Source organism: Clarias gariepinus, chromosome 10 (assembly GCF_024256425.1).
Source record: "Clarias gariepinus isolate MV-2021 ecotype Netherlands chromosome 10, CGAR_prim_01v2, whole genome shotgun sequence".
In the NCBI taxonomy this organism is placed as follows: domain Eukaryota; kingdom Metazoa; phylum Chordata; class Actinopteri; order Siluriformes; family Clariidae; genus Clarias; species Clarias gariepinus.
Genome location: NC_071109.1, coordinates 13,975,856 through 14,047,944, shown reverse-complemented (window position 1 = coordinate 14,047,944; position 72,089 = coordinate 13,975,856). Strand labels below are relative to the sequence as shown.

At 36.7% G+C, this 72,089-nt stretch overlaps 1 protein-coding gene across 10 annotated transcripts; it reads left to right on the top strand.

Annotated features, from left to right (window-relative positions):
- The first annotated feature begins 16,475 nt into the window (after positions 1 to 16,475).
- arhgef9b (Cdc42 guanine nucleotide exchange factor (GEF) 9b) lies at positions 16,476 to 66,352 on the top strand. Of its 10 annotated transcripts, none has more exons than XM_053506217.1 (14): positions 16,476 to 16,684; positions 18,338 to 19,891; positions 23,084 to 23,219; positions 25,024 to 25,130; positions 39,066 to 39,245; positions 43,720 to 43,920; positions 47,529 to 47,708; positions 48,058 to 48,290; positions 53,802 to 53,931; positions 56,041 to 56,172; positions 61,145 to 61,388; positions 61,670 to 61,738; positions 62,241 to 62,308; positions 62,875 to 63,008. In XM_053506217.1, exons 2-14 carry the CDS (start codon positions 18,410 to 18,412, stop codon positions 62,878 to 62,880), a joined length of 3,168 nt encoding a protein of 1,055 aa, XP_053362192.1. In that variant the 5' UTR covers positions 16,476 to 16,684; positions 18,338 to 18,409; the 3' UTR covers positions 62,881 to 63,008. The 10 variants fall into 10 exon arrangements, 9 of the variants coding, with proteins under 9 accessions (XP_053362192.1, XP_053362191.1, XP_053362190.1 ...); XM_053506216.1 differs by having other exon boundaries at positions 61,670 to 61,761; positions 62,222 to 62,308; XR_008361244.1 differs by having other exon boundaries at positions 16,477 to 16,684; positions 61,670 to 61,761.
- Positions 66,353 to 72,089: the final 5,737 nt, after the last annotated feature.

Here is a 72,089-nt window from a genome sequence, read left to right as displayed (position 1 = left end):
CACTTAATGAATTGCAGAATGATTAGAATTTAGAACTTTATTTGATGGCATTTCAGAAGTTTTTGGGGACCTTCTGCTCAACTTGTGCAGCTTAATAGCCAGTATATTCCAGAAATGTGCAAACATAATGCACAAACACTTGCTTTATTCAGGTCTATTGTACTATTGAGCTCTTTATTGTTTTGCTGATTTATTTAAATCAACCTTCTATGTACACTTAGAACAATACTTAATACTTAAAACAACAATAGTTTTTTTTTCTGTTACAACTATTAATACCTTGTGAGTTAAAGGTTTCTAAGTCCTTTGTTTATACTTTGAAGCTCTTATTTTATTTAAAATTACATGGTACATAAAGTTTTCCGGGATTTGTACATTGTTCTTGTAAAATCCATGTCTTTGCACTATATAGCTGGATCCAAGACAAAAACTTGGTCATTCACTGCATTGAGGTACTCATGTAAAGAAATTAATACATAGAAGGTAGATAAAAATGTAAAATGAACACTACTGTTTCTCTTATTTGGTGGACTCAGATTTCAGTTCAAAAGCTTAAATAGTACAGTGGTCATCAGAATAAGGATGCATTTTGTTTATGCCTAAAAATAAAAATGTGGTAGAGTGCTCGCCCGATTATCCGTGGATCGCTGGTTCGGTTCCCGGGTGATGCTGTAACCTCTCGCAGTCTGAGTTCTAGAGAGAGCTGATTGGCCGAGCTCTCTCAGAGGGGAAGGATGAAAAGTACTTCATGCTCCCACATTAATCCCGGCTCTACAGCCAATCAGGGGCGTCTGTGAGCTCACACACGCGGAAGGAGCGCTGTCCTCCGAGTGTGTTACGTCGCCCCCAACGGTGCGTGAGCGAGCAGTTTGAAAAGATGCAGTTGGCTGACGCAAGCCAATTTTTGGTCAGATTACTGCAGATGCTGGCCGAAGTTGTATGTTCCGTTATATGCTGCATCTAATCAGTAAAGCGTTAACGAACACCTCAGTCTCCTGTCATTCAAGTATATTACACTGGCGACGAGCGGATTCGGACCGATTGTGTGCAGAGGGAAAGCTGCAACCATGTCGATGCTCGGCCGTATCGAAGAGTTTGATGAATGCTCAAGTAATTCTTTGAAAGAATATATAGAAAGACTGCAATGTTTTTTCCATGCAATTGACATTGAGGATGACGCGAAGAAACACTCTGTGCTGCTTAGTGTGTGTGGCGCAAAGACATATCATATTCCATGTTACATTCTGTTATCGCGCCAATGCAGCCCTCTATAATGACTTGTGCAAACATTGCACTGCATTAAAACGTCATTACAGCCCAGCGATATCAGAGATCGATTAGCGATTTCACTTTCATAACTGTAAGCAGAAGCCCAATCAAAGCATTTTCAACTACATCACTGAACTTCAGTGTCTCTCAGTTCACTGCTCTTTTGGGGATCAGTTAGATGCAATGCTGCGTGATGGAATCGTATGCGGGTTTTGGATGAAGCGCTGCAATGACACCTACTGGCAGAAACTACGCTCACATTTAAAGTGGCAGAAGAAAGGGCATTAGCTGCAGAAGCAGCATTTTCAGCACACAAAGTGACAACTACAAGTGAAAATCAAAACTGTGACAAACCATGCTACAGGTGTCGCATTTTCCACAAGCCTGTAAATTTTCCACTGCCAAAACAAAAAAGGGGGGCATAAGCCATATTTGGCCACTGTGATACTAAACAAACAAGCACACACAATGGAATTGGATTCAGGAGCAGCATGCTCCTTGATTAGTGAGCATACTTATCACTCACCGTGGCCCTCTCAACCCCCTGAAATGCATGCAGACAGCGGAGTGTTAAAGCAGTGGTCGCAAGCAACTTTGGAAGTAAAAGGGAGAATATTTGTGGAAGTGCTGTTCAAAGGTACACAAAACACACTGCCTTTGTTCGTTATTGGGGGCCAGGGCACTAGTCTGCTGGGACGAGACTGGTTTGATGCCCTTGGGATATCAGTTGAAGGGGTGCACAGAGTGCAGTTTCAGGCCATCGAGGAGATACCGACTGAATATGTGGAGGTATTTCAGGACATTGGCGGTTGCAGAATGCCCCCAATCTCAATTGACATTGATTCTATGGTGACACCACGTTTCTTTAAAGCCCGTCCAGTTCCCTTTGCTTTACAGCCACAGCACGATGAAGAGCTGGATAAATTAGTGGCTCAAGGGATTTTTAAACCAGTGCGACATGCAAAGTGGGCCATCCCATAGTGGTTGTAGCAAAAAAGGATAGGGTCTGAGGGTTTGTGGTGATTATCGATATACCGTCAACACAGCTGTTAAGCCTGATGTGTACTCCATTCCCACAGCATCTGAGTTGTTCTCAAATCAGCAGCTCCCATTGAATGAGGAAGCAGCTGACTTACTGACTATTAACACTCAACATAGACTTTGTTGAGTGTCAACAGCTGTCTCAATATTTCAAAGATTTAATGTATGTATACCTTGCTCGCAGGCTTCCCAGGTGTCCAACCATACCTGGACGACATCCTTATTTCAGGAAAGACTGTGGAGGAACACAATGCACGGCTAAGGGCCCTATTGAAATGTTTCGCGGAAGCGAGGTTACAACAAAAAAAGAGAAAAGTATCTTTGCAGCAAATCAAGTGGAATTCTAAGGATTTCATGTGGATAAGGACGGCATTAAACCAACTTGTGAAAAAATTGGACGCTATCCAAAAGGCTCCATTTCCATGGGACAAGACAGAGCTTCAGGCATTCTTGGGGCTTCTTCTTTTACAGCTGTTTTCTCCCTAACAAGGCCACTGTCCTGAAGCCTCTGCGTCGTCTTCTTGACCAGTCCGTCCCTTGGCGGTGGGAAGCAAAGCAGTTTGCGATGCTTCACCCTATGGCCTCGGGACTTTATTGTTTCATTTGGAGCATGAAAGGCCCATTTGCTTTGCCTCCAGAACAATGACCACCATGGAGCGGAATTACCCAGATCGATAAGGAAGGATTGGCGGTGGTTTTTGCTGTCAGAAAGTTACGTCAAGCCCATGCCGGTTATTCTATAACCACGCATGCTGCGTTGGAGTTTGATTGTGGGAGCTTACGATTATGAGTTGTGCTATAGGCCTGGAAAACAAATGGGAAATGCTGATGCCCTGAGCTGCCTTTCTCTACCTGCACCTGACGCTGTTACACCTCCACCACTGGAAGTATTATTACTGGAGATGGTCCCAGGATCACCCATGCATGCTGAAAGAATTGCCAGCTGTACACTTAAGGACCCTGTCATGTCACGGGTGCTACATTGGGTAATGCATGAATGGGCGGCTGAGACACCTGATAGCCGTTTTAGGCCATTCATTTCACACTGCCACGAGCTCTTCGTGCATAAGAACAGTGTGCTTTGGGGAAGTTGTGTAGTTGTTCCTAGCACACATAGTCACATCCAAAATTGTCTAGCATGTACCGTTCTTTAATTAAATGTTTTTTGTTTCATTCTATTTACTAACCCGATTCCGAAAAAAGTTGGGACACAAATTGTACAAATTGTGAATAAAAACAGAATGCAATGTAGGTCTTCTTTGTTGCCTCCTCCTTTTCAATTGCGCCAAATGTTTTCCATGTGTGAAAGACCTGGACTGCAGGCTGGCCATTTCAGTACCCGGATCCTTCTCCTATGCACACATGATGTTTTAATTGATGCGATATGTGGTCTGGCATTGTCATGTTGGAAAAATGCAAGGTCTTCCCTGAAAGAGACAACCCCTGGATGGAAACATATGTTCAACTCAATTCAATTTTATTTGTATAGCGCTTTTAACAATTGTCATTGTCGCAAAGCAGCTTTACACAATCAAAATAATTATTTAAGTCTGTATGGAATGTAAGTGTGCAGGAATGAAGATGTGCAGATCGTCCCTGGTGAGCAAGCCACAGGCAACAGTGGCAAGGAAAAACTCCCTGAGATATAGAGATATAGATAATAGGAAGAAACCTTTAGAGGAACCAGACTCAACAGGGAACCCATCCTCATTATGGTGTAACAGAAAGCAGAAATTGATCTGTATTTATACAGTGTGTTGGGTGGCAGGCAGTTCAGCTATAACAGTTGCTGTTAATTAATGTTAATATGAAGTCCAGTAAAATATGTTGTTCTAGAACTTGGATATACCTTTCAGCATTGAAGGTGCCTTTCCAGATGTGTAAGCTGCCCATGCCACACTCACTCATGCAACCCCATACCATCAGAGATGCAGGCTTCTGAACTGAGCGCTGATAACAACTTGGGTTGTCCTTGTCCTCTTTAGTCCGAATGACATGGCATCCCAGTTTTCCAAAAAGAACTTACAATTTTGATTTGTCTGACCACAGAACAGTTTTCCACTTTGCCACAGTCCATTTAAATGAGCCTTGGCCCAAAGAAAACGTCTAAGCTTCTGGATAATGTTTAGATATGGCTTCTTTTTTGACCTAAAGAGTTTAGGCGGTAATGGCGAATGGTGGATTGTGTTCACCGCCAATGTTTTCTAGAAGTATTCCTGAGACCATGTTGTGATTTCCATTACAGTAGAATTCCTGTGTGTGATGCAGTGCCGTGTAAGTGCCCAAAGATCACAGTATGGTCTTCCGGCCATGACCCTTACGCACAGAGATTGTTCCAGATTCTGTAAATGATGATAACTTTAAACAGTTTGCAATTTTTCTCTGAGAAACTTCTTTCTGATATTGTGGAAATATTTTTCGCCACAGCATTGGAGGAATTGGTGATCCTCTGCCCATCTTGATTTCTGAGAGACAATGCCACTCTGAGAGGCTCTTTTTATACCCAATCATTGCCAATTGACCCAATAAGTTGCAAATTGGTCCTCCAGCTGATTCTTATATGTACATTAAACTTTTCTGGCCTCATATTTCTACCAATCCAAAGAGAGACAATATTTGGCATGACATTTCAAAATGTCTCACTTTCAACATCTGATATGTTATCTATATTCTATTTTGAATAAAATATTGAAATTTGAAACTTCCACTTCATTGCATTATGTTTTTATTTACAATTTGTACAGTGTCCCAACTTCTTTGGACTCGAGTTCGTATGTTAATTCATTTTGTTTATGTGATAACCTTATCAACAATGTTTTTTGCACGCCGGGCGTTCCCAAGTACAGTCTGGTCATGTCTGGCCTTGCCCACATGTATGCTATTCACATTTTGATAATGTAGGCATTATAGTGTGAACATGTATTTTTTTTTATATAGCACTGCCTCAGTAGATATGCAGCAAGTAAGCTAGAGACTGTAGAGTTTTTACAGGACATGGGTCAGTATGTATTACTGTTGTAGCAACAGCCACAATACATTCTGCTACATTGGCAGACCTCAGAGAGGTTCAATGACCGATCTTGTAAAGAAAGCATATCAACTGTACTTTGACTGTAAAATTGGTGATCAAGACAAGAAATAGGCGACAAGGGACTTCAGCTTATCGAAAGTAAAAGCTGAATTGCTGAGTTAGAGACTGCAGAAATAGTATTTGGAGTTACTAGGTATGAAAATTTCTAAGCCGGCAATACGATATAACCAATTCTTTGCACAGGTAGACATCTTGTCTTCTGGGTTGACATTGAAGGTTGTGGCCATGAAAAAGGGACATCTCTTTATTGATTCATTAGTGTTAAGCCTTAAAGATGTTTTGTTACACAATGGGAATGTTCACCCTTCAATAACCTGTTGGCTATGCTACACCCATGAAAGGAACCTATGAGAATATGGAGATAATGCTGAAGCACATCCAGCATAGCATGTACAAGTGGAATATCTGTGGAGATCTGGAAGTCATTGCTTTATTACTGGAAATGTTACCAAAGAGTTGTAGAAAGACATGGCTGATTATAAATTATATTTTCTATATCCTTCAGCCAAGGATAAAAGGATCTTACTCATGAAGACCCCTGGTCTCACCCCTGGTCTCAAATGTGTTTTTTTTTTTTTTTTTTTTTTTTTGACTTTACTATGCCAAACCATGTCTCCACTCCGCAAGAAGTTAATTCCAGGACAAAAAATATGGTGCATGAACCACTTGTAAACCCTGAAACTATCCTTTTGCCTCCTCTTAACATAAAACTGGGACTTGTGAAGAATTTTGTAAAAGCAACGAACAAGAAAGGTGCAGGTTTTCGTTATTTAAGACAAATGTTTTCAGGAATAATTGATGCCAAGACCAAAGAGGGCATTTATATTGGTCCTCAGATTGGACATATTATGAATGACAATCAGTTCAAAGATGTGATGATTGGGCCAAAGTCAAAGATTGCTTGGAAGGCCTTCAAATATGTTGTTGCCATTTTCCTTGGCAATTACAGAGCTTCAGACTAAATTGAGCTGGTAGAAAATCTTCTTGAAGCTTACTAAACAATGAAGTGTAACCTGTCACTCAAGACTGATTTCCTTCACTCACACTTAGAATTCTTCCCGTCAATTTTTGGGGCAATCAATGATGAACACGGTGAAAGGTTTTATAAGGACATTGCTACAATGGAATAGTGGCAACATCAGGGCAACGGGAATCCATCAATGCATGCTGACTACTGTTGGACACTGAAAAATGACACACCAGACATTAAATGCAAGCAAAAATCAGGAGCTAAACAATTTTAATTCTGTTGAACTTTCACAGTATATGAGAAACATGAATATGATTAAATACTTATTGCCAATAAACTAATAACTGTCTATTTTTCAAAATTTCTATGTGATGCCGCCAAACCAAAACTATATTTGTGTTTACTCACAAGGTGATCACAAACAGCAAAAACCTTTCAGGGAGCAAAACTTTTCAAAAACAATTTGTTGTGCAGTATTATCAGTAACGTATTTACAGTCACAGCAAAATTTGTCAGGCTGGCCAAGAGCAAAACAAAAAGCAAACAAGCTTCTATGCCAAGAAATCCAAATACATTAAAATAAAGCACAAGTCAATATTCATCAGAGCTGTGTACACACAGGTGGTTCGTTAAGTGCTGTCAGTACACCTACAGACACCAGGTGTCTTTCCCTTTCTGATTCATCAGGAATCCAAAAGAGAAAGACACCCTTGACACAATTATGCAGAGGATACAAGATGCCCAGCATAACACAGTATTAACTTACCCTATCCAGCGCTTGTCTTGCAATCTGCTGCTGTGGACCACGTAAAATTAAACAGGGGGTAAAATGGTTTATATGCAACAGACTTTTAGTAATATTTTTCTGGTTGTGTAGTGTCTGTGTATAAATCTCCATAGTCTGCAATATAATAAAATAATAGTAATAGTAATAATAATAAATTTTATTTTAATAATGTTATTAATAATAATAATAATAATAATAATAATAATAATAATAAACTTTATTTATAATGCAAATCTCAAACTACTACAAATTATTTCAACCTAAAAGCTCTGACAAAAAGATAAGTTTTAAGACCAGATTTAAAATCCTAAACAGTCTGTGGCGCTCTCAGATACTCTGGAACAGCATTCCATAGTCTAGGTGCCGCTGAGCAAAAATCCTGATCTAGAGTATAAGGCTTGGTCTATAATAATAATAATAATAATAATAATTCGTATTTTAGTCATGTTATGGTTTCATTGCCTTCTTTTTTGTTAAAGTTTATTACATTTACCACATTAACTCACCAAAAAGCCAGTTGTGGGTCTTCAGAGTGAGGAATTCAGTTTGATTTAACTAAAAAGTCAATTTTCTTGTCTGATAACTTCCCAATTGTGACAAGTTCATTATCTTTTATTTTTCTTGAACCTTATAAAAAGCAAGGTTTAGTAAAAACATCATTGTATTAGCATATGTTACAATTGTGCACAATGTAATTCAGCATAATTTATTACCTTTTAATTAATGCTGGGACTTACATTTGTAGACATCTGTAGATTTGTGTTCTTCAGGATAAGTTTCCTTTGCCATTGCTGTTTTTTACTCTGTCCTTTTAATTGTCCAACTTTCCTTTCATTTGCACTGCCTTCACCCTTTTTTGTACATCCTTCTTTCTCAGAAAGATCACTGGTCTCAAGTGTGTGTGTTTTTTTTTCATGAAGAATGGATGATTTTACTATGCCAAACCACATCTCCATGCGACAATTTGAGCTGTGAATTACTGTACAGGGGTTAGTTAACTTGTTTCCTGAACATACAGCATCTACACAAGTCCCCAAGGAGTACCCCACTCCATAAAGGGAGTTTAAAATCCCATGTAATAGGCATTGTTCTTAAGTGTTAGTTCTGCTTTTCCACATATAAAACGCAGTGACTCATGGTAAACTGACCTAAACACTTTTGAAAAACAAGGCATAGCCAAAATGGTTTTCACTTGATAGAAGGTTTTCTTAGAAGGTTTTCTCTTTTAAACAAGAGTCCTTGATGGTGGTGCGAGGTGCTTCATAGAAAGCATTTTAGCCACAAGTAGTGGGGGAGAGTTGGGACTACTGCCAGGGACTGTGAGTGAATACAACACCCTTTAGGTTGTCCAGGTATTTAAGACACGAGGCCAGCATTTGCATCTAAGTGAAGTACAAATGGTGTCTTTTTTCCCAGGTAGTGTATCAAAATTCCCAAACCTGTTTCAGTGTACATGTGCACATTAAATGGTTCCACTTAAAACCTTTTAATATATTTAAGTAAAATGGATGGAATTAGTGGCATATTCTTTTATGGTCACTTTAGAAAAAATTATGTCTATCAGGATGTCACTGTGTAGTCATTCAATTTCCTTTGACAAGCCCGCCTCCAAAATGAATTATGCTCGTAATCCAAGGTTCCACTGTACTTAAATAAAAGTGGGCAAGATAAGGTTTTCTTACATGCACTGTCAAAAGCACATGTGTCCATGCTTCTTATAAAAGCTTGGTATTTTTCCATTTATCTCTGTCAATCTGAACTTTTCTTGGTAAAGCATTTTTTTCTTTCTTTTTTCAATTAAAATGTCAATTGTTGGGGGTGACTCTGGTTCAAATAGGACTCTGTTATCCTGTTATCTGTTGTCTCTTTTAAGTGAGTTGTACTTCTCCCATTTTGAGACACTTTATCATTAATTTTAGAGCATGTGGGAACTTTAGTATTTTAGACTTTTAACCTAAATTTGATGTCTTACTTTGAGGGAACTGATTATGTGACAGATTCTCCATCGGCAGTCTTCTTAGGAGAATTTACTGTTTTACTTTCAGAGTGTAAGTCAACTGTGTCTAATTGTATAATTGTAAAATCAAATTCCTGTTTCACTTAAAGGTGGATTTCTGTCTTTGAAAACTCCACTGCTTTACTTTCAATGTTATCCATTGCATTCGCAGAAACCTTGTTAAGAGCATAATACTCAGCAGTCATCAGTGCCTTTATAGAATCAAACCCATACCTTGCTGATCTAGTAGACTGTTTCACCATACAATAACAGTTGCTTAATGATTTGAAACACTGCTTTATAAGTCTTTCCATTCCACCCAACCAAGAGCCAGTGTCTGTTTTGCTTTGTATCCTCTCTAAAGATTTTAGCAGAAAGTCATCCCCAAATATTTGAGCACCATTGCAAAAAAAAAAAAAAAAAACACCCTCCTTTCTCAAATCTTCCCACTGTATAAGTTCAATCTGTAAATAAACATTTTAATTAAAATGTATATTTACTGACATTAAAAGGTGTACTAAGGGAAATGTGGTAACAATCCTGGGGTTTGTGTATTAGCACCTTAAAACTGCATTAAGGGGAAACACCAAGCTGTCAAAGTAGATTTTAACTGGATTTGCCAAAACCCACTGGACAGATAATTGAACGTCAGTAGTGGAATCCTGTTTTTTTTCACTCAATCTATAGTCCCATATATTGTAATGATCTATTAAATGCTTAATCTGATAAAAGCGTCAATAAAATGAGAAGGCTTTAGCTTCACATGCTAGCATCTAGTAACTGCTATTTTAAAGCAATTTAAGGCCCTGGGCACTAGGTGGCCCTGGCAAGACTCCTTGTAAGTGGAGAAAAATAACTGTAAATACTGTACATATATTTGTCTATTAAAATTATTGGTAGTAAAATGCTAATAACTTTTATTTGCTTGTCTTTTTGAGTTTTAATATGCCAAGGTGTTTGTCCAAAATTTATATGTATACTGTTTATATAATGGCCTTTCCCCATGTAGCAATAAAATAATATAAAAAATGTGGATTTTTGCAAAGTGTAACCTAAATTAAACCATTTATCATTTTTCTTCCACGTCACCATAATGTGCCACTTTGTGTTGGGTCTATTTATACAATTATGGTTGAACAAGCCACAGGTGATCCCCTTCAGAACCAGTGACAACAGTGCACCCTGGGTTATGAAGTCCCAGTCAAAGTCTCTGAGCGCAAGGCACCCTCTAAGGGACATTCCTGACAATGTCCAATATAAAATCAACTTTAACAAAACAAATGACAAATTAACAGAAAAATCTATACCCACGGCTTATTTTCTGTGTTACATTTACATTTGGGCATTTGGCAGACGCTCTTATCCAGAGCGACTTACATTTTTATCTCATTACACATCTGAGCGGTTGAGGGTTAAGGGCCGCGCTCAAGGGCCCAACAGTGGCAACTTGGTGGTTGTGGGGTTTGAACCTGGGCTCTTCCGAACCGTAGTCCAATGCCTTAACCACTGAGCTACCCCTGACCCCGTGTGTTTGAACAGTTGCAACGAAAATTACCACTACAGTAAACTAAAAATATGCAGCTTATTCAGGCAAGCAGGGTACAATAAGCAACATATTTGTATTATGCAATTTGCCAGACACCCTTATCCAGAATTATTTTTATCTCATTATACATCTAAACAGTTGAGGGTTAGGTGCTTTGCTCAAGGGCCCAAAGTGACAACTAGGTGGTGGTGAGTTTTGAACCTGGGACCTTCGGAGCAGTAGTCCTTCCTTATGCATCTTTGTTTTTTAATATTTAAAAATAATGGTAGTTAATTACTGTAAATAAAATTTGATGTATTAATTTATTCAGTGGCACCAGTTTCCTCCTACAATCCAAAGACATAAAGATAATATAATACTATATTTGATTTTTTAAAAAAAATATATTTTCATTATTTAATAATACAAATTTCACATGCATACAGATACCTCAAATAAATATACTTTAAGACTGAGCCGATCAAATGGCACGATACAGCATACAACAAACAAACAGTCAAGGCGACAGTGCTAGTCACCAAGCCACCATGCCCTCATGACATAATTTTTTATGGTACTGTACAAAACTAAATAAAATACTAGACACCTGTACAAGTGTAAGGATGATAAATATTTTAAAATATTTTTAACATTGTACATTAATACAGAAAACATCCAAACTATGAAAGAACAAGTGTGAAATTATGCAGTAAATACAAAAAATGTTAAACAACCAAATATGTTTTTGCATTCTACTGTATTTAATCTACATTCTACACTGTCCAAAGTAGCTACATTTAGCTTTAAGCTAAATTCATTCATTCAGCTTGGCACACTTCTGGCATTCACAAGGCAGTCACTGGGATGGTTCTCAAATCACAGGTGTGCCTTTGTCAATAGTCTGTATCATCGCATTCTTATTGTGCTTTACACATTTTATTGTTAAGGAAGGGTGGGAACAGATTTTGGCAGATCAGTTTTTTTATTTGCATTTAATATGCAATCAAAAATACATACAAAATATAGTAATGACCATAAAAACTACATCTATCCTTTAGTCTTTCCATGTTATTAAATATGTTTTCATATAAAAATGGAATTACATTTAGTAATTTTGCAATATATGCAGTTAATTTTCTTGCTTGATGCAGACTAATAATTTGACTATTCTGAAACACACTAATATATTTGACCAGAGAATATGTTTGTTGACATGTCTGTTTAAGGCCATGTCCACACGTAGCCAGTTATTTTTAAAAACTGAGAATTTTTATCTGTGGTTTTGGCCTTTTGTCCACATGCAAACACAGTTTTGGCTGTTGAAAACATTTGGAAAACTCAGTTCAAAGTCAGACCTCACAAACAGCGACGAGACCCGCTGGACTTCTACATCACGGAACTGGTAATGCCCTTTTGTCCAGGTTTCTGATTAGCTGCCTGTTCATTAGGGATGCTCCTAACAGCACTTAACAAGGCGTTTTGCATTTTCATCCAAAGACATTTTTTTAAATGTAGGTCATGTGGACAGAATAAAAAAAAAATGAAGTAGAAAAATCTCAGAAAAATACCTAGCTACGTGTGGAAATGGCCATAGAAATTAGAAACTACTGACTTCATCAGCTAGGTTTAAAAGAATCAATGACACCTGAAACATATAAATCATTGCAGTATTTATTCAATCAAAGGCATATTTAAAAGTGTTTGCATATTTAAATCCAATTTTTCATTCCAACATTGTCATTCTGGGCACTTGGCCTACATCCTTTCCATCCAATGAAAGAAATCTTTAGTCTAGACAACTGTATGCACCCCATATACAGTACTGTAACTAAGTGTAATTCCAGGATATATATATACACACACACACACACACACATATATATATATATATATATATATATATATATATATATATAGGAGAAGAGAGAGAGAGAGAGAGAGAGGAACATGTAATGTATGGTTTTGTGTTGTATTGTATTGTATTGTATTATTACATTATATTATGTTATTATAGTTAGGTACCCTAGAAGGTATTCAATTTTCAAGGTTTCCATCTTTCTATGTTCTCAGTCTTATGTCTATAAACACTCCCCTCTTGTTCCCTTAAGTGCTTCCTCATTCCTTATTTGGCAATACTTCCTACAGTCCGTGTCCAGACGAATAGTCATGCAACTTCCTCTCTCTGTTTTTCCCAGGAACACGTTAGTAACCTTTGTTCACAGATGTACGTGACACAAGCTGGCTCAGTCTGGTCTTTTAATTATATTATATTATATTATATTATATTATATTATATTATATTATATTATATTATATTATATTATATTATATTATATTATATTATATTATGATTTCACTCTTGGATAGGTTGTGAAGTAGAGCACACTTTTATTTTTTTTACTTTTCATGAGTAAAATGTTGAAAATGGCTTGTTTTCAGCCCATGTGGTTACAAACATATAAGTCTATTGCCTGTGATTCTAGGGAAAGTGTGTGGAGGTGAAGAGGCATAGTTTGGGCTACTCGCTGCAACTCCCCCTCCCGCCAGCATGCAAATCTCACAGGCTCAAAGAAATTATCCAGCATAAACTTCAAAGCCAACTGGATTCCTGTGAGTTCATGGTTCTAGTTAAGAACATTATGGCAGTTTTACCTAAGTGGTCCAAAAGCATTTTTTCATTATCACTTTGACTTGCTGTGTCTCATTTTACAATAGACATGGGCATGGGTCACAAATGGATCCTCATAACTCAAAAACATTTTTATGGTGGGTAGGTCTCAATCCTATTGAACATCCATGTCAAGTGTCAGACAAACAAGTGCAATTGATAGAGGTCCCCATGCCTCAAACCTCAGCACCCAAAGGATCCGCTGCTAATATCCCAGTGCCAGTCACTATAGCACACCCCGAGAGGTCATGTGGAGTCATTCCGAACAGCCAGAGCTGCCCTGGTGACACAAGGGGAAGCTACACTATATTCGACTTTGATCATGACCAATAGCTACATAAGTTTCTGTATTATCCCCTGAGGTAGAAGTGAATTAAAGCATTTAAAATTAACCCTAATTTTTGTCTCATATCTTAGCTGATCTTTGTCCATGTTAACATTAGTTGTAAAATAATCACAAATGTATTTAGTAAGTTATGTTATTTGGGCTGAATTTCACATATTTTTATTAAGACACTGTTAAAGTCTACAGTTGTTTTTTTTTCTCTTGTTTATCACATAAAGCCCCACAGACATTTTTGGGATCTGATCTCTGATAACGCATTAATTTTTTATAATTATATTCATTTCAACATGGTACATAGCTGTCCAACAAGTTGATCAAAAGGATGCATTTTATTCACTTATTTAATTTTCTTTTATGTTCTTTGTTTCTGAATTGATTTATCAGAATCATCCCATCTCCCAAAAACATTTTGGTACAAATGGGTGCAAGGATTGGCTGTGATAGGTCTGCCCTAGTTGTTAATGAATGTGAATGTGTGTATATGTTGTCCTGAAATGTGATATACAGTTTCATTTTTGGTGTATTCCTGCTTGGATCAAATCATCCTGGGGTAAACTCCAGATTCACTATCATGGTGGCCATCATAAAATTGCTACTAAAGATGACTGAATTAATAAATGCACAATGTATTCTTACCTAGCACAGTTTTACACATCTTCAGGCAGACTAATTGTCTTTACTTCTGACCATTTTTCCATTGAATTAATTGTATGCAAATGAACAAACTTTAAAATTGGGCAAATGAATAGAAACAGTTTAAATGAACAACAATAAGAACTAAAGATGTAGATTAAAAAAAATACTTGAAGCATGGAGGGTGACATATACCATATATGTGACCAAACCATATATAATTGATTAAGCAACCCCATCTACCTACCACTGCTTAGTATGATTAGCCATAAACTATTTACATAAAACATTAAAAAAGTGCTTACATTTTCCTTAAATAAATTACTTTCCAAATATATTGAATAACAGATTAAACATTATTTTAAATAAAGAACTTTGGAGGGATTGTCTGCACTTAGGAATGTGTAAGGGTATGAGAATAATGAACTTCAGCATTCTGAGAGAATGCCAAGTATGTCAGTGTAATTTTATCTAAATACGCTGACACTAGCTATTACCTGCATGTCCTTCACAGTGAGATATGGCCTGTGGTTTTTAACTGGCTGTAGAAGACATCCAAGCTATGCCTTGTAATCAGTAAGGTCATTAGTAAAGTAAACATTTTTGTGTAGCAGGAAGTCTGAGGGACAGTGAGAGAGATTGCAAAGCACACACCATGATTTTATCACAACTAATTTGTGTTGCTCAATACAAGGCACATTACTGTACAAAGCTCTTTGAGAGAGATTGTGTTATATTCATATAACATGCTAGCTTCTTTTTCTGGCCTTACTTTACAATTGTTAGTGAAACAATCAAAGTCACGTTTAAACTGAGTTTGTTGTTTCCTGCTATGTCTGCTATTGAAGTGCATAGCCTGGGCCACGTCACAGGAAGCTGAGGAAGATGCCAATTGTTCTAAAAATGAAACAAGAAAGGATGATGACTTCAACTGTTTTTTTTTTTAACCAAAATGTAAAATGGGAACTAAATACATATATGTTCACTCATGAAGCAAATAAACGTTATGGATGTAGCCAATAATTTGAAAGCTTCTTTATTATTATTTTTTTTTTTTATCCTGATGGATTCTTAAATTTTTTTTTTTTAACATTTTTGCCATGTACTCTTTATTACTTTTTCATTTAGGGTACATGTCATTTTCCCTTATTGCATTTTATTTACAACAGATGTGTTTTTTCAATTAGAAAAAAAGCAGAAGGCTAAAAATCAGGACAGTTAGGCTGTCCATGATGTGCATTGTGTAGACAGCAGGAAACCTGCTTCAGGAAGTGGACAGAATACAATGGGTTTGGGAAGTGGGCCTCCTTGTTTGAGATGTTCATCAAGATGAAGGGCGAGTTGAAGACGTATTACAAATTTTACCTGGTTTTGTGCTAAAAAAGTTACTTCAGTCCTTTTAATGATGTACTGTGTATTGTATATCATCTATATTTTTGTGTTTAAAAACTAACCCTTTTAGCTGTCAGATCCTCATTTGGTGTATCTCATTAACCATACTAATATGTTATTAGTATCATGATAATACAATGTAGCATGTGTTTGGTGTCATGAAACATTGGCTATTGTACCTAATGTGATGACAAACATAGGTAAGTAAATGGACAGAAACACAATTGCTCTGGTAGACACACACAGACAGAGCGGGAAGCATGTATGGCTGAGATATTTACATACAGTCAGGCAGGCTTCCTGCCTTTGTCAAGCAGAGCATTTTTTAGACTCAATGATGTAAGCTCAACTCTTTCCTGTGTAGAGGATAAGAGGAGGTAGTGGTAGTACTAAAACAGGAGTGGGGGTATATATATATATATCTTCTTGAGCACATATGTTTTTATCAATGTTTTCAGAATGTTTCTCATGATGAAATGTAACCAAAGAATATGTGATTTGATCATTCTATGTGATCGAAATCACTGTATGAAAAGTTTAGCTGAAAAGTTTTTTTTTATCAGTAAAATACAATAAAAGTTGTGTTTTACGTATCAAAGTGCGTTTTAATTGCACGTTTTGTTTGGCCAATGTTTTACGCGAATGAAGTAACTAATGATGAAGGACAACCGCGTGCGTGTGGGGAGGGGGCGCGCGCGTGTGTGGGGAGGGGGCGCGCGTGTGCGTGCGAGCGCGCGCGATTGTCGCATATCTCAGTCTCTGGGCTGTTCATTGTTTTAAGGGCGAGAGTTCAGCATTTTTACTGATGACTATTCTTCGGGAAAGCGGACATTTCAGGAGTCTACTCTAAAGAGGAACGTGGAGATTGAGCTATCTTGAACTTTAGATATTATAAATACAACTAAACACTAAATATGGGCCTTCAGCACGACTGGCAAAGTTTATCTCGAGACTCCTAATTTGCAGGTAGGACTGACTTCACCCATGACATTCTAATGGCAAGACTAATTTAAGATAAACATGTTATATATTTACTTGCCTTCTAATCTTAAGTCTCAGTTAATTTTCAACAGTTTATTATTATTATTTTTTTTTTAATGAAGGCGTAATTTGTTTTCGGTCAGTGAAATAGTTTAATAATAGGCTATAGATAAACGGCAGCAACCCTGGAGAACACTTAGCTATGCGTAGAGTGTAGAGCACCTAGAATGATTTATTTTTATTTTTATTTTATACAAATTGTGTGATCAATATATCAAGTTTGTCTAGTGAAAAAATGTGTGTTTGTTAAGTTGAATAGTACTGTAGCTGTATGCAGATGTAGTGATGAGTAGTAGCAGTTTACAGTACACACAGGCAAGTATCAGAACAGATGCAACAACAGTCATGAGTAATATTTAAGTTAAATAAGTGCAAGACCTCCAATCTCATAAATGCTCAACAAACTTTACTATAGTATTAGTAATTTACCCAGTAGCATCATTTGATTGTCAAAACTTTGTGGCAGTGTTCATTTGCACTGTTATTGATGTTAGGGCACTGTTGGCATTATGTTGTTTCTGAAAGTTGTAATTATGTAGCTGAAAAGTTTAAATGATATCATCAGACCGGTGCTGACTAATACAAAAACATCAGGCCAATACATACAAATTATATATAAAATTAGGATGTCAGGTTAGAAAAAAGCTGAAAGCCTAAGCTTTCAGTTGTATAAAAGCAAAGTTGTATTTACAACATAGTGCTGGGGTCATTAGTTCAATGTTATCCCAACATCATGTAGTCAGCATTGGTCTGACATCATTTAAACATTTTAGCTACAACTTTCAGAAACAACCTAATGCCAACAGTGCTCCAACATTAGTTTGTTTATATATATATATATATATATATATATATATATATATATATATATATATATATTTTTTTTTTCACAACCAAGCTAATGTTTGTTAAATAATTTTTCACAAACAATTAATGGAAAACAGTGTAGTGACAGTTTAGCAGATCAACATTGAGCAATACCATTCACTGATTTTCCACTTTTGTGTTGTTTTATAACCTTTTGTTTTACATCCAAATCAGTCCGTCTCCTTTGTCTTCTGCCATTGTCATCTTTAGCACTGTTTTTCCTGTCTTTGGGTTTGATAAACTTCATGGAAATATTTCAGAAAGAAGTTCAAACAATGGCATAACGGTTCAACACTCAAAAGATGTGTGAGCATTTTGTGTACAATAGAAATGATCTATATATACTACACATAAATACTGTAAGTGTAAATATTATGTTGTTTTGAGGTTGTATTTGTAACATTGTTTGGGGTCATTTATGCAATATTATCCCGATGCCATTTTATGAGTCATTATAAATTTTAAACATTATGTTATTGTGATGTTGTCTTCATAGGGAAACAATGCTGCAACTTAATTACAATTATATGGTATGTCATAATATTTTTATGTCTGACGAACTGGTTGAGTTCTTTAGCTTACAGATTGCAATAAGCTACTTTAACATTCGCAAAACTCTTACAGCTTTATAAGTAAGTTGTAGTTAAAGTTCAATTAATGCGTATGACTGTTTTTACTCATAATTTTATTTCCGTTTTCTCTCTGTCTCAGATAATCGGGTAGACCAAAAAGATGACATCTCCTGCAGTTGGAAGCTGACATTATACCTTGAAATGTGAAAGGATGGATAACATAGAAAGCTCAGTGTCGGATTGTAATGCTTCCAATGGCTATGTTAACAAAGTCTTCAGTGTGTCTCTGGACATGGAGAGTGAAACAGGAATTGTGCAAATCCGCAAATCCAAGGATCTTAAGGAATCATTGGATTTGGCTTCCTTTCAGAGTCCGTTTAAAGAGAAACAGGAACTGAACCGGGCATCAAAAACCACAGGCATTTGGAGGATTCTGAACAACCGAAAAATTGCCTCTGACTGTGAGAGACGACCTCACTCTATGATACTTTTGGGGGAAGCATCTGCCTCCAAGCTTTCATTTGCTGACAAAGTAAGGGGTTTCAAAAAATTTAAGTCCCCTTCTGTCTTCAGAGGCAAATCTGGCAAGCTTGCCAGTGCCAGGTTCCACAGTGCACTTAAGACTGATACAAATGAGGACAGCAGGAACTCTCCAGCTTCGTTACATTCTCAGAGGAACATACTCAGGAATAAAGGCAAAAGGCACTCTTATGCAGGATACACTACTGAGTTTGATTGCTCTTTTGAGGATATAGACTTTACTACTACAAATGAGAATAATCACCATTTACCTAAAAACACACATAGACTACAAAACCTTTTTAAGGCTCAAACATCCACAAACAAGGCTGACTCAAACTGCAACAACTCATTTGTGACAGTCCATGAAGAACAATATGTAAAAGATAGCCCCAAGGTACCTCTAGGAGGAAGACGATCTAAAAGAGGTGATGTTTGGAATTACTTGAAAAGAATTTCCTTCGTAGGAAAGGGAAGTTCAACTTTGTTGGAGAAGAGCTTTGACTCCATGTACACACTGGACAAAACAATTGACTCAGACTGTGTTTCTGTTGATATAGAGTATATTAAAGACCCTATGCCTATACCCCAACAGACAAGTCCAGATGTAAAAAGCAGCCACTTTAGGGGATTGTTTAGGTTCTTTAACAGCATGGCTGAGACTGCTCGAAAATGGAGGAACTCATCCAGGCCCTTCTCACCTCCGGAAGGTGAATGCCCCAATATTGGCTCAGCAAGAACACAGCCAATGGAAGAATTTTTTCACACTAAACCTAATGCACTAAAAACAGAAGATGAGGCTTTCACTGAGCCTGTGTTCACCCCTAATGTATGTGAAGTTGTCTCACCTGATGAAGTTTTAAACCCGACCCCACATGTGATGCCAAAATCTTGGAAAGCATGGCCACACTTATCAAGCACTAATAGAGTCTCCAATGGGACAGAATCACAACACACGTCCACCCACACCTCTCTGGCCACTATCGAGAATCACCAGGGAAGTGATGGCCCAGAAGGTCATTCTCTATCTGAGCCTGAGCTACAGGTTGACTTGCATGAAGAAAGTGAGTCTGTGTCTTCTGGAATCTCAGCTAAAACCAAAGAACTGGCAAATGGTGAAAAACTGAGTATTTGCAATGATTTGATTCCAGACTGTCGAGATGAAATGTTCAAGGTAAGACACACTTTAGAGTGCTTATTCTGGCTTTTGTTTTAAGTCTTTGATTGCTTTGTTCTTCTGTTTTACATGTTAAAAATGTGCAGAATTCTTTCACAAAACCATACCATTATCATTAATCATTCATTATATCATGTTGTAACCCCTTGCTGTTTAGGCTATGACTAATCTTAATTTAAAATTAAAAAGGAAATATTAGAAAATATTTTATTTATTTATGGGACATCACATAGAGCAGTTCAGTGGAACATAGAAACTAGAAGCCACAAAGTGACACCTCCCTAAGGATGTCAAGTTAGCCCTCAGGGACACATGCTATTTGTAATAGCTGCTTTTCAAATAGACTTATAGACTAGTTTAATCACCTAGCCAGCTCTCAACAATTAAGTGAAATTGTCTAAATTGTAACTCTGTCATCTCTGCCTTTCATCACCCCATATCCTTGAAACTGGGTCTCAGCAGGTGGTTATTGTATGACCGAGGGAAGTCCAGGAAGTTTCAGGGCCCATAGAACAATACGATTTGAGTGTCCCATCATGAAGGAGGGGTCTGAATTAGAAAAGCACTGTGCACCAGTGTTTCAACCACCAGTTCAAGGAATACATAATTATCTTGTAAAGGATATGCATCCTTTCAGGTTAAAAGAGTAGCAACACAGCAAGTAAGCGAAAGATTTACTCAGATAGTGTGTACATTGTGTATGTGAACATTACCTATTCATTTTAGGTGTCTAGTAGTAATTAACACTTAGCCATCGAGCAATAAAGCAAAATATATTTGGAGAATATATTTTATTTATATTTGATACTAATAATCATGTATTAAAGTTTGGATTAGGATTGATTTGATATTCAAAATAAATTTTATTTGATTAAAAAGACATTTATTTTCTTGTTGGGAAAGTGATTCAACTAAGTGTAACAATGTGACAAAATACAATTATGTACAGTAGGAGGATAATACTGTAATTGTGTAGTGTTTGCTATGTGCCAAGCAATACTGATGTACAAAAATGTGTATTTTACCCTAAAGCACAGGTTCCCAACCCAGTTTGCAGGGAGGCAGGAAGGGTATTGCTGCCATAGAGACAGAAATTTTACTAGATTGGGTCTGAAATCGGTCCAATTAAGATATTTGTTATAGATATATAAGGCCTTTCTTTTCGTTCTGGCTTTGCTGTTGCAGTTTTAACAGTGATCATCATAAGCCCTATTTTTTAAGCCTTATTTATCCTATGTACGTGGGATTAGTATTTTCTGGGGACCTTGTGTAATTTTAGAAATTACCCCCCACCATTGAATTTCTTGCAGCCATTTTTGGCATGGGATAAGCAAGCCTGCGATTTTCTTTAAATTTACTGAATTATCTCCCGGTTATGATATCAAGGCTTTACACTTGATTTATTTGTAACACATTAACCTCAATGTGAACCTCTTCGCTTAATTGTGCACTTTTTTGAATAGGCTGTTGTTTGGAAATGTCTTGTCATTACAGCCCTAGCTGTATGATATAAAAAGAAGTGTTCCTTACCACATGCTGATATACATGTCATCCATCTGATCATTCTGTTTGCTTTCGCTTTTCTGATTGTTTTTTGCTTTCTCTTTCTGCACATTGTATTTTTGTATGGTGTATAGCGATATGACTCAGCACACAAAATACTTTTAAAGCACTCCAACGATACTTCCATTCTTCACAAAAGATGGATAGAAAGGCGCACAGGAAACAAAAATCTTGAAAAAATTATATATGACTCCACCAAATCCTGGCTAAATCACGGACATGCTGATTCACACAGGACTTATATTATCACAGAACGTTAGTGTTTGGTGAAATATATTAGGTCATTTGCGGGGGAATTTACTTTACAAATGACAAACATAGCCAATTCACATGAGATTAAGATCACGAACAACCTTCACAATTATTAAAAATGACCAGAGGTCGCCAGGTAATGCTAATCCCGTGCGAATATGTCTATAGTCTGTGTGGTAGTACCACTGTTAACTGCTAGAGGACCGATCCTAATTTAGGGATGAAGTGGCTCTGCTCATGGTTTCTATCGCTTCCTGTCTGGAATGTGCTTTGTGTCCTTTTGTTTCTAGGGTTTTAAGATCTTTACTCTCTATAACATGTTGACATCTGTTTTTCAGCCTTTTAATGGCATTGACGTGCAGAGTTGTGTTTATAGTTGGAATGTTGAAGGAATCAATTCAGATTGTAAGAAGTAAATTCCATAAATAAAAATAGGTGACATCATTACTTAGCAATTTCTAATTGTGTATGCTTGAACTATATATTAGATATGAGTGACTATACATACTTTATAGCTTTCAGTTCAGCATGAAATTATTTCATGTATACACTAAATGTAAAGGAGTACATGAAAAATGAAAGCCTAACAGGATAATAATGTAAATACCAAATAATTTGTGAAAATTAAATGGGTAAAAGACAAATCTCCTGTGTAAGCCTGTGTGTAATACAGCAAGTGATCAGAAACCGATTTGATGCGCTGTGATGTTTGGCTTTATGATGAGCTTGTCAGTATTGTCTTTTGTTATTGTATTTATGTGCGTAATACACCATGCAGTATCTAGATTGTGTACCAATGTTGGTTAAAATTGTTTCCACCCAGCACATGTGTCAAACTGCCCATGGGGTTCTCCGGGAAAAGGTTGGGGAACTTGTGCTCTAGAGAAGTGTTGTTTAAAGTTGACATGGTCTCATAAATCCAATGTTAACATGGTCTCATAAATGAAACACAAAGATGCTCTTCTGTTTAAAAAGCTTTGTAACACCCTTAATATTTTTTTCATTTAATTTCTTTTTTTTTTTTTTTTTGCTGGCCATTCCTCTTATCTTCATAAGTTTCACTTCACCACTTCACCCGTTCTAAACCAGAAAAAAGTCATGCTGCCACCCATCATACATGTCTCTCACAGTCAGTGTAATCAATATTATACTGGCTGCTCTGCTTTCATATTTTCATAATCAGACTATGTCAAAAGTCTTAACACACCAGTGTTGGACTAAATGTGACATATGTAAAATGGACTAAATGTGACATATGTAAAAGCACCCTTTAAGGATTTATCTGTTAAATGGTTGATAGCACTGTCTGTGCTAAATAGCTTGATATCATTGCCACACTGTGGTTAGCATCTAATCTAATCAAGTGAATTTCAGGCTCTTTCTCTGCCTCCTGGCACGTCACCTCAAGAACCTCCTTTTAAACTGGTCCTACAGAGATGCCATTCACTTCCTCTTCCACAGCATGCCCTTTCTAGATCGATGGTAGCCAGCCTGCTGCTAGACCAATCAGGTACAGTGTTACACCCTATATGTCAGGTCACACACACTGCACACTGTATACCAGACCTTACCAAAGTTAAGAATGGTGTGGCCCACCCAAACCTTTATTTACAGCTCTGATTGAGATAAGATACACAGCATGAAGATGCAGTAGTTACCTGTATATTTTTTTTTATAAAGAATTAAACTCAATTTAAATACAAAGTGTTTTTTTATTAGTTCTGATAACCTTTTAAAATGTTTTATTTTGTACATTTTTATTTTGTATTAATCTCATCTCCAACATGAAAAATAGGTTGTCAAATAATATTTTTTATTATTTTTTGGGATAAAATTAACACTGCATGAAATAGTGTGTTGTGTTTAAATGTCTCATGAAGGAGTAAAAATGAGTTACATTTACAAGCCTTTAAGCACAGGACAATGCTAAGACAATAAGCTGCAGTAATCAATGATACAAATGTTTTAAAGAAGTTGGACCTCTTTGAAAGATGATCCTGATTGAGGTGGGTCAGAACCCGCTGTAGGAGTTCCCATGAACATTCTTTGAATAAAATGGCTGATCATTAAATACCAACAAATAACTTGTCACAAACTTGTAAATGAGACGGATCAGTCTTTGGGAACTGTACACACACCATCATTCACGAACACTTGCGTTTTCAGAAGATGAGTGCATATTGGGTACTGAGTGAGCTCTCACATCTCAGATCCTAACCCATCTGGATTAAAACCATCACATTCCACAAAAACCTATTGTCCATTACTGAGAAGCTACATGCTGCATGATCAGTCAAAACCTTATGTCTTTATACTCCTGAACCTTTCATCAGTTTTGGATGCAGTCAACCACAAGACTTGCTTATCCATCTTTCCAAGTTTTGGAATCTGTGGCACAGAATGGCAATCATTTACTTCCTATTTGGAAGGTCAGTCACATAAGGTGAGAGGAGGGGATTCACATCTGCTTCATGCAGACTCTCCACCTCCACTTGTCTTAAAACTCAGTACTTGGTCCCTTCCTGTTCTCTATCTATACTCGATCTCTTGGTAAGGTCATGTCCTTACATATCACTGCTATGTGAATGACATTTAACACATCTCCTTCTTCCCACCGTCAGCCACTCATGTTTTTGCTCAGCATGATCTCCACATGAAATTCTGTCCCTCATCACCCCCCACTCCATTCTGATCCACACTAGACGATTAGGTGCTTGTTTAGACCCCTGTTATTTAGTCATCTTTGCAACTTATGCTGAAGGCAGATGCATAACTTGTTTTCAAATTTCCTAAATTCTTCTACACCACTCCATTACATTTCTCCTTTCGTTGGCTTCCTGTAGCTGCCTATCGGATTTAAAACACTGATGCTTGCCTAAAACAGGCCACCACCCAACCACCTCTAATTGGTTTTAACAACTCACACAGCACCACGTTCCCTCTGATCTTCAAGGAGTGCTCGACTGCTCCACACCATCTCTCAGTGTACAAGGAAGGCATACATCAAGCATGCATAAGGCATCAACTTCCTCTTGACATCTGCTGAGTCACTGATGGTCTTTAAACAGTGTCTAAATATCTAGCTTTTTATTGGGTACTTAAAATAAATTATTGAATCAAATTATATTATATATCATTAAATAAATTTCCATCAGTGTTGTAGATTGATTGTACTGATGGTCAGTAACGTAGTAAACCAGTATAGGAAAGTATTTAATGATAGATTCTTTAAAGCCCTTACTTAAGTTGCACTGGATAAGGGTGTTTGGCAAATGCCAAGTCTGTATAAATACTGGAAGTATTAATCTTTTTAGCAGCTGAATCTGTTGGGAGACAATCAGCCACTGTCCACAGCAGCAATGGAAGTGCCACCCAAAGAAAATTGCCCAGACCTCGTTCTGGACCTCTGCAAGTGAATGTGGTAAGTAATGCATCATAGGAAATTATAAAATATGTTAATGGGGATTTTATTCCCTGTTACTCTTCTTAGCTCCCTAACTCTGTTATTTCTTTAACTTAGTTAAATTCCTTTACTCTTGTAACTATGTAATTGTAATGTAAAAGTACAACTATGTAATGTATTTTAATATGTAAATAGCAAAAGTGGTGGTTACACAGTAAATAGAAGAAGACTCAACCAATGGGTGCAAATCCTATTAAAATATTGCCTCATGCTAAAAGTCTCCTTGCCATGTTCTGCCACACAATCTCTCTCTCTGTTTGCTGCTGATGGTTGATGTTTTGATGATGTTTACATTGTATTATAACTTTGGCTATGGTGATTAAAAAGTGGTGGATGCATTTGTGTTCTTTTAAGTTTATTTTGCAGTGGATGTCTTTGCTAGCTAGGACCTGCACAGTTAGCTGACTATTTGCACAACTGTTCTCTAAATTTAAAGAAAGGAGTTTAAAAAACTTTAAAATGCTTAATTCAATTCAGCAACATTTATCTTCGATTATAGCACAGTGTGGTGGCCAGTTTGTGTGTAAAAATGATTTCACAAATTTGAGTCTTGGAATTTCAGGGCAAAGAAACTCCATTGATCTGATATACTGGTGATTCTGTACATTTAGGTAGTCACCTGGCTTAATTTTATTGCCACATAACATTGCTGAGCCTAGACCTGACCAACTGAAGAAACTCTAGATCATAACACTGCCTTTAGAGGCTTGTACAGTGGGCACTATGCATGATGGGTCATCGCCTCATGCGCTTCCCTTCTTACTCTGGTGCACCAATTGCTCCTGGCTAGGGTCAGTCTGAACTCATTAGACTACATGAGCTTTTTCCATTGCTCCGAAGTCCAAGGTTTGTGCTCCCTAGCAGACTGAAATATTTTTTTTAATTAATCTCACTAATAAGGGTTTTTTTATATTGTGTGTGTTGAGTGCTCGTTCTTGCACTTTTGAACATAGCTAAGGTTTTTACTGTTGATTTTTTTACTTCACAAAGTGTTGAAGTGATCTCCATTCATTTTTTTTCTAATCATACACGTTGACTGTTCAGCACTATCCTTCCGGCTTTTCTTAATTTGTTATGTTTTTTAGTAATTTCAAATATCCTTTCTTGTGTTTTCTTTGCTTGATGCAGCCAAATAATTTGACCCTTCTGAAATGATGAGTTTTTTAACCAGGCAGTATCGTAATGGTGTAATATTATACCATTACAACATAACATCTGCTGTCTACAACAATTAGTGTTCACCATGAAAAGAACAGAAGTATACATTTAGGCTATATGTGAATGTTAAAAAAGAAAAAATCCATCTACCGTACATTAACATATGTGTATGTATAAATATATTAACTGTTAATCACTGTAAAAACACATGCTTTTATATGCTGTATAACTTAAATTTTATATATAGATGTCTTATATTTAGATAAAAATAGTTACTCATATTATGACTTATTTTTACTGCAGTAAAGTTGGTTTCATATAGATATTTATATTATATATTTAATATGGTTACATATTTAATGCAAAAGAAAAAGCCTTTAAAAAAAAAACAATTTATGTGTGTGCGCGTGTGTACTCCCAGGTTTGTACACGTAATCTCGTCCAGTCACCCCCTTCTAGAACATGGCATGGTTCTCCAGACCATGGGAGAAGTGGTGCCCTGGAAAGGTTCTCCCTCCTACTGTAATTGTTGTGACAGTATGTTAGGAACATCTGCTAGCGTGGTCTCTCCTTTGCAAAAGGCCTGTTATAAGTGCAAGCTATGGGACCCATCAGTGTTGAGACTGTTTTCAGGTAGATCATAAAGCATGAATACTTCCTTGGCAGTCTTAAGGTCTGAGCTGTGATGGTTTGAACAGGGTTATGAGGTGCAGGTCTTAGCCGATAGAGGTAAGGACAGTTGTGGGTATGGTTGCTTAGTGGTTAAAATTGGAAGGTTTATGTCCCAGCTTGGCAGCTTGATTCTTAACTTACCTGTAAAATAAGGTAAATTTAAGGCACTATGGATAAGAATGTCTGCCAAATAAAATAAATGTTAACAATGTCACTGATGAAGTCAATGCAATGAGGGACCAAGGTTGTTGCAGGGCTGCGAGTGGTTTTAGGATTCCTCTTGACAGTTGTCATGTCCAGGTTTGGACATATCCTGAAAACCTTTGTATTACCTTTCGATGTATGTCTTAAAGATTTTCACCGAAACCTTTTTCATTCTGCTTAGCTCGCTGGATGTCCTTGATGCTCTTACAGTATACCAGAAGCCTATGGCTTTTCCCCTTCAATAGGGAGCTTAAAGCTTGGCTAAACTGCTGAAACGTTTTTTAATCTCTGAAAGAAATTGATTTCTTTGGTTTCTTTGCCTTGTTTCAAATGCACTAACAAAGAAAATGCTACAGTACATTGCTTAAGAAAATCCTTGCATTTATCAGGAGGACCATGATATTTTTCCTTTATTGCCAAAGAAATGTGCTGTAGCTCCCAGGTTGGTGAATGTTACAAATTTGCTACAAATTCAAAGGATTTCCTTTGTGGGTTTTGGTTGCCAAGCAAATGACCCTGGGAAGTGGCAGGAATTATGTAGATAGTGTTTTCTATTCATGCCACATAGCTTCAGTTGGATTTAAGCCTAGGCTTTTACTTAGGTGTTCTAGAAAAAAAAACTTATTTTTTAAAGCTTTTTTTCCTGTTTTGCTTTGTGTTTTGAGTCAATGTCCTGTTAGGACATAAATATTTTCCCAGGACACATAATTTAGACTGACTGGACTGGACTTGGTTTTCTCCAAGACAGCAGGGTAATGCATTGACAAGTCAGAAACACAGCTACTGATTTAATGAAAAGCCAGGAATAAAGCCTAATGACATCACAATTTATTTTTACTTGCTGGATCAGATAACTACATGGGCCATTTCACTAGAACACATAATTTATGTTTTTTTTTAAACTAGATACATAAAATTAGGAGAAGAAAAACATAAAACCACATTTAAATGGAAAAGTACATGCCTTGTATGTATCAAGTCCAGGATTTATTTTCCCACATCTCTAGCATCAGCTCCTCGCACCTACAGGGTTGGGGGTTTGAATCCCAGCTTTGGATGCTATGTTATCATCGTTCTTGGTGGGTTTCCTCTGGGTATTCTGGCTTCCTTTCATAGATCAAAGACATGCAGATTATGTTAATTGGTGTTTCCAAACAATTACTTGTAGTGTGTGAATGTATGTGTGTGCTTGTGTCCTGGCACCCTGTCCAGGGTGTGTCCTGCCTTGTGCCCTTTGTCTCCTGGGATAGGCTTTAGCCCCCTGTTACCCTGTACAGGATAAGCAGTATAGAGAATGAGTGAGTGCTCTCTTAAAGGAACAGAAAACGAACACTTATTGATAGTGTACACATTTTCAGGTAAGGTCCTTATGTAACTTTCCAATCTACTTCATAGAAACTTTATCTGAGGTACATAGCAAAAATATCAACAACTGTTTTTGTAGCCAACTGCCGCTAGTCACATAGTTTCCTTTTAAGAACTGTAATATGTAGTTTAACAAATGTTCTTGTGGTGCTGGTTGAATCCATTTACTTCTTTATGCATACATAAATTATGCCTATTACCTTTTGAGAAAAACAGAACAATAACTAAATATAATGATATCATAAAGTTAAATCAGCTAAATATTTATGTGTACAATTATAAAAACACTAATGACCCTTTGAACTTTGAAAAACGGACCGTCTAAATATTCCAAACAAAAACTATTACAAAATGGGGATAGTGCAGTGAACATTTATTTGAGATAATTTTAGTTCTTCCCAGCTTGGCGCCTGACTCTTTTTATCAGGAAGCAGTCAGCAAGCATGGATCATGAAGGGACAGAGGCTGAACAAAAGAAGCCATCATTATGGAGGGGAAGTGCATGGGGTGGAGGTTCCCTGCCATTAGCAAATAGTGTAGCACAAATAATGATTTGCTATATCATACGTTTGTATAATCATCTTGTATGAGGGACTGCAGAAAAAAACACAATGTTAAAAGATGCCAAATAAGTAAAGAAATGTGTAGCTTGCCTATTGTTTTTATTTATTTTACTAAACCGAAGCTGCCCAATATTACTTTACATTTGCACAGTGTAGATGTGGACTGCTAACCTGTGCTTAAGGTAGCTGCTCTATCTGAAAACACAGTTAATCTACCCAAATGGACCTCCTCATGGCATAAAATCTTAATGTTCTTCAAGATTATAATTTCTACAAAAAAAAGTATTTATGAGCATAAAGGCTAAATATATATATACACACACAAAGGTCAAGTAATTTTAATTAGCAATTACTGTACCTCCTGAGATCAACACTTCAAAGCTTTGAATCATTTTTGACACAAATTCAAAGAAGGTATCAGTGCTAAATAAGGCTTCCCATCAAAAACATTTATTGAAAAGCAAATAGAGTGAAATCTTGAATCTTTCTCATAAGTTGATCTGAGTGTCTTGCAAGACAAGCAAAATAAAAAATAATAATAATTCCAAAGCGTGGTCTTGATATACAAGTACTGTAGTACGTATATGCTTTGTCTGCCGAGTGTCACATGATCACAACTGAGCCATTTTTTCTTCTTTCTGTCACGTTGTGGGATTGTGGATAATCGTCATATGCACATGTAGCAGTGCGGGAGATCTGTTTAACAACAATGCAATGTCATATTTCCATAAAATTCTCAAAAGGAGGCAAAAGCCATGCAAAAGAACAAGATTCCAGTAACCAGACAGAGAGTAGTGATTCTTTTAGTGTGTGAGTGCATGCGCATGTGTGTGTTGTGTGTCACATAGGTCCTACACAGGACCCCTCCTTCTCCTCGTTTTTCCCTTATCTTTCACCAGTCATGATTCTTTTCAAAGGTAAAATGCAATTAGTTTGTACTTTATATTTTGTATTAATTACTCTCACTCACTTACTGATCATCTATGCCGCTTAATCCTGTATTCAGGGTCGCGGGGGGCCTGAAGCCTATCCCAGGAGAATTAGGGCACAAGGCAGGGTACACCCTGGACAGGGTGCCAATCCATTGCAGGACACGCACACATACACACACTCATTCACACACTACAGCCAATTTGGGAATGCCAATTAAACTAACCTACATGTCTTTGGACTGGGAGAAAACCGGAGTATATATAAGCACGATTCCAGGACAAGTTATGCTCACAATCCAAGGTTTAACTGTATAAATACAAAATTAGGAACAAACAGGGTTATCACCAAACAGGGGTATCACCAAAACAGAACCAGGTGTAAAATCAAAACTAAACATATGGTAGACAAAGAAAAACTATTAACTTGACTGCACTATGAACAAATCTAAATAACAGAACAATTACATACACCTGTAGAACTAAAAACTTAAGAAACAATAATATACAAAGTAACAAACACAAATGTGATTAAGTGCATGCAGCATACCCAGGGTTATCCCTGACAGCAGCATTGACATTTATACCATTTCTTATCAAACAGTATACATAAATAAAAACTTATTCACACTTTGAATTTGAATTCCGTTAACATGCACCAAATGTTATATATATTTTAAACAATAAGGAAAACCCTGAAGAAGCCCTTATGCTTGTATTCAGTTTTTTTTTTTTACTTGAATATATGGTATTACTATTCAGGTCTTAATCTTTCTGACAACTGACATGTCGTTGTTGTTATTAGATCTCACTACTTCAGTGTCTTCGCTCCTCAAGTGGTAGAATGAACTTACAGTACTTCTGCAGACGAGCAAAATTCCTTAGACAGTACTGGGACTCTTTACTTGCACTAGCATTTATTAATTATGTACTTATTTTGACAGTTACTACAGTCTACTTCTCATTGTGTTTTGCACATTGTGGACTAAGTTTATCATGTTTAATCTGAATCAGAACATCAACAATCTCTATAGAAATAATTAAGGATTGTTAAAGCTAGTAAAAATAAAAACCACCTCAAACAAGAAATATTGACAAAAATTGATGTTGACAACTCAGTAGGTTTATGTACGGTCATAAATTTATATATAAAACAATCATTAGTGGAGAAAAAAATTTAAAAAATCTGCTGTAAACTGCACAGTTTCATTAACATGACAACTGACATACCGTTTCATTAACATGAAACTGTCCAAGGCAGTTAGAATTAATAATTGTCTGTTTAAATGTGAAAGTGGTCCCCCTTTTAAGGGTCTTTACATAATTACCAAGTACCCTGCAGTTCATGAAAAAAATGTTACATACACTGCCTGACCCTAACCGATACATTTAGTAGCTTCCCATATCTTAAACATCCATGTCAAAAGATATATCCCATGGTTATTTAATGTTATTGGTTTTCTTTGGGGAATTGAAAAAGGTAATGTGGTCTGATGACTCCAGGTTTATCCTATTCCAGAGCCGTGGATATGTCAGGGTAAAAAGAGGGAAACATTAGCAGGGAAGCACACGAAGTGATGCAGCCGTTATGTATAGTGCCCTCTGTACAAGCCCTCTGGAGGCTCAGCAATGTTATGTGACCAATAAAATGAAGTCAGATGACTATCTGAATGTACTGAATGATTGATTAGGCTATCTTATAAAAGGATTTTTTTTTCTTATTTTACAATCTGGAGGCAATAACTTATCTGGTGAGCTCATTTGTGATACATCATAGTCTTACAGCCTGATATGGCTGAGCCTGAGTTAAGCTCCCTGTCTAGTTCTTACCTCAAAATCATATAAAACTGAAACTTAAAGCCATTTTACACCATGCAATTAATTCATAAGTGAAATGTCCTATTAGATTGGGTGGATTTTATCCGTTGAGTTTGTTCAGCTTGAAATCTTATCATGTTTAATCTGAACCAAAAGATGAACTAAAACGATTTAAATTCTGTTTCTACTTAAAAGATTTAAAGGATTTTTTTTTTGCACTGTGGATTTATGAACTCCATTGCAGTTGACAGTGTGGTAATGCTGGGGCTTCCAAGCTGGATACTGCATTATTAATGTTAGAAGTGCTGAGGCACTAAGCACATACTATCAATAATAATAATAATAATAATAATAATAATAATAATATGCAATCAAAAATACAGTCAATTCTTTACTCACTGTCCACCTACCATTTTTGCAGTTATCAAATTAGACAATTATTTGGCATCATGCAGTGCTACAATGCTGTAGAATTTTAATTGACCCCCTGAATAACCTGATAATGCAAGAAGGGTGTCTATTAATTAATTAATTTATTTATAATAAAAACGTAATATAATACGCTGTTAAAATAATAATTGCATTCTTTGCATTCAAGATTCCAAACAAACTACTTGTCTTGTGCATTAATAATCTGCCTTATGGTTGGTGGTTGACTCTGGGCATGCTGAAGGAATTTGCTATCCCCTGTCACTCAGTTGCGCGTCTTTTTAACTTTATCATGCAGACTGAATCCCCTCTCTCGGTTTCTGGTCGCTATAGCTTCGCATTGAGGCAGCACAGCAGCGGTTTTGGATCTTACTCAAATTAATGCCGATTCACTTCTTTTAAAAGGAGACAGCTGTCGCTGGCACGACGAACAACCTAACAAGGATGATGACGGTGAGGATGTCGCTTATGCTTGTCCGCTTTAGAGCTCAGGCCGCGAGGGCGGCTTTTTATGAGCGATTTCTCCGCTACGGAGCGGTACGCAGTGGTGTATACATGGACTGTGCATTTTTATGCTTAAATAATATATTCTCGTGCATTGCAACGTGACCTTGGAGATGTGCTCGTGTTCTTGCAGACTTCACAATAACGACTATGCTAGTCAAATCCTACCAACGCTTCAGCGTCGCCAGGAAAAAAAAAAAAAAAAAAACCCTGACCCATGTATATACTGTACCAAACACCTTCCTAGCTCGCTTGGTGGTGTTTAGCGTCTTTTTGAGCTATTGTTTCTGTTTTGCATTTCTCTGTTCTTTGTATCGCGGGTACGTGAGCTTTGATTACTTCAGCCGTAATGATGTCGTTTGCATTTAATGCAAATTAATTAACGCTACAGTCTTTGTGCTCTTCATGTAACATTAAACCATGTCTAACGTGAATTTCCTTGAAAGCAGGTGCGACGGCATAACTGAACATAATTAAAGCCATTGTTCAATAAACGTGTACATATCTCATTATAGAAATAGGTTGATATCTGGGGATTTTTCTCTAGATGACCAGAATCATCCTGGTCCTGTGATAGGTGATCCCCAGTGAGGAGGATTGTTAGGTTTCAGACACAGCATTCACTGGCACAGTGATTGGAGAATGCTGGGCAGCGGAGTATCTGGGCTTCCAAATAAGTGCCTTTATTAGTGTTTTGGGAAATTATAAATTGATCAGAGACTAGCTATTTTGTTTTCAGTCATCATAAATGTTTGAATCAGCTAAACCCTTACATACGATCAGGGTAAGAATTATTTTATTTCTGCTTCTTTCTTTAATATTTTATATAAACATCTTCAATTCAAGTCAATAAAAAAAATTATCTGTCATACAGTATATTGGACATTTACATATAGCTATATCATTAAGACCATCTGCTTAACATCGTGTACTTAACTATTGCGCTACCAAACAGTTCTTGACCCATTGATGCATGGACTCCACATGAGCTTTAAAGGTGTGCTGGGGTATCTGGCACCAATATGTCAGGAGCAGATCTAAATCCTGTAAGTTGTGAGCTAGGCCCTCCATAGATTGAACTTGTTTGTCCTGCACATGCCACAAATGCTCATTTGGATGAAGATTTTGGTCCAGTGACCACATTGATTTATTTACTGTTTTATAAACCCTGAAAGAGGCTAGTGCCATAAAGAAATACTATTGCTTTTAAGCTGTGCCTGGTCTGCAGCAATGTTTAGGTACAGTAGCTGGTACATATGAAAGTGTAAATTTAGTGCTAGAATATGTGACCCTATGGCTAATATATGCAGCAGTTAAAATAGCTGTCTCTGGTCTCTTTTGCTTTTTACACTGGTATGAATGATTCAGTAAAACGGTTTAAGGCTTTGCTTTTTTTTAAAATAAGAAATACAGATCTGTTGTTTTGTTGAAAGATTTTGGGGAGTTCAGTGGGATCAAGTTATTGATTAAATGGCAATAACACTGGACCAATTTAATTATAATTTATTTGTATAGCGCTTGTCATTGTCATTGTAGCAAAGCAGCTTTACATAATCAAAAAAAATAATGAAAGTTTGTATAAAATGTTAATGTGTATAAATCAAAAAGATTAAATAGTGTCAGATGAGCAAGCTGAGGGCGACAGTGGCAAGGAAAAACTCCCAGAGATGGCAATAGGAAGAAACCTTGAGAGGAACCAGATTCAACAGGGAACCCATTTTGATTTGGGTGATAATGGATAGCAGGGATTGATCTGCCGTCATAACGTGTGTAAGGCAGCTGGAAGTTCAATATAACAGTCAATGTCTTTAAGTTAAAATTAGGTCCAGTTTGTTACTGAAGGCTCAGGTAGACTGTAGAAAATTCCAGTCCTTTTTTTTGGAATTTTTTCCTGATTTTCTCTTTAATTTAGTCGTGTCCAATTCCTCCCCGTCACTAGGGGGCTCCCATGTTAAGGCTACTACTACCACTCATTCAGGAGGGCTGAAGACTATCACGTGTTTCCTCCGAACCACGTGACGCCAGCCGACTGCATCTTTTTGAACTGCTCGGCGTAACACACTCGGAGCTATCCGCTCCTTCCGCGTGAACGAGCTCACAGGCACCCCTGATTGGCTGTAGAGTCCCAAGTCCTTAGAGAACAGCTGTTGGCCTCAGCCATGGAAAAGTGGACCCGACCCAGTCACCACACACATCCCAAGCAGACCACAAAAGCATCCATGCGACGAGATTTCCCACCAGAAATGGGATGAGGACAAATCAGACAGGTCTAGTGGGCAGATGGGGTCTGTATCACTGGCAGCTCAGGAACATGTGTAGCCCAACAGAAATACAGGGAGAGAGGGAGAGAGATAGAGAGAAAAGAAAGAAGAGAAGAGAGAGAAAAGAAGAGAGGAGAGAGCAGAAGAGGATGAGAGAAAACAGTTCACTTTATGTATATGCACTCTACACAATATATATATATATCGTGTAAAGTGCAAGCAGGGACACCGACAGGACTACTGTAAGTATGACAGCTTAACTAAAAGGAAGTGCCAAATGGAAACACAGACATGAGGGCTCCCTGAGATGTAAAGCAACCAATCATGTCACCGTCAACAAACTTTGAGTAATCAGTGAGAGTGGGGAAGACAGCATCTAAACAAACCAGTTCACCATAATACTCTATGTCCATGAGTTCACCAGATCTGCTCCGTTTTTAGCCTAGACTTAAACGCTGAAACTGAGTCCCAAGCATTAATTGGAAGGCTGTTTCATAACTTTGGGGCTTTGTAAGAAAAAGCTCTGCCCCCGCTGTAGTTTTCACGACATGTGGTACTGACAAGCACCCTGCATCCTTCGATCGAAGTTGGCGTGGCGGATTGTAAGACAATAGCAGTTTACTCAGATACAGTCAAAAGTAGTATTTTAAAATTGATGTGAAATTTCACAGGGAGCCAATGCAGTGTGGATAAGATTGGGGTAATGTGTTCGTATCTTCTAGTTCTAATGAGGATTCTCGCTGCTGCACTCTGGACTAACTGAAGCTTACTTCACGCACATAGTTGAACAAACAGACAGTAAGATGTTACAGTAACCCAACCTAGAGGTGATAAAAGCATGAACTAATTTTTCTGCATCGTTTAGTGACAATATATTCCTTATCTTGGCACTATTTCTGAGGTAAAGGAATACCATCCTAGTAACATTATCTACATGTGCTTCAAATTAAAGACTTGAATCTATAATCACACCAAGTTCTTTTACTGGTTCACTTGATGGAACAGAAAGGCCATCTAAAGTGTGATCAAAACACTTGCTTCTAGCTACATGTTGTCCTATGACTAAAACTTCTGTCTAATCAGGATTAAGCAGACGGAAGTTAATTAATATTCAGTCTCATGTCCTTCACACATTGCTCAACTTTATTAAGCTGTTTTTCTTATCTGGTTTTGCTGAGACATATAACTGTATGTCATCAGCATAACAATGAAAACTAATACCATGCTTAGGAATTATGTTGCCCAGAGGAAGCATGTAAAGAGAAAAAATCTGTGGGCCTAAAACTGAACCCAGAGGAACACCAAACTCCACTCCACAACATGCACAATAGTCATCATTTAAATCTACAAACTCATAATGATCAGTTAAATAGGATCTGAGCCAGGAGAGGGCCGTTCCCCTCAATTTCTTCTATATTTTCTAATCTGTGAATGAGAATACTATGATTAATGGTGTCAAAAGCTGATCCCTGATCAGAGGCCAATATGAGATCATTTACTACTACTTAAACAAGTGCTGTATCTGTGCTGTGATAAGGCCTAAATTCTGAATGAAACAGTTTGTGTATGCTATTTCTATGTAAGTATGAACAAAGCTGCTGCGCTACTATCTTTTCCAGAATCTTAGATATAGAAGGGAGCATATTTTAATAAAATTCTAGAGCAATTAAAATAAAAACAAAATATTTTTTTTTTCTAATAAATGAGACACACCTATTAAAAAATATAAATGTTTGAACACCCCTGTCTAATATATAACAAAAAGGATGCATTTATTGGAATTAAACCCATACCCTTGTTTTTAACAGTGCTTCTCCAATTTTACAGGCTCAAAAGTAATTAGACAATTGAATGATAAGCAGTTGCCAGCATGACCATGTGTGACAGTTTTCTTTGTTAGTTCATCACTTCTTATCTGGTGTTGATTAGAAGCGATGACTTTGCATTTGATTTCCATGGGAACTTTTAGTATGTAGTCCAAAAACATGTTGATTCAAGTGAAGGAGACTATTATCACAAACAAAACAGGAAACGTCAGGACCAGCCAAATTAACAGTTTGGTGCACTCCTAAAATAAGAAATACACTGGTAAGACCCATAACACCAAAATGCCTGAAAGACAACTGAAGACAACCAAAGCAGATAATTACAGAATCTTTTCCTAGGTGAAGAAGGTAGTATAAAGAAAAGTAGTTTAAGGATGGTGAGCACTTTTTAAAATCAGTACAGAGCTACCTTAGAGAGACTTGAGATCTTGGGCCTTATGTATAAAACCTTTGCATGGAGTTCAGAGTAAAACTTTACATTTACATCTATAAAATATTGGTTTATACACCTGCACATCATTTCCATTTGTAGTGTCAATGTTGCTTTGAAATTTTTGGCATGCTTTTGGACTGGCAAACTGGGCTAGAGATCCAGACTTTGTAAATTTAATTCAATGTTTCAAATACACGGAACCCCCAGGAAGGTTCCATGTCCGGGTCCTGTGGAGGAGATTCAGTCAGATAGTTCAAACTAGGATTCAAGACAAAAAATATTCACCTTCATTTTATTTTGCACAACTTTTTAAGGGGTGATTAGGACATACTTATCCAATTTACATGAATTTGAAAAGGGTTATAATTGTCTGCTTTGACTATTGTTCTTCAAGCTACTGAAAGAGTACAAGGTATCTGGGCCACTATGTTTTAGTCTCTGCAAGAGTACAGTAATTCATGTCATTTGGTTAAAAACATTTTAGACACAGCTATTTTTGTAGATGTGTCCAGTGAGGAGACTTAGATTGCAGTTATTCATGAATGATGTTCTCCTGGCATCAGCACATGTGGACCTCTGACACATTTAAACATTTGACTGTTGAATTTAAAGCCCCACCATGTCAGACTTTGGTTGTCTCCCTTTACTGTAGGTGAGGATAGATACCTTAGTGAAAGGCTTGAAGTAATTTGGGACAATAATGAGTAACAAATAACAAGCTATATTAACTGGGTTGGCATGTGAAGTTCAAGCTGGAGCATAATTTCCCCTCCCCCAAAAAACTTCTTTGCTTACTAGTAGTAAATGTCTATATCCTTTACCTCATCTGTGGTCATGAAGTATGGGTTTTCACTAAAGGAGTATGGTACAGGCAGCAGAGGTTCCCCTCGTGTTCTTGCTCATTGTGATGGGTTGAGAAGTTCAGCAATCCAGGAGAGCTTTATAGTAGAGCCACTGCTTCACAACATCAAGATTATGGACGAACAATAATAAATACAACACCCTCAGTGATCAACCCCTATCTGATCACCCAATCATGTGGCATGAGCGCAAGTTACTCCAGATACAGTTCAAGAGCTTAGGTAGGCTTAAGTAACATTAAATTTGTTTTATATGTAAAAAAATGCAGGGCTAACCAATTAGGTCACCTCAAAGCATGCAGAACATTTAGTTATTACAGTTTTAGCCATATGGTAAGATTACACAATTCACCATTTTGAAGCTAACAGTTACTCCTGTAAAACAGCCCAGAAAACAGAGTCAAGGCCCTAAGATCTGAGGGATATACTATATATGGCCGTTTTGCAGTGGAATGATTGGTTGCTCTTTTTTCTGTTGGCTGGCCATTTTGATGCAGACAAATATCTTCTCAAATCTCTGTAGTTAAGGATGTGGATATGATGTATAAATGCATATGATGTGGTACTGATGTGATACTTTACAATTATAACTTACATTTTTATAGGATTGTCTCATTCTTAACCACACTTGCATTTTCAGCTGAACGTAAAATATTCTTTAAATTGTGTTTTAGTTCAACCTACAGTACCCATTGGTTCTGTTCAAAACCTACATGTTTTCATCTAGCTTATTAACATTGTAGACAATATTTATAAAAAAGCAAACACACAAAACCCTAAGAAAAGTGTACCCATGTGTACAAAGTATGGTATAAAACAATAGTATATTTAGAATTTTAAATTCACTGGCCTTCAATGTGTTTATTTTCAGCTGATTAGCGGAGGGACCACAGTCAATGCTGAGGCAGTATGGGATCACGTGGCCATGGCTGATCGTGAACTGGCATTTAAGGCAGGAGACGTCATTAAGGTCCTGGATGCTTCCAACAAGGATTGGTGGTGGGGGCAGATTGACGATGAGGAGGGTTGGTTTCCAGCCAGCTTTGTACGAGTAAGAATTGCATCAATCCATTGACAACTTTATTTCCCTGGTTAAATGTCATTGATAACTCACTAATGATTTTTTTTTTTTTTTACATATTGTCTCTGTAATGGTGCTGCAATAATATATTTATTAAGAAAAAACATGAAGAGGGAAAAAAAAGACATTTGAAGCTGATGACAAAAGGAAAAAGAGATGCACCTGCATCAAGTTTCATGTTCAGCGGGAATCTTTAATTTGGCAACAATTCAGATTAACCTGGATTGAACATTTTTAAAATGCTCTCCCTAGTTATTTTATTTATTTATTTTTTTACCTTGCAATTTATCTAATGACCTAACCAGGACTCTAACCTGTATCTCAGCAGTGAGAGCAGTGAATGCTAACAAGCACCCACCAGGGAACCTGCTGCTGAGGCTAGTAAAGGCACACACATTGCTTGGTCAAACAACGGACACATTAACACAGGTTATTCTAGTAAAAAAAAATGGTAGACAATTTTGTAAGTTAGCAAACAATAAAAAAAACACCTAGCATGGGTCGTATTAATAAGTTGTACAGGTAGTACATGTTCAGAGATTATGTTATTTAAGTGTTAATATGTAAATAATAATAAACCCCATAAAACAGTAAAGTACTGTAGCTACAGTATGTGGGGAAACCGCAGTGTAGCTGTAAGGTATGACTGTGACATGTCTAAATTGTGAGCAAAATCATTCATTGTTTTCCCACCTTCATTTTGTTCAATAACTTTTCAATTTCACTTTCTTATTGAGACTTTCCCTTTGTCTCTGGCTGTTATTGGTACCACTCGTTTTGCTGAATTTGGGAGCCATGAGTTTAATTTGTTTTTGCAAACAGTCCTTGTACTTGATAATACAGTACAGTATATACAGTATATATGTATTACACTGATAATAATCATCCCAGCATTCTTTGACGGTGGGCTGATGAAAAATAATGCATTGGAAGAGAATAACAAAATTTGAAGACTCAAACAGGACCCAACTAAATTTTATTTCATTTACCCATATTCATTACTAGAGTTACATATTGGAACGATATTTATTTTTGTCATTTTTCCCAAGGTTGAACCTCACTCTACTCAACCACAAACAAAAAAGGTTTTCTATATCAACCCTATAGCCACTCGAAGGTTCCAAATCACAACAGCAAAGGTGCGTTTTTATCGACTTCCTTCACCTGCCAAGAGTTTGTCAAACACGTCATGAGCATCAAACCAAGTCAAGTGAAGATTGTGCTTTTAGTGTCCATCATGATAAAGCTTGTAGACTTTATTCCAAAGTAGAAGCCTTCACTATAATTTAACATTTGTGATGTGCCTATTTTAAATGCATTGTTTAATGTAAGTATGAGTTGTAGGCATTTTCTTTTGCATTTCAACTTCATGTGTGTGTTTGCATTGTAGCTTTTGAATTTGAAGGTGCTGGGCAGATTTTTGACTTCCATGTTCAGTTGATGTCTCATGCTAACATGCTATTATTTGTTCCACTGGTTTTAGTTAAGGGTAAACCAACCAATCCTGCTCTGGCAAGTACTCCTAGCAGTAGTAAAACTCCTATGACTGACCAATTACAATATAATTTACTGTCCCCTCTGAAAGTACTGAACAGGCAATGTCATTTTTTTTGTTTCTGTTATACTTGTAAGATGTCTGGGTTTATAATCAAAAGATGAATGTGAAAAGAAAAATAGGAATTTCAGTGTTCATTTCCTTATATTTAAATTTAGATGTGTCGACATGGCACCTTTTGTTTAAACCTATTTTTCAAGAGATCAAAAATATTGGAACCTATGACTGACATGTTTTTTGCATGTCCAGGTCTGCCCTGTTGGATTGATTTAAAGATTTACAGTAATCTGAACATTTACTGTTTCTTCTGGCCCTGGGTTATACTATACTTGTAAAGATTGCATTTATTGTTACATAGGATAAATCTGCCTAAAGATTCAAGAATTGAATATGAGAAAAAAGCAAGTCATTTTGATGTTATGAAAGGAGTAAAAGATCTATCATAGAAATGTCCTGAGAAACAAAGAAACCACTGCTCTACTATCAATCATACATGAAAAAGATTGACCAAGGAAAATAACAGTAGTTATTTACAGAAACATTGTGAGACCTGTCAAAATATAATTCAGTTTTATCAGAGATAAACACCAGAGGGCAGGGGTAAAGATCTTGCAATCCATCATTTAAAGATAACTTCAAATAGACATAGTGGCCATACAACAAGATGCAACTCACCTGCGGTCTAAATCTGAAGGCCAGATTGGAACTCATAAAGAAATACAGGGATGAAATATAAATCTACTGATTAACTCTTACAAAAGTGCAGGAAAAGACTAATATAAAGAAATACAGAATCTGCTCATGAGACAAAATACACAAGCCCAGCAGTCAAGTACGGTATAAACTTGTAATGTAAAAACTTTGGCTTGCAAGCTTATGGCATCAAATCTGTCAGTAAACACAAAGAACAAGAATCATAAATGTAAAGATTAAATTTAAATGTAAGTTCATAACTAACTCAACCATAAACCTAAAACTGAAAACATGATTATAATTCTGTAAAAAAAAAAAAAAAAAAGGAAATTAGCTTTAATGCATTGTGTTTACACTTCCTTATTTGCTCACTGGCCCCCGATCGGACTAGACAGAGGTCCAATGTGCTGTCACTTTAAACTGGTGTTCTCCTGTTTTCCAAACCCTCCCACTGAATGCAGGGCATCCTTATTGTCGAAGAGCATCTAGCAAAACAAACAAACAAACAAACAAAAAACATGTGCCATGAAGTTAGGTAGGCATAACATTTTTTATTTTATCTAACTGATGTAGGTTGCTCAAATTGCACATTTTGGTATTATAACTCCTCTATACAAAGATCGTCAATGGTGTCCCACTGCACTACAGAATGTTTTTGGAGATGACACAATTGACAAGAACAGTGTGCACAGATGGATAAACAGCTTTAACGATAAACCATTACTGAAGACAACTCGGGGAGAACGAGACTATTAACTGGGAAAAAAAAGGGAATTTTCAAAGAGGATTCAGGATTTCAGAGATGCATGCTGAAGACTATATTGAGTAGTATGTATAAAAAAGTGATAAAAATGATAAAAAAGTTATGTCCATTTGGCATTACTATCGGTATAGCCCTTGTACGTCAGCAGCGTCACTAAAATGCATTAGTAATCCTCACACTGTAATATACATGGTGAACCATGTTTTCCACGCATCCAGATAAATGTGTTTCCCCTGTGTTCTCAGTGATAGCTGATTTTATGTGGGTTAAGTGTGCAGTTGATTAAATATATGTACACAGTAGTAGCATCACTGTTCTAGATTATGATATTTCAAGGATGATTATTTTACTAAGGGGAGCAGATGGATAACCGTTGTAGAATTTGGAGTAAATAGACATCATAACCTGTAGTATCAATTATAACTCATTAAAGTTTTAATATGTTGTAATGTTTGTGGGAAATTTCTTTTCCACCAGTATAAGGTAATCCAGTAATAACGCAGACTACTTACTGTGCCATGCCGTAAAGTTTATTGATCTCTGGTTTTAAGATACTGTAAAAATGACACATGCGCGCGCACACACACACACACACACACACACACACACACACACACACACACACACACACACACACACACACTGTGCCATGTGCACAATCTTTATGCAGAACAATGCTCCGTTACAGGCATCCGGGTACACCACAGCTTGGCTAGCCAGAAAAGGCATTAACATGACAGATTGATGGCCTGGCCCCCTTCCTCATGGATTAAACTCCTGGGCCATCCTAAATTATGGTTACTGTGAGATCCAACAATCCACCACTTTAAACATATCTAAACATTTAACATTGGCTATATCAATAAATAAATAATTGTAAACCGTTTAAGAAACTGAGATTCAGTGGAAGGAAGGCTCATGAAAAATAATGAAAATAATTTTGAATTGTTTATTTTTTTTTAATTCATATATTTATATTTTATGTTAAATTATATTCAGAAAAAGGTCTGAGTTTTATTTTTGTTATCTGTTTTGTTTGCTGTTTCTTAAATAATACTCTGAGACTGAAGAATAACCTGGAAATTAATAATTTGAAATGTAGTAGACTAATAATTATGCACACTAATAATGTTACAAATGTTACTTTTTCTTGTTAAACATTGTTTAAAAAAAATAAAAAATCAGCTAGGATGATTCTTTATCAAAGAAATTAAGCTAAGAAATTACATTTGCCAAGCATTGAGAATGCATTGTAGTGTATAGCAAAAGCAAAATAATTAGCCTTCACATTCCAGTACTTTCAGAGAAGACTGCATATATATTTGATGGCTACCTTGAGCTACCCAAACAAGAGTGGATGTTGAATTAGCCCGTCATTTTCTTAATTTAAAAAAAGTCATAGGTAAACGTAATCTTTTATCTTTTGCATATAGCTGTGGGTGAACCAGGAAGATCGAGCCATTAAAGCAGCTGAGGGCAGCAATGAGGTCCAGAATGGCCACCTGGATGCAGGTAGTGATTGTCTCTGCTTGGGTCAGCCACTCCAGAACAGAGACCAGATGAGGGCTAACGTAATCAACGAGATCATGAGCACAGAGCGTCACTACATCAAGCACCTGAAAGATATATGTGAGGTACTGTTATCATTCACATATTCTCTCTTGCCCGAAGCAAATATGTGAGCAATCAATTATAATAATTCTATTTCCTTTAAAATTACATATTTTTCAACTGGATGGGGTTTCAAAAAAGTTCTGAAAAAGATAAAAGATGTTTTGTCCAATTGTAGAAAAACTTAATAGGGATGCTTTTAGAATTGAAAAGTCACTGTTTGCACTCTGATTTATTTTTGCTTACTTAAATGCTCACTTGCGGCATCAAACTTTCACACGCTTAAATTGTAGTTTAACTTTCTTTCCTGCACATGCTCAATAATCTTTTGGAAGCATTCTTACTTTACAGCATTTTCATCTGCCTAAAACCTCTGCAGAGTACTTTATATACAGTAAAGCCAGGGTTTTGAAAATGGGACAAGTATTAATTTTTAAAAAGTCTGCTGCTTCAGTGTTTTTAGATATTTTTGTCAGATATTACTATGGTATAAGTTATTATAATTACAAGCATTTCATGAGTATCAAAGGCTTTTTATTGTCAATTACATTATATTTATAGAGTCAGTATTTGCAGTGTTGACCCTTCCCTTTCAAGACCTCTGCAATTCAATTCTTTAACCGTGACTGTGGTCAAACTTGTTAGTGAGCCCAGTCCCTTGGCTGAGAAGCAACCCCACAAATAAACAGTCTCAGGATGCTTTACTACATCATTTGTAGGGTGGCTTTTCAGCCAAGGGACTGGGATCTTTAACAAGTTTGACCACAGCCATGGTTAAATAATTGAATTGCAGAGATCTTGAAAGAGAAACCATGGCATGACACAGGAATAATGGTTGCACTTACCTTCATAGTGTACATTTCAAGAAGGGCAGGCACTTCTCTCCAGGAAAAACATCATGGACTGATTTTCTTCAAAAGGTACAGGGATTGCTGAAGACTAAGGTCTCCTGAATCCCTTTTCCGATTGTTGTCCGGAGAAGAAGGAGAGTGCTACCATCAATCCTGGGTCAAGCCAATTTTGCAGCCCTACTCCGAATGTGCCATGTCATATAATATAAATGTTAAAAAAAAAGTATATATATGTTGCTGATGCCTCAAACTTGTGCTGAAAAGTGGTTAATAACATTCTGTATGGCATTATATTGAGTGACATCACGTTCAGTGACATCACATTGAGTGACATCATAATGTAATGCTTTTTTCCAGCATCTAAAGGTCTAAAATTTCCCCTTTTCTAAAAGTATGCCATAATGGTATTGGGATATCCCCTTTAAATGCATGTGCCGACTGGAACTGTGCAGTAAAAAAAAAAAAAATCAAATAGGGGCAGTTCTACAAGTGGAAATGCCTGGTGGATGATGTAAGTCAAAGAAGAAAGATCAGAAGATGGATTTGTGTGTGTGTGTGCGTGTGAGTGTTTGTATACACTCACCTAAAGGATTATTAGGAACACCTGTTCAATTTGTCATTAATGCAAATATCTAATCAACCAATCACATGGCAGTTGCTTCAATGCATTTAGGGGTGTGGTCCTGGTCAAGACAATCTCCTGAACTCCAAACTGAACTGTCAGGATGGGAAAGAAAGGTGATTTAAGCAATTTTGAGCGTGGCATAGTTGTTGGTGCCAGGCAGGCCGGTCTGAGTATTTCACAATCTGCTCAGTTACTGGGATTTTCACACGCAACCATTTCTAGGGTTTACAAAGAATGGTGTAAAAAGGGAAAAACATCCAGTATGTGGCAGTCCTGTGGGCGAAAATGCCTTGTTGATGCTAGAGGTCAGAGGAGAATGGGCCGACTGATTCAAGTTGATAGAAGAGCAACTTTGACCACTCGTTACAACCGAGGTATGCAGCAAAGCATTTGTGAAGCCACAACACGCACAACCTTGAGGCGGATGGGCTACAACAGCAGAAGACCCCACCGGGTACCACTCATCTCCACTACAAATAAGAAAAACAAATTTTTTTGTAAGTCGCTCTGGATAAGAGCGTCTGCCAAATGCCTAAATGTAAATGTAAAAAGAGGTAACAATTTGAGTTCACCAAAATTGGACAGTTGAAGACTGGAAAAATATTGCCTGGTCTTATGAGTCTCGATTTTTTTCTTGGGACATTTAAATGGTAGAGTCAGAATTTGGAAAAGAATGAGAACATTGATCCATTATGCCTTTTTACCACTGTGCAGGCTGGTGGTGGTGGTTTAATGGTGTGGGGGATGTTTTCTTGGAACACTTTAGGCCTCTTAGTACCAATTGGGCATCTTTTAAATGCCACGGGCTACCTGAGCATTGTTTCTGACCATGTCCATCCCTTTATGACCACCATGTACCCATCCTCTGATGGCTACTTCCAGGAGGATAATGCACCATGTCACAAAGCTCGAATAATTTCACATTGGTTTCTTGAACATGACAATGAGTTCACTGTACCAAAATGGCCCCCACAGTCACCAGATCTCAACCCAATGGAGCATCTTTGGGATGTGGTAGAATGGGAGCTTTGTGCCCTGAATGTGCTTCCCACAAATCTCCATCAACTGCAAGATGCTATCCTATCAATATGGGCCAACATTTTTTAAGAATGCTTTCAGCACCTTGTTGAATCAATGCCACGTGGAATTAAGGCAGTTCTGAAGGCGAAAGGGGGTCAAACACCGTATTAGTATGGTGTTCCCTAATAATCCTTTAGGTGAGTGTATGTGTGTGGCCTGAAAAAAACCTTGTTGTGAGGCTCAGGTGATTTGCAGAGATAAGGGTGAAGAAAAAAGTAAAGGCAGGGGGAAAAGTATTTATAACACGCGCACACACACACACACAGAATATATTAGGAAACTTGAATGTAAAAACTGTCCTTTATACTATCTTTCAAATACATCTCTGTGATTAGAAGACAGTGTACTATTTCTATCCATGTATAGATTAGTCAATTTGCAGATGACTTGATACTGTAACTTAAAGCACAACAAAGTGATGAGACTTTTAGCTGCAGTAAAACATTTGAATGATAAATGACAATCACAGCCGAGGTGGCTTGGAGCTGACTGCAGTCATTCCCATGAACATTCATGTAAATGACGGATAACTTGGATGGTATCCAAGCTCAAGTAAAATATTGAGATAAACGCATTAGGGTTGCTCTAATAATTTTGTTCTCTTATTCTGTGCAATTGAAAGTCCCAGTTTGACTTGAATGCTTCTTATATTTCTGTTGGACCAAAAGTATTTTAACTTTTGTGTTCTTTGGTTCCTTTTTAGCAGTCTATTTTAAATTGTTCCTTGTATGTTTATATGTGTGATGGTGGTTGGGTTTATTATAATAGTAACATTTTAGTTTCTCTGTAAAGGATATCTTATGTGTCTTTAAAAGTAATTTATGGAATAATAATATTAATAACGTTAATAATAATAATAATAATAATAATAATAATAATAATTATTATTATTATTATTATTATTTTTATTAACTTTTCTTATAAATAAATAACATATTACAGATACAAGAAGGTGGATTTCTTATTTGTTATGGTTAAGCATATTTTTTTATATGAACATGACTAGATCTACGTTTTGAGTAGTCTAAACATGACAGGCTTAAAAATTCAGCTTTACAATCCTTTTCATTTTCAGGGTTACTTGAGGCAGTGCAGAAAGAGAATTGACATGTTCAATGAAGACCAGGTAAAAGTCATTTTTGGAAACATTGAGGACATCTATAGATTTCAAATGGGATTTGTCCGGGATTTGGAAAAGCAGTATAACACAGAGGAACCCCATCTGAGTGAAATCGGCCCATGCTTCCTGGAACATGTAAGCGTTTTACTGCACATTTACCCAAATTGAAATTAACATTTTATTAATTTTTATTAATTTTTATTATATTTTATTAATGCAGGAGTGCAGGAATAACACCACATAGACTTTTATAATACAGAGTTATTACACATAGTTTTATAGTAATGAAGTACATGTATCACATTGTGTACTATCCAAACAAGTAAAACATAATGAAAATACATACTTACATAGATTTTACCAATCTTTACAAATGAAAAAAAAAAAAAAAACAGCAGACATACTATTTTATGCACACTTTGACGCAATTTTAATGTTGACTTTTGCACCATTTTATGATTTTTTAAACACCCTTGGCTTATAGCAAGATGGGTTCTGGATCTACTCTGAGTACTGCAACAACCATCTGGATGCATGTATGGAGCTATCTAAGCTGATGAAGCATGGACGCTACCAGCACTTCTTTGAAGCATGCCGTCTCCTACAGCAGATGATTGACATTGCAATCGACGGTTTCCTGCTGACCCCAGTGCAGAAGATCTGCAAATACCCACTGCAACTGGCTGAGCTGCTCAAATACACAGCACAGGAGCACAGGTAACATAAATACACACAAGCGTGCACACACACACACACACACACACACACACACACACAATAATGTCATGGTCGTTTCCAGCATCAGCCAGTTAAAGCTGAGAGTTACTGATCAGAAGATGGTGGGTTCAAGCTACCATTCTTGGGTCCTCATGCAAGAATTAAACCCTCTTAATACTAGGAATTCCATATCATAGCCAACCCTTCACTCTTATCTGAAGGATGTTCAGGTTTCTAACACTTTAAAAATGCAATAAGAATATATTTTCCTTTAAAAATTATAAGTATATATGTTGCCTTGGCTTGGCTCGACACCTGTTCCTTGTAACTGCTTTTGTAAAGACATTTAATTCAAATTTGATTTTTTTTTTGCAATGCACTGAAATTGCTTGTGTGTGACATTAACTTAGAACATACAAGTAATACCAGAGAAATGTAACATTATAAAATATTGGATATTCTGTAAAAAATAGGTGGCTCAAACAATATAACCCCATTTGCAGATATTTGTTGTGCTGTGCATTGGGCTGAGGTACTGTAGATGTATTAAAATTGCACACCCATATAATAAGTATTTTTAAATATGTGGTACATCAATGTTAAATGTCAAATTTATTTATAAAGCGCATTCAAACACAATGCTGCTGACAAAAGTGCTCTACAGTCCTAAAATACCGTACCCGCGGACACAGAACAGACCATAAAAATTAGACAATAATAAGAAACAAAAGTATTATAACATTCAAATAAACAAAAAGAAATAAGACCACCAAATAAACAAGAAAAAGAAAATAGTCACCTGTTCTTCACATTGTATTTAATGCCAAAAAGGAAAAAAATAATCTTGAAATGTGGTTTAAAGTTAGGAAAGGTATAGGGGCCTGACTTATATACAGGGGCAGCTCATTCCCAAAGTTGAGGGCTGCTACTGAAAAGCACAATCACCTTGACTCTTGAAGTGTGAGTAAAGCGGATCACCGGACCTGTGCTAAATGTGATCAATGGGCAAAAATCTATCTGCACAGCAGTCCAATGGTGTCCTATATTGCATGGATGTATTAACAGGAATGTAATGGATGTACAGTAGGTGTTGTGCAAACAAGTCCAAGCACTTGACCTACTGTACTGTACTGTTTGATGGCCTGAATGGCCTGTGGGTGGTAGTGATGGGAAGTTTAAATCATTTTAGTGACTCGGTTCTTTGAATCTCGTTCATCAAAATGAACGAATCTTGTTTGAGTCATTTTGTTCATTTCGTTCTCCTTTGATCAGAAATAAATTAAAATGTTGCGTTTTCAATAAAAATACCCCCAATACGTCTACATACACAAATTTTGGCTATAGTTCCAGTAATAAAAATATTACAATGCAACTAAGGACATATTATAATAAACAGAATGAGTAGCTCACCTCATATCTTGTAGTCGGAGTCGTTCGTTCTTTTGCATCTATTGCACCTCATAGGTGCATAACTCTATGGGAGTCACGTGACAAAGGAACGAACGACTTGAGACTTGACTCATTGCTCAGAATCGTTCAATTCTGTTTCCTGTGTACTGCACGGTATAGCGTCTATGGGAGTCACGTGTCAAAAGAATAAACAACTCGGGACTCGAAGACTCACTTGCAGAATCGTTCAACACAGTTTTCTGCGTACTGCACTGCATGACGTCTATGGGAGTCACGTGACAAAGGAACGAATGACTCGAGACTTGAAGACTCATTGCTGAAAATCGTTCAATTCTGTTTCCTGTGTACTGCACTGTATAGCGTCTATGGGAGTCACGTGTCAAAAGAATGATTGACTCAGGACTCGAAGACTCACTAGCAGAATCGTTTAATACTGTTTCCTGTGTAGTGCACTTCATAGCGTCTATGGGAGTCACGTGACAAAAGAATGAAAGACTCAGGAGCGAAAAGACTCGAAGGTAACTACTCATTTCTCTTTCCTGTATATAAAATACGGAGGTTTTGCTATGCTTTGTGCATGCGCGCCCAATATAAAATGAACGAATCACTCTCCGAGACTACTCGTTCATCTGAGTCATGTTAAAGATTTGTTCAAAAAGAACGAATCGTGCTTAAACGACCCATCACTAGTGGGTAGAAGCTTCTCTTCGCACTTTACTTACCAAAACAGAAGAAGAGTGCAGGGTTTAAAACACTTTTAATTTGCCTGTCCGTGATTCGGTACCACCTGTTGTAGACAGACTGCAGGTCAGTGAACTTAGTGCATATGGTGCTCTCACCTAGACACACCACCTTCTGGAGAGCCTGTGATACTTCTCATAAGGATGGTTTCAATGGTGCAAGTTTAAAAGTTCCAAGGAAGCAAAGAGAACTAAGAATGAGTGCACCTAAAAAACAGTCTAAAACCCAACCTTTTAAACTCTGAGGGCTTTATGAAAAAGTACCATTGTTTACTTACCTCTTAATTTCTCAGCCTATGACATAGATAAAAACATGAAAAAAACTTTTGGTGGAGTAAACTTATTTACTGTAAAATAAAAGAATTATTTGTTAATTTAAGAAAAAGAAAAGAAAGATAAAGACAAATGTGGTACATATTTTTGTACATAATTTTGGGTAGTTTTTTGTACACAGTGTATGTCATCATCATCTAACTGAAGATGTTGACAGACGTGCCTGTCAAAGTGTGCACAGCTTTTTCATACTGTTTGCAGCCATAGATGGTAGCACTGGCCTGAGTGTTGCTATCATTCTTTAGCTACACACAATTCCTTCAAAACCTTCTCTTACAAAACTTTCCCATGGTCTCATGTTCAGATGTGGCTCTTTTTGCACTTTTTGCTGTTATTCAGGTTACAACTGCCAGTACCAGATCCTCAAGCAACTCTTGTTTTAATAAAAAGACAGTACTATGAGAGCCTGGGTATCCTGCTAAAAATAGAAAGTGTGGTAATTCCTTTAACCAAGTTTTAATTCATGCGTGCCCAAGGAAGAATTTTTTCATGGAGTCCCTCTCTGTTATCATGAACAATGAGTCATCATGGCTTTAAAAAGCTTGGATGTTTAGGCAGTGAGGTTCTCCCACAACCCACACCTTAATACTACTACTACTACTACTACTACTACTACTACCACTACCTTCAGATCATTAAAAATCTGTCCCTTGCTATGTCTTTAAGGGCACTAGTCTGAAAAAGCCGCTTTCTGATGCCAATAATCTCTTCTTTACTAGGTGACACCATGAGGTTTCCTGCCTGCATTTTTCTTCACTTTAATGCTTTTTTTAGGCCATGGCCAAAAATACTTATATCAGAAGCACTCTTATTTCTGTTGGCTTACAGCTCACTCACCATTTAATGCTTTTATCACCAATGATGGCCAAATGAGATTCTGAGGAATATTAAATGACTGAACCCAGGGGTGATGGACCATGCCACCAGCCAGTTCTGGACAGAACAAATGAAAGTCATGAAAGTCAAGTGGAGTGTGTGTGTGTCTAATGGTAAACAGTAGCTGGTGCAACATCACAAGCATTGTACCTCACACGCAGTCTTGCACACCCAACCTTGAGTTCTTAACATCAAATATCACCCCATTTATTATAGTCAGCACCATTTATATTCTAACAGGGGCAATACAAATTACTACAATTGGTCAAACATCCCTCTGTTAGTGGATTGCCAACTTTCTGACTGACATCGCACAAGCAGTGCTTACTGTACACTTGCCTGCATGCCCACTTGCAGTTCTAATTCCGTTAAGTTTGCTAATGACACTGTTGGGTTGGGGCTGATCTCTGGCATCAACAAGAAGGACAATCTGAAAGAGATTAAATATCTGGAGAACTTGTGCCAAGAGAACATCCTACTGAACATCAGCAAGACAGCTACCACCGCCTTATCATGAATGGGGGCCCAGTGAAGAGAGTAGACAACCTTTGGAACTTTTGTGTTCATATTACACAGGTCCTTTTACATCAACACCATGGTAAAGAAGGCTGTCAGCACGTTCACCCCCTCAGACCACTGAAGGACCTTCAAGGTACTTAGGAACTTCATCACAGCCTGATTTGGGAAAAGGACCATGTGGGTGGTGTGGACCATGCGCAGGAGGGTAGTGAATGACCTCAGCCACTAAATGAGACAGAACAACGCCAAGGACAAAATGAATATAACTTGCTTTTTTCACACAATGAACATACCCTACATTGCTGCTAACACACATTCCTCACATGTTGGTACAAATTGCAGCTTGCAAATTTTTTGATGAATAAAAGTTAAACCCTTAAAATTCATGTGGCACAGTGCATCCGGCTTGGTGCTTTTGGAACCTGGATATGTTGAAATGAAACCTGAAGAAGAATAATGACCACAGGGCTTTGCAGGCATTTAATCTCTTGACTGACTTTAAGTACTCTAAATTCCTATGGCTGCTTCAAACTACTGTATGAAAGGAAACTGGGCACCCTCAAACCAGTGTTTTCATACCTCAAGGGACAGTTTGACAGCTAGTAACTGTTGGTGTCTAGTTTCATAATTTTGTTTAACAGATTTGAGCCGACGTAAAAAGAAAGGATTCCCAATGCAATTCGCACTTCTCTGCCTTAACAAAATGTTTATTTACTACAGTCTCTGTAATACCTGGTGAACATGGGCTGTTTTCATCAAGCGAGTGAGAAAAAAATCAGTATGTCTTCCAAGTAGAAAAACATAAATTCCTACAAAAAAATATTTTAAAACATCACTGATCAAGGCTTTGAAAATGGAGGAGGCATTAGTTAACCCAAAAGGCTCCATCAGATATTTGTGGTGACTGGTGGGCATGTTAAATGCAGTTTCTCACTCATCCTTGTCTCTGAGCCTGACAAAGTAATAGGCATTTATGAAGTCAAGCTTGGTGAATATGTGAATCCTTTGCAACAGTTTAGAGCCACAATTCATGAGAAAGAGAGGATAATGGTTCTCTATGGTGATCTCATTGAGTCCAAGATAATCAGTGCACGACCTCAAGGATTTACAAATCTTCCTTACGAAGAAGAATCCAGCACCTGCCAGAAAAGCAGAAATATAATGCCAGAAGCAAGAAATTCAGAAACATATCGGTCTATGGCTTCCCTCTCAGGAGAGAGATGGAGTAGAGATGTGGCCAGGTAGTAAGGTTGGGTGGATGCAGAGCAAAGACAAGCAAAACGGGATCCAGCCTAATATTAATAGGGAGGGTGTCCAAGAACAATCGGAGTATGGAATCTTCTCATGATTAAAAAAGAGATGATCTCTGTATGATTGCCAGAGATTAATAGAATCAAGACTGCTGGCAACTAGAGTTTGACTGGACAGAGGACACTCCAAGGGAAGGACAAAGTCTTGATAGTGCGGAGGCAGATCAGGTTCTGATCAGATTCTGAATCAGTGAGAGCTTGGACAGTGCGAGCCCTGTTGTCAAAAGACACAACGACAAGAAGAGAACAGTAAAAGGGGTTTTACTTATAAGCAACATATTTTGTGATATGTGATGTGTTATTGTACATTTTTTTTTCCTCAGTGACTATCGTTATGTGGCTGCAGCATTAGCCGTCATGAGGAATGTGACACAGCAGATCAATGAGCGCAAGAGAAGACTGGAGAACATAGATAAGATTGCTCAGTGGCAGGCATCTGTTTTGGACTGGGAGGTTGGTATATATGTTTTGTATATTTTGGACTTTTAAAGTCATTTTAGTTACATTTTTCTTTTTTGGGTACTGAACAAGTGCATCTTTTTTTCTAATTTACAGACTCCAACATGCTTAGTTCTATTTAATTTATTTTAAGTTCTTTTTCGGTACATAAAAAGAATGCATGTACTGTACATACAGGTTCCCATTTTGCTGCCAGAATAGCTCTGTTCCAACATTTCTCACACCCATAACATGCAACATTTTATGGATTTGAATTGAGTAAACAAAAAGAATTTGAGTTAGCTCAGTGGGCTACGGCTCTGGCCTATTGACCAGAAGGTTGGTGGTTCAAGCCCCAGATCCATCAAGTTGCCACTGTTTTGCCCTTGAGGAAGGCCCTTAACTCCCTCAGTTCCGGGCACCATAGCTTTCTAACTTGCAATAGACGAAGAAACAATTTCATTGTACTGTAAAGTATATGTGACAAAAAAGGCTTCTTCTTTGCTCTTTTTTTTAGTGCAGAGAGCTCTTACTCTATTACCATATTTACTGTTGCTAATAAAGTTTTAAACAGTGTTTCACTTGCTGGTTTAAGTTTTTGCTATTAATTTCCTACACCCGTGCACAGGGCTGAACTGGGACCAAAAAACAGCCCTGGCATTTTTGGCCATAGCGGCCCACCATGATTATTTAAACAATATGCTGAGGCATATGACACATCAAAGTATAGATGCGCTCACTGTTTTGTTTCAAACATTAAACCACAGTAACCTGCATGGAAGCGAATAACCTTGATAAAAAAATATTCTCAATTATTATTATTTTTATTATACAGTGTTTTATTAGCAATTCTCTCTCTCTCTCTCTCTCTCTCTCTCTCTCACATACACACACACACACACACACACACACGTGAGTGACCTCCAACCTAGGATGAAGCAAGGATGAAGTTCTGCACAAAACTCATGGTTTACTATTAAATGTTTTTAAGTCTGACTGCAATAATTTGAGCATTTGCACAGTGTTAGCCTACAAATCCTCCAGAAAGCTTACTATTTAGTGAAGATGTGGGCTACAGAAAATCCGATAGTCGGAAATCCGATAGTCAGCCATGTCATTTATATAGCTCTGGGGGTTTATTTGTTGTACTGCGAGAGATTGACAACAATTTCGATCAATCGTGACAGACGTAAGACCACTCGTTAAATTGATGTGGATGGCAATGTACCTAATTGGCAGACAGTTCATTTGCGAGCAGCAGCTAGTTAGGCTAGTGGTGTAGGTTGTTGACAAACAGTCAAATGCACAAGTGACACACACACACACACACACACACACCACAAAAAAGCCCTCTGTCTTTCCTACATAAATGTCCCTGCCTTCACTCTGCCAACATATCGGCTACTTCTTACCGGACTCGTAGCTATTCTGAAGCCTTCCTCAATCTGTCCCTGCTGGGTTACGTCTCTCACCAACTCCTCCTCCTCCGAATCAATTTTAATAGCTACTCCTTCTTCATCTGTGTAACTAATGTTGACATTACTCTGTACTACACTCCCTTGTGCTGCTCCGGCAGCCTGAGCACTCTGGACTGCCTTTGCACTGTTGCTAGATGTTGATGGTCCTACACCAGCAGCTGCAATTGAAAGTGTTGTGGTGGCAAACATTTCTGTGATTTTCGCACATTTTGCTGCTTCCACTTCTAGGCTTTTGCGTCTTTTCTCCCGCAGCTTCTCAGCACCCCCTTCGCTCTTTACTGGTTTATCCATTGTTATAGACGGACTCATCTGAAACTCCGGTCGAATTCTAAATAGCAGATTTTGTCAAGGGGAGATGAGGGCTGGCCAGGAGGGATGCAGGACGTGGCCTGAAATTTCGTTGGACTAGCTTAATATCCTTTAAGACAGTCAACCAATGGGCCGCGATTCGTGTCTCAGATACTCTACCGTTGCGGTAATAAATAAATTGGCCAATTGTTTTGTTTCATGCCATAATTGTACATAATAATACATGTAATATGTTTGTGTTTGTGGTCTGTATTTTGCTTCAAATATTTTGTTCTTGTGAAAACTAAGCATGTCAAAATTAAGTCGAGATTAATTATTAGTTTGATCCTCTGTGCAGGGTAATGACATTTTGGACCGAAGCTCTGAGCTGATCTACACAGGTGAGCTATCCTGGATCTACCAACCTTATGGGAGAAGTCAACATCGAGTCTTCTTTCTTTTTGACCACCAGCTAGTGTTATGTAAAAAGGTACCTATATATTTTTTTAAATATAAAGATTCTGCTGAGATTCTGGTCTAAGCTAATATGATTGTATGACCTAATTGCTTCAGTTTTTTCAGCTGCACATTTGTGTTACAAATCTCCTGCTCTTCAGGAGTGGTACTATTGGGTCTGGTTCTATTGATATAATAACAGGCTGTGAAATTTAAACAATACTCACAGTACTTAACATTTTCACATTAGATACATATACAGGGGTTGGACAATGAAGCTGAAACGTCTGGTTTTAGACCACAATAATTCATTAGTACTGTGTAGGGCCTCCTTTTTGCTCCCAATACAGCGTCAATTCGTCTTGGGAATGACAGATACAAATCCAGTACAGTGGACAGAGGGGTTTTGAGCCATTCTTCTTGCAAAATAGTGGCCAGGTCACTACATGATGCGGGGGAGGAAAGTTTCCTGACTCGCTCCTCCAAAACATCCCAAAGTGGCTCAATAATATTTAGAACTGGTTACTGGGCTATGGAAGATGTTCAACTTCACGTTCTTTTATATATATATATATATTTGGATGTTTTCCCGATTTTCTCCCTAATTTAGTCGTGTCCAATTCCTCCCAGTCACTATGAGGCTCCCACATTAAGGATTCTACGACCACGCTCGGCCAATCAGCTCTCTCTAGACCTCCAGTTGCGAGAGGCTACGGGGATCAAACCAGCGATCTCTGGATGACAGGGCGAGCACTTTACCATTGCGCCACTCGCAGGCCATTTCACTTTCATATTCATCAAACCACTCTGTCACAGTCTTACTGTGTATATTGATGCATTATCATGCGAAGAAGATGCGTTGCACTGCATGAGGCAAATGGTGGTCACACCAGATACTGACCGGTTCTGAGTCCCCAGACCCCCAATAAAGCCAAAAACTGCACATTCCAGGGTGGCCTTTTATTGTGGGCAGTATAAGATACACCTGTGCACTACTCATGATGTCAGATCAGCATCTTGATGTGGCACACCTGTGAGGTGGGATGGATTATCTCAGCAAAGCAGAAGTGCTCACTATCACACATTTAGACTGATTTGTGAAATTTTTTTGAGAGAAATGGTAATATTGTGTATCTGGAATCAATTTTAGATCTTTAAGTCCATCTCATGAAAAATCGGAGCAGAAACAAAGGTGTTGCGTTTATATTTTTGTTGAGTGTATATATATATATATATATATATATATATATATCAGAGTATCTGACTGCGCATGTGTACTGTTTACTACAGCACTGTGTGTGCCCACGTGTAAAGCAAGAGAAAGTTAGACTCATTAGACAGGTTAAAGATCCATTTTCTCTCTCTCTCTCTGTATCAGTCTGCACCAATTCAGTGTGTGTGCGCGTGTCATTGGACATCGTGCCCCTCCACACACACCCCTCCTTTTCTTGCCTTCAGACACGTGCGCGCACACACACACACACACACACACACACACACACACACACACACAGACCTCTCCTCTTCTCACCTTCACACACACACATACACACACACACACACACACTTAATGGAAACACTGCTCGGTCACGATTCTTTTAAAAGGTAAAGTGCAGGTTAATTTGTTTTATTTTTACTTTACGGCATTGATTCAGTTAGTGTGCGCTCACTCGAGTGTCATTAGCATGATGTGGAACAAATAATATGAGTTTCTATTATTTCTTATGGAGGAATTTGACTTTGATTTACGAGTGTTTTGAAATACGAGCCCGCTTCCGGAACAAATTAGGTTTGTAGTCCAAGGTTCCACTGTATATATTAACATACACTCATGCATATAAACATATACTCATACACACATGCGCGCACACACACACGCACACACGCACACACGCACACACACACACACACACACACATTTACTGTACATTCAACATATCAACATTCAAGTATAACATATTAAAATTTTTTTTTTTTTTTTAAGGATACCCTTGCAGTTTTTTTGTTTCATTCACCCCATTACAGCTCACAGTCACTTCACACTCATGACCACAGAGTCTTACACTCTGTGGTCATGAGCCTGCAGGTGTGTTTTTATTGTTGCTCTGGCCCAGGCTACTGTTCTCTTCTTATTAGGAGCAGGTTTTTTGTTACCTGATGCGAGGGTTCTGAGCACTTTACTTTTCCCTCAGAAAAGTGTGTTGACCACTTGCCTCCTTACCTTTTTAGGTGGTTTGTTCTATATTTTTTTCTTAATGCATGTATTTATACTATATAAAGTCTTTTTTGTTTTATCTTAATGATTATTCAGTACTCGCATGGAGAAGACTGCTGCCTTGACAGCTGTCCAGAAGCTGATCATATACACCATTCCACAACTAGAGGAGCCAAAGGAGTTGCTGTATTTAAGCATATTTATAGAATCCAATGAATATATTTGAATACATTTATTAAAATCCAAGTTGCTAGAAGTCCAGTGGAAATGGGGTGTTGGTCTATTGTGTTTTATTAAGTTTAAAGTCAACACAGTCATGTACCAGGAGATTTTGGAGCACTTTGGAGATGCCATTTTCCATCAGGACGTAGCACCTGCCCATACTAACAAAATTATTACTAATTGGTTTGCTGACCATGATATTACTGTGCTTGATTCGCCAGCCTAACCAGATTTTTTTATGCGGTATTGTCAAGATGATTTCAATAATATGTGAAGCACTCAATAATACAGATGATCAAAGGGCAGCTGTTAACACAGCCTGGTCTTCAGTAATCCCTCAGCAGTGCCCAAGGCTGATCGCCTTGTTGGTAATAAATGCTAAAGGAGCCCCAACCAAGTATAGTAAGTCCCCTATATACAAATATTTAAGTTACAAACCTTTAAAGATATGAACATGCATTTGCTATTTCCTATGTAGGGGACTTACTTTATTGAGTGCATAAACAAATAAATTTTTTTCAGAATCTCTGTAAATAAATTTCTGTTTGTAAATGCTTCTTAGATTGACCTTAGAAGATAGTCTTATATTTAGAGATACTGGATTTTGGAGTTTCACTTTTTAAATTCCATTGCGTTTGGAAAGTATTCACAGCATTTCACTTTTTACAGATTTTATATTACAGCCTTATTCCAAAAGGTATTATATTAATTATTTTCCTCAAAATTCTACAAACCATATCCCATAATGACAACATGAAAGAGGGTTGTTTAAAATCTTTTTAAATTTTGCAAGTTTATTAAAAATAAAAAACAAAAAAATTTACAGTACATAACATGCATAAAGTATTCACCGCCTTCGCCATAACACTTAACATTGAGCTCAGGTACTCAGGTAATCTTGCTTCTGGGCAGTTTCTCTCATTATTCTTTGCAGGATACCACAATATCCATCAAGTTGGAAGGTAGCATCAGTGCACAGCCATTTTCAAATCTCTCCAGAGATGTTCAAGTCTGGGCTCTGGCTGAGTTACTCAAGGACATTCATAGAGTTGTCCCATAGCCACCCTCTTTTGTAATCTTGGCTGTGTGCTTATGGTCAATGTGCTGTTGGAATATGAAACGTCACAACAGTCTGAGGTAAAGAGCGCTCTGAAGCAGGTTTTCCTTTGGGGATGTTTTTTACATTGCTGCCTGTTTTTTCTATCCTGACCAGTCTCCTGGTTTCTGCCGCTAAAAACATCCCCACAGCAGGATGCTACCACCATAATGCTTCACTGTAGGGATGGTATTGGCCAGGTGTCTGGCGGTGCCTGATTTCCTCCAGACATGACGCTTGGCATTCAGGTCAAAGAATTCAATCTTTGCTTTAACAGAACAGAAAATGTTTCCTCCAGACATGACGCTTGGCATTTAGGTTAAAGGGTTCAATCTTTGTTTCAACAGAACAGAGCATGTGCCTTTACTGAGGAATGGGTTTCTTTAGCTACTCCTTCATACACGCCTGATGGGTGGATTGCTGCAGAGATGTTTTTTCTTCTGGGAGGTTCTCCTCTGTCCACATAGAAACACTGAGTTCTTTCAGAGTGACCGTTCAGGTTCTTGGTCACCTTGCTGACTAAGGCCTTTCTTCCTCGATCACTCAGTTTGGCCGGGCAGCCCGCTCTAGGAAGAGTCCTGGTGATTCCAAACTTTTTACATGTACTGTATGGATGATGTGCTTATTGGGACCTTTCATGTTGTAGAAATGTTCTGTAAAAAATTTTAGAGTTATTTATTTGAGAGATAAAAAGAGATTCCCTCATTACATGTGGATAACATTTAAGACAACACCCTTTGCTCTTCTGTCTAATGATATTTTCAATTTGAAAATGCCAATTAGCCTAATCTAGTAATAGTCTTTGGACTGTAAGAGGAAACCCACCAAACACCTGGAGAACATGCAAATTCCATGCACATAGACCCGAAGGCAGGACTCAACCCTCAACCCTGGTTGTGCGAAGCCACATTGCTAACCACTATGCGACCATGCCAGCTTAAAACAATTACTGTAAACAATAAACACAAGCGACTAAACTCTGACTGATCGGATACAAATTAGGGGAAATAGGGACTGAATATTTTTGTGGACAATAGATCATCATGATCATCATAATAAATGAATAAATGAATGAATGTGTGTGTATGTTTTAGGAGACCACATATTTTAAGCTAAAACTATATACTTTACATAAATTTTTCATAAAATTAATGGGAGATTCTTTCAGGCACTTAAGCTACAAAGTCAGTGGAAAATCAATGGATGCCTTTGTTTTTGTATTCCTAGTAAGAAGCTACGCAGCTATTTTGGACAGATTTAAATAATGATAACGATAGAAACTATACTGTAATGTAAAATGGCATTCACAGGACTGAAATTGTAGGAGAACTCTCCTGATCCAAATTCCAAACAAAGTCTAAATAAAAAGGAATTCACAATTTATGCTTTATATTTGATATTTCAAAGAGGACTACAGTACATAGGCACAGCTTTTTTGACTAACTGATTTCAATTACATATTCCAATGTATAGGATCTTATTCGACGTGACATACTTTACTACAAAGGCCGCATTGACATGGACAGGTATGAAGTGAAAGAAGCAATGGATGGACGGGATGATGACTTCAATGTTACCATCAAGAATGCATTTAAACTGCACAACAAGGACACAGAGGAGAGCCATATCTTTCTAGCCAAAAAATTGGAGGAAAAGCTTCGCTGGCTTAGGGCATTTCATGAGGAGCGGAAAATGGTGCTGGAGGATGAAAAAATAGGTAAATTTTTAAAATGTAATTAAAAATTGGTTATCAAAAAGTTAATTATCAGATAATGCTTCTGAATTTAGGTAACTGTTATAATGTATAGAACACAGTAAATGAACACAAATTTTATGTTAAATTATAATACTTCTAAATAAAACTAAGCTCTTGTGTTGGAAAAATTATCATCTTTCCCATATAAGTGTTACTACTAAATTAATAGTTTTAGTTCATCTTTTAATAAAAAAAAAAAGAAATAATGATATAATTATTTTACTAATGTTATGTTATTTTAGGCTTTGAAATTTCTGAATATCAGAAAAGACAAGCTGCCATGACTGTGCATAAGGTGACTAAACAGAAAGGTGAGGCACCAAAGCATTACCAGGTGAATTATAATTTTTTTCTACTCTTTATTTCATACTGTCTTTCCACTGCTGTTTTGTGAGGAAAATTGCAGTTGTATAGGTGCTGAATTCCAAAAGATTAACAAATGAGATGTGCACCATAAAGATATGTAGTTAAAAAATACAACTTTAACTACAGGGCATTGTGTTGTAGTTTTTATTATTATTTTTAGTTTACTATTGAATATACATGGTGCTGGCATCTGTTGGTATGCTACTTCATATTTGTTGGTTATAGTATCAAATATTGCAATTAAACATCAATGAAAAGGCAATACTAAAATTTTAGGACTTTTCAATAGCAATATATCCAATTTACATATATTTATGTATCCTTATTTTAAAAAGCAGTTTTGCTGTTATTTAATAAAAATCTTATTGATATACAGTATGTACACATTGTTTTTGAAATCCATTGTACTTCACTGACATACGGTGAAGTATTTTTTTGAATTTGCAGATTCATTTATAGATATCATCTTGAGAAAGAGGGCCATATTATATGGACATGGTATGAAAATGATTAAGGTATATTTATCAGAGTTTTCTGTAGAGTTAATTTTCTCCAAGATGCCATGGCAACTCTTTGATTTTTTTTCATTTGTTTAAAGAGCAAAATGTGTCCCAACAACAAAGCTGGGAAATGTCATTAACACTAGAATGATTGTGATGGGATCATGGATATATTCTTGGAATTGCGTGGAATTTAAAATTGATCCATGGAATTAAGGATGCAAAGATAACTGAATACAAATCCCAAAACATACTGTGTATGTTCAAGATGCCATGGCAACTTCCTAAAAAAGTAGTCACAAATATTTAATGTATTAAATAGCGCTAGTTACAGATGCAGATTATATTGGAATATTGTTATTGTATGATTTATGTTTGCTTTGAAACTTAATCATGGAAGTTTGTCCTCTTCAGATTTATGAATATTGTTGCCATGTATCAATACATGTACTTTAAATATGGTGAAGTATGAAATATCCAGTGTTAATTGGTCAGTGGCATTAGTAGTTTTGGGTGTGTAATGAGTAATAGTTTATTTGTTTTTTGTTTTTTCTCCTTCCCTCTTTATCTTATCTGGTCAGCTCTAAATAGGTATGTGCCCTATTCATCACCTTGTCCCCAGGAGGCAATAACCAAAGGACAATTTGCATCCACTGGTGACTTGGCACAAACCAACCTATTTGAGAATCATCAACTTAGACAAGCTCAATCACCATTCTGGCAAAATTTTGGAAGGTTAGCTTTGCTGAAAAAATAGCAGAGATGTTAACATAGTAGCTTAAATAACTAACTGGTGCACTGGATGGTTTCATCTGCTCTCACTGCAACAAAATAGTGGAGAAACATTCATCTGGATCTTCAAAAACTGATTGATCCATTCATTCAATAGCAGCATCAATGACCCTGGCTGGACATTTTATTGGACTTCTGTTATCATCGAATTTTGAAGACTCTCGACAGAACATTAAAGAAAAACCTTGTGCAAAATAACAAGAAAGTAAAATTGTGGATCATTTAGCAATATGGTAACTGTCACTAATTTCAATTAAATGTCAGCAGCACCTTCAACATTTTTGGAAAAAAAAAAATTTCAATTAAATATAGTCCAAAAGAAATAGTGATACAGTACATATATACACCAGTCAGCCATAACATTATGAGCACCAACAGATGGAAAGAATAGCATTGCAAATTTATAAGATCCATTTTTCTTATGACTTTATCTGTAAAATATCCATAAAACTACCCTTGCTGGTTAAATTTTTATGCATTTAGTTTAAAATGTGTTACAGAAAGCATGTACTCTGTGTATACCAAGATACAAAATATAAAAAAAAAAATACTGACCTATACATTTTCAATGTACAAAACTAGTGTAAATTATCCCAGAATTCCGTCCAGTCAAGTTATTTCACACCAAACTCGTTCATCCATGTTTTTATGGACCTTGCTTTGTGCACTGGTGCGCAGTCATGTCAGAACAGTGAGTAGCCATCCTCAAACTGTTCCCACAAAGCTGGGAGCAAAAACTTTTCCAAAATGTCTTGGTATGCTAAAGCATTAAGAATTTTTTTATATATATAAATGAATGAGCTAATCTAAGAGCCTCATAAAGTTTGGAGCTGTGTAGCAGAAAGTTGGTGAGCTATGTGCACTATGTGTCTCTGCATCCGATGACCCCGTTCTGTTATTTATGTTTGTAGAAGCAGTCTGCATGCCTAGGTGCTTGAGTTTATACTCCTGTACCCATGGAAGTGATTCAAACACTGATAATTTGGATGGTTGAGTGAATACTTTTAGTGCCAATATAGTGTGCAGTGTATATACAGTACATGCTTTCTGTAAGGTAACATAAAATGTAAGACTATGAATATAAATCTTTAACCTGACCTGACCTCAAACAAAATTAATAAAAATTCTAACAGTAAGGGCAGTTTTGGGGGGACTATTACAAATATATCCATAAGAATGACTTGTCTTATAAAGTTGCATTTTTAAGACTATATTTTCTAAACAGGGTATTTATTTGCTCTTGATGACTATCCTTTTGTTATCAGTTTAAATTTGTAGATATAAAATGGTTCTTTTAAATAATATTGTAGTTTGTGTCAAAGTCATGTTAAACACCTCTACAGATTTAACCAGCATCAAAAATGTGAATTCATGTTATCTGAAGCACTTTACCTGATGTTTAGGATGTTATGGTATCTTGGTAGCATTATTGTGTAATAAATTTAAAATCACTTATGTACTTTTTTATGGTTGTTAAGACATTTCTCAACATTAGACAATGAGTATTATTATTAAGGATTATGTAAGTGCACATGTAACTGTGGTTAAAGGGACCTGGACAACTGTCATGGGCAGTTAAAAAAAAAAAACTCCTGAATTTAATGCTTCTTTATGTATGTGCACACACATGTTAAGACCTTTCACCAAACTCAGGAAATTATTTATGATATGTGCTATAAATACTGCAGTCATACACATCTTTCCCTGCATCCTCCTTGACAAAGTCTATTGCCTCAGTAGGCCTACACATACAGAACCACACATACAGTACATGCCTACCTCACATAATGTTGACCTATTGTAACCATAGGTCATCACTGGTGGATGAAATTATCTGGATAGTCAGAATCACTTTTGCCAAGTAAACAAATACAGTACAAAATCTGAACAAGAATCAAGCAGGCAAGTGTGTTAAACTCTGGACACCCAGACCTACAATCCATGTACAGTACAATAAACACCAAAAATGCTGTACACAAAAACATAGACAACTCCTCATTCATAACATAAAATCAGGAGAAGGTTGAACTTAACTACATTACTACTATTGATGAACATAAAATGCATGGAAGCTCAGAATGGTGTAATTGGAGAAGACAGAACAGGTTAAGATGTGTTGAGTTACTGCACCTTACAAAAAGTAAGCTTACTTGATTATGGTATTCTTATCCATTTGTGATCTAAGGGTGGCAGTGCTGAGTATATAAAAACCAGACACAATGCATGGTGGCACCCTGGTAGAAATAGCACAGACTTTCTAATGTGTCTAAGATTTTAACTACTCAATAGGGAAGAGTGGAATTTTGTAGAATGTGCTGCTTGTCCAGCCAATCTGTTGGCATCAGTACTAGGCACGTACTATTTGTGATCTATCCAATGAGATCAAATGTGTACCACAACGTGTAATAAACTGGTGTCTAATAAACAAACACTGATAGTACCATATGATACACTAGTGGTACAAGAAGTGTATGAGGCAATGAAAGTATACTGTAGAAGGCTCCCTAATACATGTCTATGTGACTTTGTTAAAAGGTCTCAGCTTGTGTGCACACATGCACAAGAACATATTCAGTCGATTTTCACTGCCCCTCGATGAAATGAGACGGTGGAACATTTAGTAAAAGGGTTCATTTTTATATAGGGGATTATTATAATATAAATATACTATTACTTTTAATAATGTCCACTGTTTCAGAAATGGATACAAATATATTTCTGATATTTTGGATTCATTTTAGTTTGTTTTAATTTATAGTTTTATCTATTTGTAATGGCTAACTGCTTAAATAAACCCCTACCTGTTTAATGCAAATTGCTGTTCAATGTACAGGCTGAAAATGTATTACCCATTAAGTGTATCCAGGTTTAGAATAAATCAGTTACATCAATCATGATAAATGTTTATTAACATTAATTTTTGCCAAAAATATTTTGTGGCTCATGACTATGAACATGGTCTAAAGCTATTACCTAATTTGTTTTGTGGACAGCCTTGAAGCCAAAAAAACCCCCTGGAAAATCCCCAGAATGTAACCAGTAGATTTTTATTTTTTTTTTTCTGTGGTGATTTAATGAACTGCACAGATTAGAAAATGTATTCTTTTAAAGATTATCAGACATTATTTTGATTTTGTACAACATGAACTGATGAGCACAGATATGCATAATTAAAAAATACACATAAATATAAAACATGTTAATGTCTATAAAGCACTGTTTTGTTTTATCTTATTTTTTTATAATGATAATAAAGGGTTATATTCTGTGCCACTTTTTTGTCCACCTTTTTTATATTTGCCTCTTTGGTTTTATTAAGAATATGAAAATACAAAAAATAAATGCAAAAAAATTATATTACTTTACTTGTTCTGTGTCATCATCTATGATGTTTATGGTGGCAGAACTAATCATGCTACTGTGGTAAACGGGCTAGTTATGTGCACCTGTGGATGTTAGTAGGATACTTTGAATAGGAGGGAAAGCATTGCTTAAATTAGCTCTATAGGCATTACACAAAGATAAACCCTCAACAAAACTGATACACCAGGTGAAATAACGTTAACTGATATTATTATTATTATTATTTACAAATTTGTACACATTTAAAAAATAAAGAAATAAAGAAAGAAATATTTAAAAAATAAATTTAAAAGATAATTCAAAATTTAATATACATATTTTTCTTTTGTTTTCAAGTGCATTGACTGTGCAGAACATGCTAATGTTATAAGTGTATACTTAATCAATACTTGGTCTTCATTTATTGGCCCTACAGTGGCATCACACAACATGATGTATTCAAAAAGTCTGTAGTGATATACACATGAATCAAAAGAAAATATATAATATAGATAGATAGATAGATAGATAGATAGATAGATCCCAAAAGAAATTCCAGACATGCAGCAGCAATAGAGACTGGGCCTGACGCTTATGAAAAGCAATCATACTTAAAAGACACACTGTCCCCACCCCACTACCGCTGAGCCCACGCTTCTTTCCTGCAGCTGTCATGTCTGTGACTTTTCACCTGCCACTATGTTTCTTACCATGGTTATGAGGAAGTACTATACAAGGTGAGTCCTCTTTAACCTGTCTTCATATGGATGTGAATTTTCACTCAGTTTCAATTCCCATTCCTGGTTGCTTGCAGGGAGCGGCAGTTTTAATAATTGTCACATTATCAACATTATACCTAGTGGAATACCTTTCCAAATGTTACAAAGGAAATATGTTTTATTCAAGTACCTGGAGGGCCGAGAGAACAGCACCAGGACCCAATCCATTCACACCTATTACACCAATTGTATCTATGAAGCAAAGTAGATATTTGGATTCCTTCTCAAGTATGAGGGATGATGCTCCACTGACATAAACTGTTGCTGAAAGCAGAATGTTAATAGCAGGGGTACTGCCCTGAATAGGCTGGCAGAGGTGGGTGGAGTAGCCAAAAAATGTAATCAAGTAAGAGTAGCTGTACTTCAAAATAATATTACTCAAGTAGAAATAAAAAGTATTCGGTGAAAAGACTACTCAAGTACTGAGTAACTATTTCAATCGTAATGTTCAAGTTTTTTTTTTTGTAAATTATAATAATTATATATTATTTTATATACACACACAGTACACAGTATATATACAGTATATTATATTATGTGTATATTATAGTATAATAATTATACTGTATATGCCAACATTGCAACATTTAGTAAAACAGCAAAACTTACCGCAACATGTTTCTTCAGGTTAGAAGTCGAGTTTTTAAAGAAGTGTGTGTCTATTTTGGCAGATATAGAAGACACTGCAGTATAAAGCTATTCTAAAAATGCTTTGTATATGATGCCAGGGGGAAAAAAAGAAATTTCCCCGCTATGCTGCAAGTTGGTGTGTGGTCATGTGACACATATGTTGATTGTTACTGCAGTTGATTGGATCATGTGATTATTGTTGCTGCGTCTGATTGGTGAAACAGTCATATGGTAATTTTTTTTTTTTTAGAAAAGTAACAAATTGAGTGTAGCCGAATGTAGCGGAGTAAGAGTAGCAGAGATACAGATGGGTACAGATGGGTACAGAAGATGATGGGTTAGTCAGAAATGAGTGTGCAATGTCTGTTCTCTGCCATTATGTGAAAAATCATACATACCATCATGTGACTTGTCATATGCATGTTCAAATAAAATTAATTTAAATCATTACATTTGCATTTCATTTGGAAATCAAGGCCCCAGAATCTGGAGGAAAAGAGGAGTGGCACAGAATCTGAATCGCTTGTGGTCCAGTGTTAAGTTTGCACAGTCAGTGGTGGTTTGGGGAGCCAACTCGTCAGACCTAAACTTCAAAGAAGGTATTGTAAAGAGGAAAATGTGAGACACCAGACTCAACATTGCAAAAGAGTTGAAGGCGGCTATCAGAGCAACCAGACATTCATAACACCTCAGCAGTGTCACGGACGGATCGCCTACATGCCCTACCGCAGTAAATCATGCAAAGGGAGCCCTGATTAAGAATTGAGTGCTGTACATGTTTATACTTTTCAGTAGTACCACATTTCTGTGTTAAAAATCTACTTGTTTTTATTGTTCTTAAGTAATATTCAAATTTTTGGAAATGCTGTATTTAATACTGAGTTATTATTATTATTATTATTATTATTATTATTATTATAAGCCATAATCATCAAATTTAAAAGAAATAAACACTTAAAATATTTTTCTGTGTGTACTGAATCTATTTAATGAGTTTCACTTTTTGAATGATTGAATTAATGAAATAAATCAACTTTTTTAGTGATAATTCTTATTCCATTTGGTGCTAGTTGGGGTGGGGAGAACCTTTTGAGAGCCAGTTCCAAGAACTCAAACATGTCTCGAGCATAGCCAAACATTATAACAAATTCACCACAAGAGGACATTATCTTAAAAGAAAGCCCTGAATCACAATTTATTATTGCAATTTTAAAATAATACATTTTAATTTAAAAAGATTGCTTCAACAAATACTGCATTTTCCAGACTATAAGTCACACTTTTATTTATTTTTAAGCCATCTGGCAGGCTGTATGACTACGTATGAATTTACTGTCAATTTGTCAGTAGATGGCTCGCTTCACACATGTGACCATGACTGCAGCCATTCAACATCGCAGTTAACTGGAGTTTTACATCACATGTGGATGGTGGATGGCTAACATCACCACATCAATTGAGAGGATGCACAATGGAACTTTTCAGGATGTTATGGAATAGATCAACACTTTGCTACATGCTATTTATAGGCAAAGTTAAACCTTAATAGCTAACTGTTTCTATTATAGTGTGTTTCGGGAATCAAAAAGTGGTCTCTTATGTAACTATTGTTCTCTTATGAAATAATTCTGTTAGGCTTTTGGCTGTTTCCATCGAGGGTTTTTTACAGAGGACCAGCCAATCCGCACACAACTTCACACCGGTATTATGCCTGATGCCAACCTTGATGCAACCCTCCCATTTTATCTGGGCTTGGGACTGGCACTGCATCCAATGGCTGGGGTTTGGCATTGGGTGGAAATTGAAACCTGGTCTTCTGCATGGTAGGCAAGAAACCTACCAGTGAGCCTCTAATATCCCAGGTCTGTTATGAAATAATAATAATAATAATAATAATAATAATAACAATTAGACTTTTCTAGACTTTTTTCCCCGAAAAAAAAAGCTGAGCTCTGTTTACATTCTTCTAACCATTGTCTTCTGAATCTCACAAAGGCCCCTTGTACAGTAGTTTAGGCTTGTATTATTATTATTATTATTATTATTATTATTATTATTATACAGTTTATCACCTGCTCAAGTACTAGGTGGCATAATCCTTCCGCATACAATATAGCCCCTTGAAAAAAAGTACAAATAATAAAGCTATAAATTGTTGGAACTGTATTATTTAAATCAGGGTTTTATTCATTTTCAGATAAATAAACATTTTTATTTTGAATTTTAAGCATTTAAAAACTAAAATTGCTCACTGCATGAATAAACTAATGTGCCAGTTTGGCTGAGGAGACAAGCAGAGGTTGACAAATATTTTTTAGAAATTATGTTGAAAAATAATAGAAGCAAGCTGTTTAGCTCTTTAAAAAGTTAGAAGCTAATTTATATTTGCTATAATGTATATATGAAGCTTTACAGGTGCTTTCAACTGGATTAAAATCATTACTGGATTTTAATTAGCATTTCCCCTAAAAATATGAACAGTACAGTAATATAATGGCCAATTTTAATGACATACATGACATACACTACCATTCAAAAGTTTGGGGTCACTTTCTAACTCTATAATCGTTCCTGATTTTTATTTCTTTCTACATTGTAAAGGAATGCTAAAGGCGTCCAAAAATGCATTAATCTCCTTTGAACAGTTAATGGTAAGATGTGTCTGCTACTTATGCTCTGTAAAGACTTCATACCGCCTCTAATCTGAGGTGCATTTTTCAGGCTGATAACTCTAAATCAACATCTCGTCTCCGGCAGAGGTAGGTTTTGTTCTCGCCCTCCTGGGATGGCCGTCATGAGAGCCAGTCTCAGTATGGTGCTTGACGGATTTTGCAAATGTACTTGACAATACTGTTCTTACAAGAACTATTACAGAAAGGCTGACCTCTGTGTCTTAAAATAACAACTAACTGTTGTTTTTGTTGTTGTTACATAATTACCTGATTCCATATGTGTTATTTTATAGTTTTGAAATCCCCAGTATTGTTGTAGAATGTAGAAAATAAATCACTAAACAAAAACAAAGAAAGTGACCCAAACTTTTGAACGGTAGTGTACATACACTCAGCAAAGTACTGTCTATTGCTCTTGACCATGTTATATTTTGACTCTTTATATGCTGTGACAAAGAGCAGTTGAGCCACAGCATTTGAAGTAGAAATGTCAATAAAGACTGATTTAGAGATGCAAGAGATAGAGATGGAGGCAGGAACAGAGAAAAGTTTTTAAAAAGTTTGAATTAGTTTTTGTTTTCATGTTTTATGTATAATATTATTTAAATTCCTAAATTTTCAACTTTCTTATAATATACTGTACATGGTTTCCTTAGACACATTGGTCATTTTATTTATTCTTTGGTTTACAACTACTGCATTGAACAAGTACAACTATTCCAAGCATAGTTAAGTATTGTATTGTAAAGAACAAACTGTACTCAGGTACCCTATGGAATGGCCCAAGGGTGGCCTTTTATTGTGGGAAGTATAAGGTACACGTGTGCACTACTCATGATGTCAGATCAGCATCTTGATGTGGCACACCTGTGAGGTGGGATGGATTATCTCAGCAAAGCAGAAGTGCTCACTATCACACATTTAGACTGATTTGTGAACAATGTTTGAGAGAAATGGTAATATTGTGTATCTGGAATCAATTTTAGATCTTTAAGTCCATCTAATGAAAAATCGGAGCAGAAACAAAGGTGTTGCGTTTATATTTTTGTTGAGTGTATTAATTGCTCACATTGCTCCGTACAGATCTTTATTTTATATGTAGTGGAGTCTAAGAATCCTCTAATAAAACTGCTTAAGGTTTGTATGGGTAACAAAGTAAATGTACTCAGTTACCATCCACTTCAGATGAAAAGTAAATTTTTCACACCAGCAAAAATTAGAAACATATTGGAAAATATTTTTGTTGCATATCCGAGTATGTTGTTAAGCTATCAGAGTGTAAAATTTTTATTTTACCATTTATTCCGCTTATCCTACTAAAAAATGAACAGTGAAAAATAGATCGGATAACTCTGCTACAATAAGTAAAGAGTCAGAGCCTTCTCGTGAACTATGTATTCTTATATTTTTGGATCCATGAATATTTGACATGTATTTCCTTTAAATGTATAAATGCACATGGTCTTCTCATTTGGTCTCTCAAACATTTAATTATTTTTTTGTTTGTGTTGAATTCAGTTAAACAAATAGAATAGTAGAATATCAGATCTTAAATCCAGATTTAAGATTTAAAATAATCCC

Bases quoted from the DNA above. Each gene is read 5' to 3' on its own strand.
- arhgef9b (XM_053506214.1), top strand. From the start codon at position 18,410: ATGGATAACATAGAAAGCTCAGTGTCGGATTGTAATGCTTCCAATGGC. The intron at 48,291-53,801 runs GTAACATAAATA...TTTTTTCCTCAG, and splicing joins TACACAGCACAGGAGCACAG to TGACTATCGTTATGTGGCTG. The intron at 53,932-56,040 runs GTTGGTATATAT...TCCTCTGTGCAG, and splicing joins CATCTGTTTTGGACTGGGAG to GGTAATGACATTTTGGACCG.